This window comes from Hylaeus anthracinus, unplaced genomic scaffold (assembly GCF_026225885.1).
Source record: "Hylaeus anthracinus isolate JK02 unplaced genomic scaffold, UHH_iyHylAnth1.0_haploid 11989, whole genome shotgun sequence".
NCBI lineage: Eukaryota > Metazoa > Arthropoda > Insecta > Hymenoptera > Colletidae > Hylaeus > Hylaeus anthracinus.
Window position 1 is genome coordinate 10,162,653 of NW_026534337.1, and position 72,089 is coordinate 10,234,741.

Sequence of the window (72,089 nt, forward strand, 5' to 3'; positions counted from 1 at the left end):
AAACCTGTAAAGATATAAACTTACAGTCTTATATATATATATGTTCTAACCGAAGGAAATTTTCAGTGAGAATAGAGTGTTGAGAAAATAACCTTCCCAATTGTGGCTGAAGTAGAAATTGCTCCAATCAATGCTTGCCTAAATTAGACCATTTTTAACATTTTCGTAAATTGTAGCATTCCTACCAAGTAAAATGGAAATATCCAAAACGATCCAGTGTGCTACCTAGTGTGAACCTAGTGTGCTCTCACAGTGATACAGAGGTTACTTTAACTGAAAGTTGATTCAGTACATTTCCTGTACAAAAATACGTGAATATCCCGCTAGATTTGGATCGGTAAACACGGGTTAAGCTCTTAGGAGAGAAGCATAAACTTCTCCATTAGGAAATTTCGCCATGGCGCGGAGGACCTCGAAGACGAATCGTTCCATCGGCTGGCCGCTGAATAATTCACTGTCTCGCACTCTGGTCAGCCACGTCGATAAGGTTCAAAGGACGCCTAGGACTCGAGTGGCTGACCACGGTGAACCGGGTCGTGCAATTTACATATCTTCGTCTCTGTAAATATAGACCGCGTCTTTCGAAGCAGCGACAGTTGCAATCATAAAAAAAAGAGAAGAGGAGGCTGCTTCTTGGAATAGAAGAAAGCTGGGAACCCGTACAGAATTTTTTCGAAAGTGTAGTGAAAAGATCATCCTAAGTCATTTCTCAGATATAATAGAGAATAGAGAACAACATACATACATGGAGAATTTAAAAAAAAAAATTGAATAGCACTCTTTTAGACCTTGCGTCCACAATTGAAGACACAAAATATATTACTACGGCAAACTATCGTTTAGAATGTCCTTATTTGTGCACACGAGGAAAGACCGATTTTCCTCCAAAACTATACTATCAGAATTTTTGGTCAAAATTTTAGTCAAAGTTAACCCTAAGAAGAAATTACATTAGTACGAGAATATAGAACTCAGGTCTGAAAAGATTAATGTTGCATGTATGGAAAATGCTTGTCTGGTAAACCACCCCTAATATATGAAACCTATAACAGAGGTCATATACACATTCATACATACAGAATTCGTTTCGAAATTTAATACGAAGAAGCTTAATATATAGAAGTCGTCAATTAGTTTAGTAATTTTCTGATAAACCATCCCTGAAACACCTGAGAATGCAGGAAGCTGAAGGTGTGACCAAATTTGAACAGGTACGAATGCTTGCCTCCGTCGCACTCGACGACAGCCTGTAAAGTAAAAGGGACGAGTCCCCCGCGACCGACATCTCGACTCTCCCGGTTCGTTTATCCTCTCCTTTCCGTGTTCGCAGCCAGGTTCCACCTTCGCCTCGTCGACGACACCGTCGAACGACGTCGAAGGCGCACCACCACCGTATCACTCTCGTAATGCGACCCCGCTACCACCGTCGTCCGCCATTTACCACCGTTCCATTTCGCTATCTCTCTCCCTCTCTCTTTCTCTCTCACTCCGTGCAACCCCCATGTAAAAATCCCTCTCCTCGGGATTGCATCGTGCATTCTCTGGAACGTGCACCGCGTTCCGTGCGGTTCAGAGTCCGTGTAAGGACCTCCGTATGTGTTTCACCAGGTCAGGTCAACGTCCTGTCCCTGACAGCAAAAAGGGACCGAGAAGCGGAAAGGGATGGCGGGAGGTTACCGAAGCGGGGGGTGGGGGGGGGGGGGTTGAAACCAGGGATCGAAAGGGGTAGAGAGAGAAGGAGGCTCAATCCTACTGATATGCTGCATCCCCCTTCCGTTCCGCGATGAATGCACTTCTTCCTCGGCGACGCCGCGGCAAAGGGTGCACTCCTGGACCGAGGCTCTGCGTTGTAAGGGTGCGATTGCGTTTCGCGAATCCACGTGCGACACCGCTATGCCCGTTCAGCAGGAAACGCAGGGCCGTGGCTAGGTCGGGAGAACCGTCGTTGGAGTCCCCGGGGAGTCGCAGTTCAAGTCTAAGACAGGAGGATTTATTTCGGTTCCTAGTTTATGATTTTTGGCTCGATTGGCTCCATTCGTGGTGATCTTGAAACTATCTTTCAGGTCTTGGTGAGGTGATAGCGACTCGTAGATACAGATGTGTGTATCCAAATTAAGGGATGACAACTTTGAGTTTTCAGGGAAGCAATTATGTCTGGACCCTTGGTTCCAGAGTCGTCTTGTTCAAAAGATTCGGTTACAAGGGATGTATGCATTTTTTACATTCGTAACATTTTTTACATTTTACGTTCGTCTTAGTTACACAGGTCCAAGCTACCATTTCTATGCAAGAAATCTGTTTAATTTTTCGGGAAGACGACGGCACGCTCTTAACGGAGGGATGCGCTCGACGTCGAGCGGAAGACGCGAAAAAGGCAGACAAAGGAGCAGATCAAGCGCTCAGATCCGACGATACAGGTTATGAAAACGATTCGCTGGCTTTTATTGCCTTTCAGGTGACGAAAGAAGCCCGGGGAGCCTCGGGAACGAGGAATACGATCCTGGCAGCGACCGTTAGAGAGCACACAGGAGCTGCTGAACGAGGGAAATGAAAGCGAGTGCCGATCTGCGAATTGATTCCAAGAGAGATCCCCGTCCCGTTTCAGCGTGCTTCGTCGACGCGTTCACAACGCCATTAAAGAGCCTTTCACGGGAATGTTCACCTCCGGATTCACGGGAGGCGATAAGTTCCCGCGCGAGAGCACGCGCTTCCATTTGTCACGCGGAAAGAATCTCCCAACGGCGAACTCCTTTTTCCCTACTTTATTTTTTTTTCTCTCCGCTTTTTTTTTAATGATGTCGAAGCCACCGCCGCTAATGGGCGCCCTCATCCTACCGAGTCATTGGCTGAGCGCCACAAAGAGGAACGTTTTATAAGCAGGGAATATTAAATCACACCCCCGCGGGGCGTATCGCGCGGAGGAAAGTTTGCCAGCAATCAGCGATTCCGTTTCGCGTTATCAACGTTTCCACGCGATCCACTGCGTTGGCCACGCGCTATTTGGACGACGTTGCAGAAGATCTGCAGGAAGGTTTCGATAAATTAGTGCAAATCAAACATAGAACTCCTTTTACCGTGGAGGAAGTAGATCTCTATTGGCTTGTCATCATTTGACGCCACGTTTCGATCGTTGAGGTTCATCAGGCTCGTTAGGAGAAATAGAAACAGGTCACATTTGTCTCAACGACAATCATTTTATTGACACTTCGAGTTCCAAAAGAATTAAACCTAAAGAAAATCTAGCGGTGACTGAGAGTCACCTCTCGAGTGCAAAGGGTTAAATTCCTAAAATATTCCCAAACCCCAACACGATCCATTTCAAGAAACTAAATACGCACAAAAAGGGAGCCATTCGCAAAATGGATGACTCCCATCCAGACCCCCTGAAACATTCGCAAACGTCAGGATGGGGCATCCGCGTTCTTCCTTCACGTCCCGCGAATTCGCGTGGCCATCAATCGCTTTAATCATCGGGCGCGGCGCCCGGCGAGCACCGCGCTCAAAAACCAGATACACAATATCAATCATTTCGCATCGACTAGTTGCAGCAATAAATCACATTGTTGTAAAACCAATTTGCCCCGATCGTTCTGCCGTTCGACTCCCTTTGTCGCGTTCATTTGTTGCGCCCATTGTGCCAGCCGCGAGCTCCTCGCTAATGCGGCTTCGCGAATGTTCCATCGGATGGAAACATGCTCGTTCGTCGATTCGTACTCTATCGCTGGCCCAATTGTAGCGAGTTTTCCGCGAAACGTCGAGAATTCGCGAGACGCGATTTACGTGCACGGGAAACAGTGCACGCTCAAAGAAAATTCACATTGAATCCTCGCCATGCCCTGTGCGTCTTCGTGATCTACATTTCGTTAAGACGCCAATTTATTCAGGCTTTATTGCGAGGTTACGGAGATGTTTTTATCATAGGTGTGCATTTTTAAAGATTGTGAGAAAGGATGGTTGTGTATAATAGTTAGAGAGGAGGAAGGTGGAGCTAGAGGCTCGTGGAATATTTTTGGAGAAATTCTAAGAGTTTCTAGAAATTGTGATACGAGGGACTGAAGAATATTGTTAACTGTAGAAATCTGTGCAACAGAAATATGTTTTTTAAATAAAAATATGCTTAAGAGTTAATGTGGGATAAATGAAAAATTACAGCCGAGTGCGCTGTACGTAGAAATGTAAGATATCACCAAGCTGGTTTGACATAGTAATCTTTGCTACCATACTTCAACCAAACGAAAATTTCTACTGCCTGCCAGAGATCGTACACAGAAATCCTGTGCATCCTATCTTAAATCCTGCTTAAATGATAAAATAACCATCGTTGTCCTGGTGTATGTAACATCGATCTCCCAATAGAATGCAACAGAGCTGATGCATAGCATAGCGTTGAAAGTAAAAGTTTCTCGAAGAGAGGGATAGCTTGCACTCGCACCGCGTTCACCCTCTCGCAGGCATCGGTCGATCTCAAGCCTCGAAACGAGTCACTTGCCGACCGAGTATATTGCATTCCGACCGGTCCGTTACCCATTGAACCACCGTGGAAATATTCCGCGGATAGACGCCCGTTTTCCACCCAGTACCCGTCGCTGAAAGCCCCGGGAAAATCGAGACGCGCCTTGGCGAGCGCGCGGAGTCAATCCGGGGAATTGATTCGCGTAGGTCTCCTGGAAGGCTGCTCCGTCGCGCCTATTCACCGTGGATGGGTGGCTGGGTCCACCTCCTCTTTTTTTCGCCTCCCGCTCGCACCACTTCGCTTCCTTTCTTCGACGCTTTTCACGGGAAACGTCGTTCCGTCGCGATAAATTCTCTCGCGAGGATGCGCCTTTGTGCGGAACCGGGCCGCGTTTGTCGCGCGACGAGGAAGACCGGATCGAACGACGACGCGAATGGTCCCCGCCGCGGCTTGGAAAACAGGTGAAATATTGCTGGAGGATTTGGCGAACGCTTTGACGACCCCTTTGTAACGTGACGTGTTTTGTATCCTGCGAGATTGTCGCAGCCTCCGCTATGGCGCTGATTAAAACCTAATTCCGGATTCTGGATGAAGAGATTGTTGAATTATTATATTATCCTGGGACTAGGATGGCTCCAGGATGGTTATAACGAAACATTCATTTGGTGATACCAAAACTAGTATTTAATTAAGTTAAATAAGATAGACATAGAGAGAAAGGGTATATTTATGAGACTGACTGTAGTTACAAACAAACTGACACTAGTATAACTAGACAACAGCCTAAAATCTCCGAAAATAAACACATGATATATCCATCTCGTGGTCCGGTGCTACTCAGGCAAAACTACAGACAAGAGAAATAAGAATTGACAGGCAGTGAGGGGGTTGGTATCTGAGAGACATACAATTGTCATATAACATATAACTCACATTTAATAAATCTCTTTCCTGCTATTCCTGCAAACACTCTTCAGCATCGACCCTACGACCTCGACCCTCTAACTTTCGCAGTCCCGATTGACTCGCCACCCCCTGTCCTCCTCGAAAACACCTCCGCGTCGTCTAACGAGCCCTCCCTTCGCCACGAAAACCACCCACGCGACGCGTTATCCCCGAAATCCCATGCAAATGGTCCGAGATCTGACCACCTGCAACAACACACCGCCCTCGAGGTCCCGCACGAAGAGACCGATTAGAAAAGATTGAACGACCGTATATCTCTCTATTCGCGCGAGCTAAACGACCGTTCCGGTTTCGCATTGCCGCTACAACCCTCGACGGTCGAGGGGTTCCACCATTCAGCGACGCCCTCCTACGTGGGTGCACCTTTTTATCCGCAGCGACGCTTTTCACCCAGCCCCTGGAAAACGTCGTTATACTATAAGTTTCGTCTTCGAGAATCTCCGTCGCTCAGATTCAGCCGATTTGTCAGGTGAAAGGGAACGACAACGAGCGTAGGGGAGGTCGGTGGTCGCGTTCGTTCAGAGGTGGATGCGGTAATGACGTTCCCTGGCCTCTCGACGCATGAATAACATGATCTACCACGGGGAATCGTCGACGCGAGGCCGTCCTGCGTCACGGCGTCGTTTGGCCGTGAGCTCTCGACGGAAGCTTCGCTAGGAAATTTATTTAAAACGACGTCAACCAAGAATCATGGGAGACACGCATTCCGCCAAGATTTTCGCGGTCCCCGGGAGGCTGCCTCTGCCTCGCAAACGATGCTTAATGATTTTACGCGATCGTTTCGTCTCCGGGAGTCTGCTCCTCGACCGAGAGATTCGTGCTCCTTTTTTTTGGACAGGAAACTGTATGAAAAGAATCGGTCGCGATCGTTATTCCCGAAGTGGCCGTGGGCATGATTATGGTGTCGTCCAAATTCCACATCGTGGAAGGAAAATTTATTTGATCTGTTCGGTCGTCGTGCAGATACAGTCGATCCCAGAAATATTCGCACCTTCTGTATTTATTGAAGGAATTTGTCTATATTTGTCTGTATCTATAATATTATATAATATATATAAGTGCAAAGTTTATTCATGTATATATTTATAATGAAACATTTATTTGAAAACGTCGAACCTGTTATTTAATTTAGACAAACTTTTTTAATGGATATAGAGGGTACGAATATTTATATTTACGAGACTGACTGTATATCTGTGATTTGCAGTGCATGGCTAGTAGCCTGCCGAAGTTTATGCATTTATGGCAACTGGGAGCATGAGGCAAAAATATGAGGCATTAAAAATAAAAGCCACTTTCACTGAAATTTAATTGCTTTTTCATTTATAACTAACTATATATAACTTATTTGCTCGATTTTGAGGTATCACTGACTCCTTAAAAAATCGTGAACGAAACCATTTATCCTTTCGAAGATCTGTTTCCAAGGTTTTCTTTTGAAATTCGAAGAAACGACCACCCACCCTACCGTAGTAACTGAACGAAAACGTTTCGAAACCCCTGACGAAACTACTAGCACCTCTGTAAAGCGATACGCGGGAATCGTTTTCCAAGAGGCTTCATCCTCGAGCAGTTAAATGCAACGAAAACGTTGTTACCAGTGTCGCGTTTCATCCGGCGAAATCGTTTCGAAACGCGTGTTTCGCGTCGACGGGTTCGCGGTGTAGTTATCAGCAACGGGGAGTTAATTAGACTGTTAACAGGCAGGAATCGTCTGCCAAGTGGAATCGCGTTTCCGTGAAGCCAATCTAAGGAGCACGATTTCCAACTGAATCTCCAGTGGCTTACCTTCGCGAATTCAATTTCGAAGCGATCGCCTCGCATTCGCCGGACGAGCATCTTCCAAACCCTCTGGTAATCGATCCACGGACGAAAATGCACCCTGAATCGCTAAATAGCTTCACGAGGGGCAAATGCTGTTCCGGATCTTGATATTGAATCCGATGTGGAATCTGAATTTCGTGATCCGATGGTCAAAGGTGTGCATAATTGGTCGATTATACCTTGGCACGTGCTTCTGACCAGGAAGACTTATGGTTATCTTGAATGGCACGGAATAATTATATTTTCTAATGTAATAAAAAAAGTATATATGTCTCGAGGATTGTAACTCTAGCCATTTTGTTATATTAAAGTACCAAATTTCGCGGTCATGAATCACACAGATTGCTTCTAAATTTTGTTTTACAATTACAAGTTCATAGCTTCACTTTTTAATCCTTTCACTGCCAGGCAAATTTAAAGGCTTTTTGCCTTGGGCGCCAAGATTTAATACGTGATTGGCAGTGAATAGGTTCGATATCTGGTAACTTTACCTTAGAAAGGCACCGAATTAATTTCCACACCTACTGTACTCCTCTTTCGTGGAATAACATCGAAAAGAATCGCACAGTGAAAATATTTCCAGCCAATGTTCGAGCATTCTGCGAAGAAACGGAGAAGGTGGATTTCCCAGAGCGGCTGGGATTGAAACTGTCCCGCAACCGGGACGAAGGAAACGTCGAAAAGGGAATTACGGAGCCGAGAATTTTCCGGGCACTGAGCTCGATGTGTTCCTCTAATTTCAAATTGGACACACGGTCTGATGACATTTGCATTTCCATCAGGAATTCGGAAATCCGGTTTCGTTGCAGTTGGCGTGCTGCTTCGCGGGCCACCGGCGGTCACTGATTAAATTGGAAAGTCGGGAAAATCAATGCATCACGTCTGCTCCGTCGAAATTAAGGGGGATTGGACGTGTACCGTATCGGAAACGTGTTCCGTCGCGATTAAATGCACGGATAGCCTCGAATCCCTGGGAGCCCCGGGAGTGATTCGTAGCGATGCTCTCGATACAGTGATTCGGGGGAAAATGCATGAAAATTTTATACGGCGAATCTGAGATACACCTCGACGGAGATATGCAACCTCTGGAGCCATTAGAATGTCCTTAATGGAGACGTATCTCTGCTCGTGAAAGGGAGGAATGAGTAATTTTATGTGAGATTAAAATAGAGATACGATTCCATTAGTGATACCTATTCAAATAAAGTAACTTATGAAGAAGTATAAAGAAATTTACAAAGGAATAATACTCCGCGTAAATACTAACTCAACGTTTATGCAGAAATTTGGATTTATGAAGAAATTAGAAGAGGATTATTCTAAACTTTTCTGAAGCTTCTGAAACGCTTCAACGTCATTTTTCTTTTGCATTCGATCTCGATGCAACACAAGCGTATGATTCGTTCAAGCTTTCTATGCTTTCTGTGACGTTTTCCCAGGGCTTCGTTCGGTGCTTTTCGCGATATGACGAATAAATAATTGAACCAACAGTCGCAGTGGGTTAACGCGGCGTGGCTGGACCGGTTCCCAGGACGAGTGTGATGCAAATGGACCGGGACCCCCCACGAAACTCGTTAATGAGCCGATTTAGCCACGAAATCGTGGACCAGGCTGGAGCTGAACGGTGACGACCGGTGGAAATCTCGTATTAACGCGATATGACAGAGAGATAGATGTTAACCCTTCTTAAAGTCGTGAAGGCGTGATGTTGCCACTGGATGGACAAAAGGCGCAGCCGTGTTAAACGCGACATAAATCTTCCGTGCGATGGTCCCGCGTCGTTGCGACGGGATTCGAACTAGTTTCCGGTACGTGAGCTCGTGAACGAGTCTCGGAGATAAGTCTGCGAGATCCCAACGACTCTAGAGGAACGTTGGATCTGTTTAGCTTTCGCCTGCTTACGGAACAGAAAATTGTACGTTCTTGAAACTTGCGTTGACTCGGGATACATTTCTGAGATGATTATAGTCGATCATATAGTATCAGGTGTATTTTATTCTTGAGGAATATAAATATTCCTTTTTACCTAGTTTTACCGAAACTAGTAAGAAGTAATCTATTTTTAAATACTGTAGTAATAATAACAATAGTAATACGTATGTATAGCACCCAGATCGTATGTAAAACAGACATTAGAAAAAAAAAAATGAAGAGAAAGAAAATGAACGTATAGAAATAAAAATAATTATACGTTAGGTAAGAATCCTCTCCAAACATCTCGAAAAATAATACCAAGGTCCACGTTTGACGTCAAACCAACCTAACGCTTCGAGTAAAAATATCGATTCCTTCGACCATTCCTTAGAATATTAACGCAGTCTCTAGTAATTCTTTAATACAAGTAATATTGCAAGACGCGTCTTTCATGAGAACAGCCACTGACACCGCGAGAGTGCGTTACTTAGCGATAGCAGCCCTTATAAAAGCACGAAGGCAGACAAGATTGGCAGAAAGGAAAGTGAAAGACGTAGTCACTGTAAGGTTATCCTAGCAGAATATGACACCCAACAGCACTATCTCGAGTCTGTGATGCTGGACGTCATTCCCAAGCTGGAATCTTCGTCTAGACGTCCAAACGATGGCTACTCTCACTCGAGGGGCAGTTATTTCCATCTCGTGAAAGAATTTCGCAATCAATAACTTCGACTTCGCAGCGACAAAGATCCCTGCGCTCTTTGTCGCAAATTGTCAGTCAGGATTATAAAAATACTCCTACATCAACACACGGCACGTTGAACTTTCATGTACGAACGTTAATATACCGACGGATAGCTGACGTGGATCTTTTACTTCATCTACATTTTAAAAATAAACGAAGAGTTGCTTGGATTATTTAAGGCGTTCTCATAGCAGATTCATAGAGTTAGAAGCTTCGTGAATGTTCTACTTGTAATTTTAGAGAAACACTATATCATAGATATGTAATTCTTCGATCTAATTAATCATTTCAGAATATTGTGGAAATATTACTAAGATTACTTCAATTCGCAGCATGTTAAATTAACACGTTGACCGTCGGACTAACACCCTTGCAAATTTCTATTGTGATTAAATTTTGGTTGCAGATTATTGGAAATTGCATAATCGAACATTTATTGTGGTATTTATTTTTGTAACTTCATCGAAATTCAAATAGTTCGTTCAAATTCATTTTCTTTGGCACTTAACTTTAATCTTTTTAGTTCTTCGGTGTAACGTACTGTCGCCCATACATGGATGACGTGGCGATCAACGTGTTCAATTCACAAATAAACCGTGCAGAGTTAAATCCGTCGAGTTCCTCGATCTCAGCGAGTCTCGAGAGCTGAAAGAAACTCTCGCGGGAATGTAAATGAGTAATTGTCCAGCTAGATTAGCGACAGTGACGTCCGTTGACAGAGAGGGGCTCGTCACTCGGTTAAAAAACGACAGGCCATGACTTATCTGTATCGAGGACTCGGCAGCACGTTCTTGGGAGGCGAGGCGTGACAACTGTAATCCTGATTCGTTCGGGACACTTGAATGGGAAACTAAACTGGACGCTGGTCAGTCCTGGGAGTGAAGGGTGCAGCGTGCACGAATGAAGATCCTTCGATTCGCGTCATCGTTTGAAGGATCGTACATACAACCGGGGGCCCTCGACGATCGAAGATTAATGGCGATTCTCGACCCGCCGCGATTTGTTACGTCGAATATCTCGCTACCGATATCGACCCCTCGGACGGTTTCTCTTTTATTGGAAGACCTCGTGATGGACTGCTAAGGAAGCTGTTAATAGCTAGCAGGATGCGTTCGCGTTGTGGAATTTTAAGCAGAGAATATTTCTCGTTGGATCTATTAATTGCATAGAGAAATTTAAGAGAACTTTAAGAGTTGTTCTCTTAAATTTAATAAATCAAGGCAAAGACTTTTCTAGAATGAACCATGACATCTGTGTCCAGACACATTGAATTATCGTAATCAAGTTTATTCAATGGGGAGTTTATTAAATTATTTGAGAAGACTCAGATCATCCCAAAATAATCTTCTTTAGGAATTATTTCTAAGGAAATCAATGCAATTCCAAAGTCCACCTCCTTCCAAATACTAAACAAAATTTGTTTCGCCTATATGTACTCGTGTCGAAGCTGACTCTTTACGTATTTAATTAAATCTAATCAATCTAAGCTTCGAAACTAGACATAGATTCACCTACAAGCTCCCTCGAGAATTCCCAGGTAACTTCTTCGATTTAAATAAAAAAATAAAAAAATACCGATCGTGCAACGTTGTTCACGCGAGTACACACGCATAATCGACCAGCCCTGCGTTTCGACCAGGGTCCAGCTCTGAAAAGGCACAGCCATCGATGATCCCTCATCGTACTGCGAGATCAGGTTCTCCCGACGATCAGTTAAGTCCTCTGTGCGCGTAACGAGTTCATATCTCGCGCATCGTTTGCCTCGAACAGAGGAGACGAAGCAACCCAGGGTGGGTATGACAAGATCAGCGGAGAGAAGAGCACACCTGACGGATTGAAACGAGACGAGGAAGTCTGAAAAGGAAGGGAGCCTGATCGGAGCCTCGCAGCGAAGCACAAAAGACGACAGCTAGGTGGACGGAGAAGCGGAGTTGATAGTCCAATCAATCCGGAGACTGGAATGAAATAGATAAGAAGCTATGGAAAGATCGAGAGGCTCTTTATCTCGGGTTCCATAGTTGCGTGGATCTACCGTGGACATTCGACAGGTGTAAGAGGTCGAAAACTATAAAAAAGGAAAAGAAACAGTTATCATCGAGGGGTAAAGGGGTTGCCACGAGGAAGAGCACTCGGTCCCGCAAAAGTTCGGCTGGTCCTCGAGCAGGAAGCAGACTCAGGACTCAACCGTCGGCGAAATTATATGCAGAATCCGTTCCCTATGGAAACGGGTTTCTATGGGCTCGTGCGAAATACCGGGTGTCTTGACAAGAGCAATTTATCATGCTCGATCTGTATTTGCATACGTCGTCAAAGGGCCCCGTCGCTTATGCCGGGGACATCACACAGTCGAGTGCCTTTTGAAATTCGCGTGTTTGCGAATACCCTTTCCCTGACATCCCCATATCTCCGCGCATCTCTTTATTTCTCTGCGCTTCCGTGTCACCCTCTTCGCGAACCGCCTCTTCGTCGAGCGTATTCGAAGAAGACAGTCCTCGAACATGGTATTCCTTTCGACACTTGTCGCGGAGGAGCGATTTTTGGTAGAAAGTGGGAAATCGTGGTTATTCGAGGGACATTTTTTGAGAATTAATTTCAAAGTCGTGAATGCAAGATTAGACTCTTCCTTGTACGTAATGTTTGCATGGATATAAGAGACTCAAAAGAAAGTATTCTTCGGTATGGGTGTATTAAAAATAGCTCAGCACTCTGTTGATTTAGAGGCTATCTTTAAGACCTCCAATTGGCGTCGTACCTACTTTCATCGTTGCTACTTTTATCATTTTGTTCCAACTTCTTTTTTAACAATTTCTTTCAAAGAAATTTCTATATTGTTTCTTAAGGGTTTATAATCATAAAACCAACAAGACCTCTCAAGAAGCGGACCTTTATCGAACATCACATAGGCCATTTTTAATCAACGTGCATACTCAGGTCACCTTTGCCGCAACGACAATCATTTTATTGGCACTTCGAGTTCCAAAGAAATTAAACCTAAAGAAAACTTAGTGGTGACTGAGGGTCACCTCTCGAGTGCACATGGTTAATATCCATGAAAATTTCCCCGATTGCGTATAACCTAAATCTCGAAAACTACCTAAATTAGAACACGAAAACTACCCGAAGAACCCGCTCCCAACCCCCGAGAAGAACCAGGAGGGCTTAAACGTCGCAAGATTCGATCATTACTCACCGAGCGCGTATCTTTCGGTTTGTCCTCCTAAAAGCAGACCAGCGAACAAACCCCCGTCGGTCACGCCTCTTTCCAGGGGACGCGTCCGAGCGACGAGTCCTCGATACAGATAAGTCATGCTCGTCATTTTTCATTAGACGGTTTCAACGGTCGCCCTGGAACCAACGTCGCTCGCCGCGAGCCATCGGTCCTCTCGCTCGAACTTTTCCACCGGCGCGAGTTTTATCTCGCGCTTCCACCCTTAATTTGATTAATCGTGAAGGATCTTGACCCCTCCGTGCGGCATTAATCATCATCCGGCGCGTATGCATACATGGCCGCGGCATTAAAGCAACGCCGTGGACGTGAACGAGAACCGACTGCCATTTGTTACTCGAGCGCTTGTTTAGAGAAGGTTTACACACTCGACCGGCTCTTTCGTGTCCGAAGCGTGGAAATTAATGGCGGATTAATTCGACGACGGTCGTGAAAAGACGGGCAGACGAGCACTGGATCGCGGTGCTCCTCGAACGACCCGGGACGAGTGCCTTTTCGTTTCTTTTTTTTTTATTCTCGAAGAGGTCGGCGGGGCTGAAGGGGCAAGGATGATTTGTTTGGAGGAAGTTCGAGATGTTCATTTGAATACAATGTTGGTGGTTTCTTTGAGTCTGGCTCGAGGTGTTCGTCCGGTGATTTTATTTGGACTTACCGAGGGAGAAGACGGATGTTGGGAGTTCGAGGATTTGTAGGTAATGGAGGGTGGGGGGTCTGGACTGTTGAGTGATAGAGTTGGTCGTTTTCGTGAAGTGGCACGAGAAATTGATAGGAAGCATCTTAATTTATGTGTACGATATGTGTAACTAGAATTTAAAGAACATCTATGATGTTAATTATAAAGGACACCGAGTGTATAAAATTGTATAACCAGTCTTAAATGAAATAATCCCACATTATCGATGAAGAATTAAGATCTCATAAAGCAATTCTCATAACTCATTACACACACCTAGTACTTATAATCCTAAACCATGGACAGACTTAACCACCTACCTTTCGATTCTACAAACATTTTTTCCCCCTCCCCTAAATAAAGTCATGAAACTTTCTCTTATCGACCCTCACTCATATCCCTAAGCAAGCCCAAGTTTTCTTGATCATGGTCCAGGAACAAGTTCCACCTAAATCACCGTCGGACGCATCGTCGATGCGTTCCCTTATTAGCAGTCGATCTAAGAGGACGTTCGTGTTGGTTTCAGGTTCTGTTAAGCCCCTGGGAAGGGTTGAGGCTCTTGATTTACTGGCTGTTTATACCCTTTCCAACCCCAAGGTCTGCATTATAACCATATTTATACTAATAGCCCCGTCTGAACTTCGGCGACGTTTGCTGGCACAGTCGTGATTTAGTGGCTGCGTCTCAGCTATTGGAACGACGAGAAAAAAGACACGAAAGGGGTAAGAAGGCACGAAACACTAGGCGTGTCTCGTGTTTGCAGTGTAAAATGTCGATCGTTAAATTTCGACACCGCTGTCGTTACGTGCATCGCGCCCCTCGATGGCTACCACTACCCTTGTCTCGGTCCCTTTTTTCTAACCTTTTAGGACACGGTGAGGTCGATTAGTTGACTATTTGCAGAATAAATGTTTGATGTACGAAGTGTAATGGTAAGGTTAGGATATTAAGGAATTGGTTTACAATTATAAAATAGTTCATCTGCAGCTGGATTGTTTAACCGTTTGAGTCCCCCAAATGTACTGAGACTTTTTGACACAAAATCTCAGCAACGCGATCGCTGTTATTTAGAACTACTGTCGTCTATTTCGTTACAGGATGAAGGATTAATTCCTCATGCCAAGAAGCTTGGACACATCTCAAAATAAAACCAATATTATATTACTTACATCGTCTGAACTTCTATGACACATTCTCAGAGGAGATCCTACATGCTCCATCTTAAAACAAACATTCAACCTTCCACTAATCTTAACCCGACACTTATCGGTACCTACAGAATGAATATAAGCTCTCCACGAGTGTACAACGTTCCAACAAAGCCTAATCTCTCTTCATCCTTGCGATACAAGACTTCCAAAGCAACTCATCGTCCCTGGCCTCCTCCACGGTCGCCATCGGCTAGGAACGACGGCAAGAAAGGTCGAGCAACATCGTAGGATCCGTCAGAGGGTCGAAACTCCAGACTGGCAGCGTTTAAGCTGACCGAAACAGGCGATTGAGTCATTAGGCGAAAGCCGAGAGGAAGTCGGTAAATCAGTAGGGCCTCGGAGGACGTGAATGGGGGTGGAGGAACGTTCGAAGGGCGACGTCGCCGATGGAGGTGAACAAGGAAGGAGCCCGGATCTCCAGTAACGGGATGTAATTATGATCGGTGAGATACGTCACGCGTTATCCCCGTATTGACGTCCACAAATCACGACGTACGGTCAGTCGAGCCGATATCTCGGCCAGCCTTAACGCCAACGCCAAATCCAAAATTATGTACGTCGACGTGGACTCTCGGGAGATGCTCGGAATCCGTCGACGATAAAGAACATCGCCGGGATTGAACACGATTTTTTATTAACCGAAGACGCGACTCTAGAGTGGAATTTTTTTGTCCTTGACGTCGTTTGCTTCGTTATTGGAGAGATTGACAAGCTTATCGGAGCCTTAGGCTATTAAATCTGAAGATACATTAAATCTTTCATAAACTATATCCCTCTCGATAGATGCGATTCTTAAATATAAACATCAAAGGGGTTTCATTCGACGGCGTTGGGAGACAAAGCTAATTTAACTCTGAAAAGATTCTTTTCCAATCTTTTATCAAGTTTTCAATTTCATTCATCACATCCATTTAGGGAATAGTTAAAGTAATTTAAAAACTGAACGAGTACCCACGTTCTGAGACCTTTGAAAATCTTATCATTCCTTTCTATGCATAGTCAAACTCGGTGAAATTTTCTAATTTCCAAACGTAATTAACTCTTCGTGCAGGCAATCTAGTCCTCGTCGAACACCAAAGACAATTACAATCGTCGTACGAAAGTTACAATTATTTCTCATTAAACCTCAAATGTAACCCTTAAACTTTTACCCTTAAAACTTCTTCTAGCCCCTCTGCCCCCTAAAGAGGCCATTCACGGATCTTCAATTGCTGATCCACCTTGGTCACTAATTTACGAAGTCCTCGGAACTGTCAAAGAACATCGACTTCCTGCTGGTAATTCCATGTCTCGTTTTGCTCGAACGACAGTGGGCTCGACCGAGTGGAATGTAGAATAAAGCCAGGCTCCGGAATATCCATTCTTCGATTTTACTTCTTACAGAGAAACCGTGGCGCGAGGAAGCGGAGTTGAAGTGAGATTGTCCAGTAAAAATGCCGCGCGCTTTGAAGGGAAGTTTCGCTTCTGAATAATTCAGTGGAGTAAAAGTCGCGTCCAAAGGGTCAAAGGAAAGGGTGAAGATAGACGAAAGAACCTTGCTTTGGTAATCGTTCGTCGCCGAGGAGATCGTCGGCGAGCCAAGTATCTCTCGTGCGACGAACACGCGAAGAGAACATCCAGGTGGAGGAACCCAGAGTCACTCGAGCAGTTTTGTTTTGATGGAAAGGAGCTTTGGAATGCTCCGGATGATATGTAGAATATTTTGTAGAATTTTAAGCGAGATGCTGTATTTGTTGAAAGGAAGTTCGTTTCGATCAGATCAATTAGGTATCTAGGTATCGTTATGAGAAATTTGCGAAACCACCGTCGGTTTTGACGTTGTCAGAGTGACATAGCTTCTTAACCCATTCAGGAAAATTTAAAGCGTTTTGCCTTGGCTGCGAATATTTAATACAGATGTGTAATCTAGGTTACACAAGGGATATTAAATTTGTTGTTTTGAAAAGAAAATTTACGATCTATTGATGCAATAATTTTTTACTAAAAAGGCTATAAATTTATTCTTTGAGTAATTGCAATCAATTTGAACTACGAGACATATCGTAGTTGGCAGTGAATGGGTTGATCAACAGAAGAATTAAATTCTTTGTCATATTGTCTCTCTTGGACCCAGGCATACATCCATCCCTATATACAGTCGTCCCATAAATATTCGTACCCTCTGTGTTTATTGAAGGAATCTGTCTAAATTCAATGATAGGTTTGATGTTTTCGAATAAATATTTCATTATAAATATGTACATGGATAAACTTCACACTTGTACAAATTTATAATAAAACATTTATTGGAAAACGCCTACCCTATTATTTAATTTAAACAAACTTCTTTTACAGACGTAAAGGGTACGAATAATAATGAGACTGCTGTATAAATGGGTTCAAATTTCTTACGTACATAAGACAGGCTTTCCGGGCATTACTTCCTCTTCATAATTAATATACTGATTCCTCTATTGATGTCTACAATCGTCTCTATCATCGATCCACCACGACACGCGATTACACGTAATACATCGACGCGTACGTAATTCTTTACATTCTCAGTCCCGTGATCTAGCGAGAAAACATCCTCTCTCACTTAGAATACAACAGAGCAACAACAGGGGGGATCTAAATAGGAGGAAACTGGCAGCGGCAGCAATTTCCTAAGCGACTCCGCGCGTCATGGCCTCGGTCAGTAATTCGAACCCGCTCAATCCGGCACGATAATTGCGTTTCACGATATGCCGAATCAGTGGATACGTGCCTGGGTAGCCGTAAGGCATCCACGGAGCATCCGGAGCCTGTCGATCCTCTCTCCGTTAACCTCCCCGGATGCTGGCTACCCAGTCGCAGGTACCTTCTGGCGGTCAGCTTTCGATTCGCGCTACCGTCCCCGACTCCCCTTACCCGATAATGCGGCGTTTCTGTGTTGGGGCTTCGCCTATTACTTGCCTAGTGTAACGGCGACTGGGATCACGTGACTGCGTCAGAGGGGGGCCCGAGACATCAAAGCCAAAGGCATAGTTGCACTCTAGGGACGGCCTATATGGCGATGCCTAGCCCGGTTGCAGTTCCCCGAGACCGACGAGGGCTATACCCCCCGTGCCTCCGGGCGCCCTAACCGCTCGCGTCGTCGTCGTTGTGCCGCTGCACCGTTGCAATTTCGGCCTTAATGCGCTCACGACCCTCTCCGATACCGTCTTTGAGGGTCGTTCGCGGCTCAATCCCAGCGAACGATCACCGGCTGGGAGGAAACTCTTCTGATGGATTTCAAAGAGCGAAACTGGGATTCGTTGGTAGGGATACGTGGTAGCATAGTTTGCGGTGGGATGATATCGACGTAGGTAGAAGGATATTTGAGTATTTTGAGGAGTTGTGGAGGACATGGATCGAGGGTGAAGACCTTTGGACACTCAAAGGGGTGGTTTATAATTTCTCGAGTTCGACTGGATACCTCGTGTAGCAAGGGTTACTTTTGTCCAAATTGTAACATGTAATCATGTAAATATAAATTGATGTTTTTTGGAAACCTGGAAAGGAGGAAAGTATAACAAGCTCTAATTACGTGATATGCGACTTGTGATATCTAAAATATTAATATATCCAGTGGTGCGTGCTTTAGATTGAGTACTCTGAATCTTTTAATCAGAAGATCGCGAAATTTAATACAGCAGTGCATAAATACTCATGTTTCTTTAATTCTACTTCCCAAAGTCTCCAATTCCAAAGTCTCCAATCCCAAAGTCTCCAATCCCAAATGTCACCGCTATAAAATATATCCCACTTGAATACAATACATCTCATATCGGAATTTTATACTAATCGAAGGTTACTTTAAACCTATGTAAAACAAATCAAAGCACAACGGCTGTTTGTTCCAATATGGAAGAACGTTGGCTTGTGTTTCGCAAAAGTTCCATGGGAGCAATAACGATATCGTAATGGTCGGTAAATGGAATATCGCCTTGCACTCCGATATCTTTCATTCGACAAATGGAAACCGTGGACTACGACTATTTGCCAACCGCGTGGCAGAGAATTTGGAGCACGAACAGTTGATTTCAATTAAACTTTAAATAATAACAACGGCTCGAATACGCCGCTAATATAAATTCCATTTAGCGAGGGAAGCCAGGCGCAAAACGTAGAAATGCTCGCAATGTTATACTAACTTTTGCGAACTGGTAAACACGGTATCGTGTAACGTGGAAACACGAGCACGCAACTGTACCCCGATATATTATTATTCGCAATTCAATCGCGTTCTGCGGAACGTCAGAGAGACGCTGGCGTAATCTAATCAAAATACGCGCATAGTGCACCGTAATAATGCATTATCGCTCAATGTAACTCGTTTCGTTTAAAGGCTGCTCTATACACTCGACTGTTCCACAGAACTCATCGGTTGAAACGAAATATTTAATATAGTCGAGCAAACTTAGATTGGTCCTCTACGAATTATCTTTTCAATGGTTCGGGACTATTACAAATGATCCAGGTTGATATTATTCGCGGTACTTCGTTTGATATTAGTGAAAAAAATAAAAAATAAATTTGTGACACGTATGGAAAATGAAAAGAAACCATTAGACTGTACGATAAAATAATAAAAAAGTTAAAATTAAAGAAATATCAATGATAATAGTATTCTAGTATTTTTACTTGATATTCTTTACTCCGTTGTGAGCGATACTCATACATTTCTAAGAATTCAGAAAATCTACAAGCAATATTTGCATAGAAAAAAAGAGAGAATGATTAAATAGAAAATATACTTCAGGTGCAATGGAAGAGTACTTGAAAAAATCCCAATAAATTGACTCAAGCCTGACTATAGCCTCATGCCTGATGCCTACGAGACATGGCTCGTACACCTCGAATTCTTTTTTTAATTAATTACAGTAATCGAATCGCTAAACTGATCATTCTCGAGCCAAACGGGTAACACGAATTGCGTGCTCGTAATTTTAGTAATCCACTCTAAATACTAGGGTTCTGCTGAAAACGGCAGGTGGTCGAAGACGCATGAAAGGGTATAATATGACATCGGTAAGTAAACTGTGTAAGGTAGAGGGCAATAACAAAAAAATTACACAAAAGTTATGCAATAATGAGTGGATATGTCAACAGAATAATTGTCGGGTCGGTTCGATAACAGGAAACGTTTGATATGGGAAAAGGAAATCGAAGAGAACGGAAACGCAAATGCACTCGCCGCGGGAATACGAAACGGAGGGTAAGGAATGCTAAGTAACCTTCAATTAGAAATTAATGCAAAAATTTCGAGGGATGGAGAATCGAGTATGACGCAGCAAAGCGTTGTTTCTCGACTTCCAGGTAAATTAGGTGAATTTTTGACTTTCTATACGAAATTAACGAACTATTCCCGCCTTCTCAGTTCTTGGGAAGAGATATTATTTACACCTGTTCGAAATTTTAGCGGAACTAAGGGAGGTTGCAATGGAAGATTTATGGAACCGCGTTCCTCTTGCCGTTAGCGAACCGCAACCCCTGCAAAACAGCAGGAAAAGGAAACCGCCCAGGCGGCGGTTAGGTTAGGTCAGTTCCCCAGACCGAATAAATTGGGTCAAGACAGAGTAGCAGCTTTAGTAGCATTATGCGAGAGGACGACATATGGTTGCCGTTTGGATATACATACGTTGCGGCTCGCCAGTGTTTATGAGAAAAAACATTTGGCGTTACGTTAAACCAGTAAACAACGTGTCCCTCTTTTCGACGTTATTCGAGCTTCGCGAATATAAATTAATCTAAACGAAGCGCACACGTGCTGTACTTCTCGTTACGATTATTGGGGCAATTAATGAGTCGCGCAACCGAGGCAAGAGAAGCGATTTTCGCACGATTCGCAAAGCGCCCTGACAGCCACACATTATGCACTCACACGCTTCCACTTCGAGCTGAACGTAGGACGAACAGAGGGATGTGGAAAGGGTTGGAGGAGAGACGAGGGAGGGAGGATATTCGAGGGCTTCGACAGAGAGGGAAGAAACGGAGGATCTGGGCTTGGGCTGGACGAGAAAAATGGGTGGAAGGGATGCAGATAAAAAGATAGATGCAAAGGGGTTGAAGTGGATGAATTAATTTGAAATTTAATTTTTCTGTTGTTGCATTGAAAACGTTGGTTTGACAGGCACTATTATGTAGCATGCTCGAGATGATTTATGAGGTATAAACTGAAATTTAGATAGGAACTTTAACCCTTTGCATTCGAGGGACGACTTAGAAACGACAGTCTTTGTTTACCTTAAATTTCATTGAATTTTGAACTGTTCGTAGCGATCAGAAATACAGTAAGACACAGATCGATCTCTAATGAGAATCTGAGATCTGAAAATGAGATCTTTAATTTGAGATTTGAAAATCAGGTCACCTTTGCCTCGCCAGCAATTATTGACACTTTGAATTCTACAGAAATGAAACCTAAACAAACCTAGTGGTGACCGAGAGTCATCTCTCGAGTCCCAAGAAGGGTGATTGTATGCATAATAAGGAGGAGGGTAATTTTTCTCTTTCAAAAAAGTCTCTACTTTATGTTTGAGAACTCTGGTTTGAAATCATCTTCTGAACATTCAAAGAAAAGTAAATCCACGAGGTATGGTCATACTTTTAGATTACTCTGTCATGTTTGTATAAAATTCAAGTGTGTCTCGATGAATAGAAGACAAAACCACAAAGACAACTCCAACCAAAGAAAGTTTCACAAAAATTCTCTAAAAATTCTTCCCCACCCTTCCACCCCAGCAAAGTCTCATCGTTGCACTTTGGAGTATCCTACACATTCCAGCGCGGTAACAGAGGTTTCCAAGAAGGACGGGTGACAACTAAAAATGGCTAGAAGGTAAGGAAAATAATGACACGAGGGGAGGGTGAGTATATATGCGCCAGGGAGGAAAAATTGAGAGGAAAAGCGAAGCTAGGGGATCCAGCCGTGGAAGAGACGCGGAGAGTAGTAGAAATGGGAGCGAGGAACGGGCGTTTTCGCGACAATAGACAGGATGTGCGAAGGGTTACCATTGCAAATCACAATGGTGACCGCAAAACGCGAATGACAGGTTGAATAGACGCGGACTAGAACACCGCAGCGGACTATTATTACCCAGGATCCTTCTTTTTCGTTTCGAGGCCGTGCTCTGTGGGAAAACCGCGGAGTTGGAGTTCTTTAATTCGTCGAAGTAAGACGAAGAATCTCGCGGTGTCTTTTCGTGTACCGGATTTTCCTAAACTACTGGGCGGGGATCTCGAGTGTTCGAACGTTGCAACCGCGAGGCCTGTTTCGAAGGAAATGAAATTACGTGCGGACACAAAGGGCCCAACCACGCGGAAAGCTCGACCGTTTGTTAGACGCAAACGTTTGAAAATTTGTTCTTTCGAATTTTCTACGTTCCCCTGGCTTTCTTTTTCTGCTCCAACTTCTGGACCTCTGTCGCGCGAACGACACGATTGGCCCACTGTTCGATCCGACAGGGAACCTTTGTCCTCGTAGAATCGATTACGCGGATAACTGTTCAGAAATGTTCTCACCACGTTCCGGCGCTTTTAAATCCAATTTCTTGAAGTTCAGGTTTCTACATTAATATCGTTATTGTAGTCACAGTTATTAAAAGAAAACTACTGCATGTGCAAATAAAGCATGGCGATGATAAATTAATTACAATCACTCATTCTATTTGGCTTCTATTACTTGGTTTTTGATGAAAGTTACGATACTTCCTTCACTATGATACTGTTTCAAATAACACCACACGGCTTTCTTTTCACTTTTCATTAAACTATCGCGAAATAAACGCGATATTCCAAAGGAAGCATAGAGCTACCAACCGATTTACAACACATGAGATACCACGTCTTTCGGAGCAGAATTCTATCCAGGGCCAATATAAATTATCGCGGTATTTAACTCGAATACTTCTCCCATGCGTGAGATATAATATCCTCTAATGTTCCACGGAGCGTAACGTCGCACCCCAAAGCGACAGTGAAATATGAACGTGCCTCTTTATCCGTGCACACACGACAATGCTCTCGAAATACGGAAGAGGAGCCCAGGTGCGGCGGCGCTTAATTTGAAACGCTTTCCTCGGGAAATTGGATGCTAATCACCCGCTAAAAGTCCAAAACGCGTCAGGAAAATTGTCTGTCGCGTTCATTAACACCGCCTCGCGCTTGTTAATTGTGCCGTGCACTCGACCACTGACAGTTGACGATTAAATACGGGAGAACGTCGGGTACGAAAAATGTGATTATTTCGCTAGGGTTAAAAGTGACGATAGTTTAGTATGTGATTTAAAAAGCAGCGATGCTGGTCCAATCGTGTTAATGTTTACTGAAGCTTTGGTGATTCGATATTGCAAGAACTATCCCCCTCTTCGTTATATAATTAATCTAAACCTTGGAGACCTACTCGACTCTAGCCTTGAGCGTTGTCAAGGATATTTTCTCTTAAGTTTTGCTTGCCGATGTAGCTCGAGACACCAACGCCAGGGCATCTAACCTGTAACAGCCGCGCGTTTTTATTAAAAGTAACAAAATCGTCCGTCGTAGAGTAATGATATCTTGTCCACGACGTTTCCCAGTAATTCAACCGATTCGACGAAAGGGAATTTCGCGTGGTAGGGCTGTGAAGCGTCGTCTGGAACTCAGGCCACGAAAGCGAACGACGAAAACGGATACGATAATATCCGGTCGCACGCCATCGCGGCCAGGGCGCACACGTAGGTGAAAATAGTAAAATCTGACCTTAAAATATTCGCCGTACCGGCAGGTACTCCGCTTGATTACCCACCAACACGTGCCACGTGATATCTATAACGGCGTCTCCATTTGTCAGCTAGACGCAATATAATGCCTCGAAATCGCCTCGTCGTTAATTCCCTGTCCGCCATCGCGATAATGCGTCGCTTATATACGAACGCCGACGCGATACCATCCGCCGTATAAAATTGTTCTCTTCTGTTCCGACTGGCGAGTACACGATTCCTGATTAAACATCCCGATAAAGCGTTTCGTGATTTTCGGGGCCCCGTTGACGGGAAACTCGCGTTCACGAGCGTTCCGGCCGCGGCGAGATTCCAACCTGAGGAATGATGATTGCCAAGCAACGGGAGATATTTATTATTCGAGGTACAAAGGGACGAGCGCGATGTATTTCAGAAGATGTTTGGATAATAAATATCTCGGTAATTTGGATCTCATTTCCAGTGGAGGCTGAAGTTTTCGGCGAAGAATTAATTAGAAGCAGGTGTTAAAGAGGGAAGAGGTTCGTTAAAGGATTGGCTACCTATTCGATAAGGTAGGACTCGGTAACGTGCGACAGTCGATCAATAGGGCAGGGATCAATAGCTCGCAGCTCAGTTAGTAATACAGAGCACTCTGTCGATAAATCTTCGGATAAATCAGAGCTCTACGTTACCAAATCTTATCGACAGACTGCACTGCATAATCGACGGCGTGCTCTTCTCTTACAAACAAGCTAATCAGATCTCCAAAAGTACATACTACAAGTAACTCACGAAATATATCCCATAATTGAACTGAAGTCGTAAACGTTTAGATACAATAATAATTCCAGGACATTGGTTCTTTCATCATTCCTGAGACGATAGTCTCTTAGACATCAAATTAAGTTTACCCTGCTCCAAACAGAAATGCTTTTCTTCAAGGCGAGTAGACTAAAGGCCTCCGCGAGACGAGATTTATCTAGTCTCCTCTCGCAGCGAGGAAAGCCCATACGACGAACAATAATATCCAGCGGCTCGATAGAGAGCGACAGCGGTTCGTCCAATTTCTTTTTACGGAGAACGAAAAATACTTGCAGGCGACTATCAGCGTACCGCGTGCGCTAGACCCCTTCGGGCACGCGATATTTACTCTAAAAATACGAGCCGCGTTTCAGATTGCCAGGACGTGTACAGGAATTATAGAACGTTGTCCGAGCTCTGTTACTCCTGTCCCCAGTAGCGCGCACAGGAATATAGCAAGTAGCGTGCAATCAAATTTTAAATATTCACGGAGACGAAAATGATTGTGTAACTACTTTGGCTAATTTATACGAATCATTAATGAATCATTCTCTATATATTTATAAATTCTGAATTCTGTAATCTGTAGGCTCTTCGATCATAATACTTACGAGAGACTTGCACAGTGCACTGTGGACTATCGAACAATTTTGAATGCTATACACTCTTAACGAGAAAGCATACACAAGTCCATGGAATACCACGGTCCCTCGACACCGAGTCCAGCGACTGACAAAGCATTCGACACTGAATTTACAGATATGTGCCCCTCGAAATTCGATTTCAGATGCCATACAAATCCCTACCTATCCCAACAGTCATTAATAGAATCCCAATGAATTCCATTACCGCGTTCCACGAGTCGTAATTTGGCCATGGCTGCTTGCGCGAATTAAACTTAGCGTCCATTCGCCTAAATGAAATCCCGGCGACCGCACGATCAGGTACACGCGCGAGTACCAACACGCGTGGACGCTGAACGCCGATATCTCCCGTTCCCTCAACGAACTTACGACCAACGCTGCCATCACGTTTTACAATACGTTTTCGCGTGGAATAGCAGTCGGCGCAATAGGAGACAGGGAGTCGAGGAGATAACGCTGATTTCATTAGCGCAAATGAACTCGCATCACGGGCACTAGGCCGCTCGTTCGTCTGATTAAAACTCATAAAAGTTTTTGGCTCGACTGCACGTGTTACCCTGCCTTTCCTCCACGCGAGAGACAACGATCGTGACGTATCTTCCGGGCGTACTGGAATCGTTAACGTGCGCTTCTTCTCTTCCGAGAGATGAAATTGATATAAAGCCGTGGGACGTTCACGGAAAGGAAGGTAGTTTCCGTAGGAAAATAACTCCAAGGGGAACGAGATTCTGCCGCGAGATAATTGAATAAATACCGAAGATGTGATTACTTTACTTCTACGAGATTTATGGCTGTTTCATGTACGAAAATGGATTATATCTATTGCCTCGGAGTAGAAGTGCGCTGTGCAAATGTCGAGGAATCATATGCTGTCTTAGTTAAGTCGAGGAAATTGTTTTTGGATTGTAAGGTCCGATTCATTCAGATTTAAAAATAAGAAGAGGAAAGGGAAAAGGTACTCTAGAGGTAAGGTAGATGAATCTGTTGGCGAGATTCGATAATGTAGAACACGCTGGTAAGGCAGGTGATTCTGCTGATAATATAGAAGAACATCTTGACACCAAGACTTACCAACAGAACGCACTACTTTACCAACACACACCACTTCCTAAAGTGAGCTATTTCGTCGTGACAAACACGTAGCAATGAAAAGTAACGATACATACATTTTCATTTCTTTCCAAGTAGACTCCAGGGCCACTGTTCACAAAATCGCATAACCTCCCCACTGTCCTCCGAAAACTTTACGCAGCATCTTCCAACATCATATCGAGATCCATTATTCTTCCGCGATAAAATTCCTCGAGAGACAGCGCAAGGAGTAAACGAGATAAAAGGTGAACGAGGTTTAATTCCCCTTGGTCGAATGGTTCCTTGAACTCGTCGCCCTCTTGAATGCAGAATTAAACCGTCGATTGTATTTCTAATTGCAAAATTATCACGGGAAACACGCGATTCTCGGTAAACGTCTTCCACGGAGTTTCGAGAAAAATCGCGAGCCAACAGCGCCGTATAAATTAAGGGAGGACGCGGCGTTCTCCTTTATCTCGCTCGCGTGATAAAATTTTATGGAAAGTTCATTTGCAAATGGCTTGAAACAGGAACTGTCGCGATGGAGGAACAAGAAAGAGGATAGGACAAGTGGAAGTCGCCCCGAGGAGCGAAGGAAACGTCGGACGCCCCGAAACCGCGTGAAACACTTTGAATAATTTCGCGATTCAAAGTCGTCGCGGGAAGGATTTTATATTTCTCGCGGTTGCTGCACCGAAACTGCATCAACGGTGCCAGCCAGACCGTCTGCATTTTTCTGGACTCTTATGTAGGCGTTTCTAGATGAGATTCGCGCTGGAATCTCGTTTCAAAATATCACTGCTGTATCATCGACTTCGACGTACACATTGTGCCAAAGGGAACCTCGAAATTTTACTCGTAGGTAATTCGAAACGAGACATTCTAATAAAATTCTGCTAGCATATACATTTATTTCTCGTTTTAGAGTTACCCCTGGGGACTTGACGGAATTTAAAATTGTCTAAAGAAGAAAGAGGTACATGAGATGAAAATTGAAATTGTAAATACATAGAAAGCATAATATAAAATTTACTAAAATTCATTTAGTAAATGAAGTTAACGATTGTTAACAGATGTCTATTTATATCTGTATTCGGTCTTTCTAATTTCATTTCTATTGTCACTTCATGTATCCCTTTACTTTCCAAGCATTTACTATGAATTTGAATGTCTTATTGCCAGCAGTGCACGATAAAAATTATCTAGCCCGCGAGTCAATTGCATTCTTAGCTGCAAATACATTGTTCTCTTATCTCCCAAAAGTGAATGCAATTTTCCTAGAGAGTTCTTGGTTCGAAGGAATCGTACGGCATGGTAATGAACTGTGCCACGACGACCAGAAAAGGGTGTTCGCCTCCGCCCCATTACCTTTTCCCCTTTCAAAGCATACGGGCTCCGACAGTGGGATAGGTCAGCACGCCCTTTCGCGCGTGTTAATGGCATATTACCTTCTTCTACGGTTAATGGATCATTCCGTTATCCGCGCGCTATTTTGTCGTGCACGCCTAGAACACGTAAGTACACGGATAATACCGCGACGCGTGCTTCGGCGTACTTCGACCAAGCAACACGGAGATAATTGACAACTATTTTCGAAGGGGACGCGAACTTTGCGCGCTGACGGGTCTTGGAGGGAAACGATGGAACGATATTTCAGAAATTAAAAGTCGTACCAAGTACGTGCATATTTTAACCTCGTGAAGCTTGTAATGGATGTTTAATTGGTTTAAATCATTGCACAAATCGATCACAACTCCACAAAACAAAAGGTTAGAAATGCGATGACAAGACCTCTGAAATAAATTATTCATTATTCAATGGTCAATAAAATTTTGTCGTTTAATGGTGTTAATCTTTATTATTCGGAAGAGTTGTTATAAATAGAAAAAGTTGACTACGCCAAGTGCTTTGACACTTGGAGCAAGTTTATAGTTGTTTCTGAATATCAGTTGTTAGGATTACTAGGTTCGGTAAATGTCGGATACTTACTTACTATAGGGTACCTACAATGGACCGTAGTCGATTGTAGTCAAAATCAATTGACCACTCAGGGCCACTAATAGATTATCCCTACCATACTCGGATACCCCGTCGACGTATTCGGTGTCTCTTCGATGGAAGACGGAGAGTAGTCGGGTCATAGTTAGGGAAGTGGCCTTGAATGAACAGTTGATATTGATCTGTCTGTAGAAGATGTTATTGATGAATTACCAGAGTAAATATAACAGATATCGAAAATGATCCGAATGAAACGATACTTATTTCACAGCCAGTATTTCTGTGCACGCCTTCTGCATGTTCGATGCTTAGAATTCTTTTATGTATCATATAAAATAATAAAATCTCATCAAAAATACATCTTTTGTTACCGATTCCTGTACCAATAGAAATCTCTGTCAAGGAACCTTTCCCAACCTTCCAAGCGCAATTTCTATTAACAACTAATAACATCCTACAAACTCGGTACCAACGAATACGACGATTAACAGCAATAAAGTCAGCAAAAGTTCTTCATCCAATACCGCGCACGTATCGTCTGGCAAACGCTTCGAGGATCGCCAAGAGGAATTTCGCGGCGGTTCAATCGAAATGAAATCGCATCGGGCGTGTGCTCTTCGTGCAATTTCGACGGAACGAACGAGCCGGGCAATCGCCCTCTCCGTCTCTCTCCCTTTCACTCTCTGTTATCGCGATAACTCGTCCGCGATCCTAATTGAAACCGCGAAACCTAATTCCCGAGAGTGTCCAATATAGGTCCCCTCCGCCAGCGTTGCCGTTCAACGGGTCAATATATACATCAACGTTCCAACGATGGTCCCTTGTTCTCTTTCTCTTTCGTCGTGCCGTTTCTCTTTCGTTTTCGGACCCTACCGAATTTATTTCCAGGCTACTTTATTTGCTTTCATTAAGCGGCGTCCGCTAGCTGACGTGCCCGATTACCCGTGCCCTCTTCCGTGCAATTAAAAACGGATACGCGAGAAGCGCGGAAAATGGATTTCGCGTCGGAACTGTCGAAAACAACCGAAACGGTGGAATTCGGGCGTTCAACGCGTTGACTGTCGAACTGATTCACACGACAACGTCTGCAGACCTAAAACTTTCTGTGCATCCCTTCTCGAAACGATTAGGACTATGAAATTTAACATTTGTCGTATTACTTATTTTTGTATTCTCATAAAAATTTACGATTTTTATCCAAATTTGTTTTCATTGATACTTAGCGAATTGTTGAAGTTCCTTAGTGAAAAGCTCTGTAGGCGACGTGGCGACCAACGTGTTAAAAGGATTTTCCGACACCGAATCGTTATTGACATTGAAATATTTACAGTTTCTTCGGGTCGACAGGGTTCTTGCGGGCTGGAGAATTATTTCTTGGCGTTGGATGCCTCGAGGGGATGTAGAGGTATTTATAAAAGAAGGTGGACAGGGAAAAGTGAACATTGGTTCACCTGTGAATAGTAATGAAGGCCTCCAGCTAACTATGAGTCTGTGTGTCCTGTCTGGTCATGTCTATCTTGTGTGATTGATAATAATTCGATCCCTCAATCCCTCAAGTCCTCAATCTGGCAATCCCTCGTTTCTCCGATCTCGCAGTATATCCATCTCCCATAAAATACTCCGTTCCCACAAAACTCTCTCGATCTGAGGATATTTAACGATCTCGAAATATTCACATAAAATTCGCGAATTACACAAAATCCCTCAAATAAAAATACTATCAATGCACTCTTTGGCAAAGCGACCCAGAGCTCCCTGTGCCTTAGATGAGGCTACATTTTAACCTTCTGCGTCCCAATTGGACAAGCTGATTGTACCCCCTTCTTTCAATCGATCTTCTTGTTTCATAATGGGTGAGTATCATTAATTTTTAATAATACAACTGCAGTAAAGTAGTCGCTATCTCGAACAGCTCAACGTGGCTTACCCCAGGATGAGTTCCCGAAGAAATCACACCTTTCTATTCCCACGAAATCTGTCGCTCCAACTCTTTCATTCCAAATTTGCCCTGGCGAGACTTTAATCTCCGTCACGCCTCGGTGAGCGCTCATTTGCATCCGTGCGATGGCCGCGATGCGCCGTGTAATAATTATTACGATCTAGCCGCGAAAGGGCATACTTTCGACGCTGCGTAAAAGCGTCGTCCCCGATAAGATCATCGAGTGCGTGCCCCCAGGGAACCCCCTAGCAACGCGCGTGCGTCACGCACGCGTCCACCCCTTCTCGCACGGCGTACTCCTTTCGGACGACTCCAGCGTCGTCGTCAACGTCGTCGTCGTCGTCGTTGCACGCACACTGACCTTCGCCAATGACGCAGTGAGGGTCGCCAGGGCTCTCGACGCTACTCATGGAAATTACGTCGTTTTCAATTAAGTTCGAGGGCGAATCATCGTGATAACAGGGCGTCATTCGTGCGCAGGTTGCCCCGCTCCGTGTTGTTAATAACGTTTCCTCGGCGTGGTTAACGTGGTTCTTTCGGGCCCGTCAACGTTTTTTTTTCAGGTTTCAGGGTGTTTCGTAACTTGACTGATGATGGGCGTCTTTTTATGGTCGGTAGGGACGCTCGCGAAGAGAAATTCAGAGACAGGCGTACTCTGGCACTCACTTGGGACTAGGAACTGTGATCCCGGTGTTACGTGTGACTAACGACTACGGGTGTCAGGTGATTCGACGGAATTTTTACCCTCGCGCGAATTTTATTTCTGTGGTTTCGGAGGAAGAATTTATTTGGGTACGTCGGTGAATTAACACTAAACTTACTACGACCAGTCAAACGACTGTTTTCAAACTTTAGTATACATTTCTTATATGCAATGTATTGGAAGGTCGTTGTTTTCCTTTACTTTTTAATTAAGTACGCTTTTCTCGCCGACTTGTAGCTTTAGAAAGGACAGAAGCGACGACGAGTGTTTTAGTTGGATCAAATTCAACTGACCGCTCAACACACGGTAGTCCGGGCGGTGGGGTAGACAAACGGTACGGTGCGGGTTTGTACCTTCGAGTGGCCAATTGAGATAGATCCTACTATAGCCGCGATCGCGCGATACCAGTTTCCCAATTAATCTGATACGTAACGAATGGATTGTTTTTAACAGTTGTGGCCAACAGTTACGTCTTTCTAAGTGGATACGAAAATTGAAAGAGCATCGAATCACCTAAATATTATATTTATAGATTTGTACTCTAGATTCCAGTAAAGTATAGATTCAATTGCTTCCTACTTCCTTCTACTTTCCCTTAATTCAAACAGAATACACATAAATATTCAGTAAGTGATGTCTATCTCAAGCTCGTATAAAATAGAAATAAAATAAAATTCACGCAACGGGGTCTGTTTATTCCTAAGCCGTCTTCAGTCTAACTTCGAAGGTATTCTCCCGTGTTCATTAGAGTACACCGTGTCTAGCGTGTGTATAATAAGCATAAGCTCGTCAAAGGCGTAACCCGTTACAGAGGCTACAAGGATCTGAAATTGTAGCGCGTGCGAGGAACGTGGTATGCGTCTTTGGTATAGTGGATGCGGGAGATATCGCGGCGGGATACTTAGGGATGATTGGGGATTACACGTCGAAACGTTACAAGGGGAAACGTTGATAACGCGTTCGCGGAATACGCGGGAAACATTCGAGGCGTGTTGCCACAACAGGTATCAAAGATGATTTATTAGACTAAATGCGAGAGAGATACGGAAGATAGCCCATTGTAAGAGACAGAGTAAATATCGGAAGCCACGTGACGCGGTAGATACAGACGTGGGGAATGATTTAGAGCCGATTTGAAAGGTGACTTTGCCGAAGCAGATGTAAGAGACACCCTGCCGCGACGGTTGAGTTAAATATCGCGGGAATCAATCTATAGCACACACAGGTGGGGGATAATCTACCATAAGAGAATTAAGAAGCATCAAGGATAATCCGCTGCGGATGCGCGGAGTATCGCGAGCTATCGAAACGTACAGATAATATCGAATGCAACTGCGGAAACATTGAAAATAATCTGTCACGACAAACAGTGACACACGATTCGTGTTTGGCGTACGAATGAACATCAGAAAACTACCATATGTTAACGTGGTACCCTCCCGAGCCTCTTAATTTCATTCTTCGTTTTCTGTTCCTTTTATTTTAAGGGAATAATTTGTTAGCAGGTGCTCAATAAACAGTTAGGATAAATATAGGGAGGATTTTGAACTTTTCCAAGAGGACTGCCGGTCGTGTATAATTGTTCTTCAATGAAGGATGTTTTGCAATTTTTCGAGCTACAGCTATCGTTTCATTCCCTTTTGGAAATAAAAGGACAGAACATTGTAAATAGAACCTAAACTTGTTTTATGATTTATGATACTTGAACTGATTTCACAAAAGTGATTCTTAAAATAGAATCGTGAAAAGAGCCAGTTTTATATCGCCACTTATATATGTAAAAAAAAAAATAATATCAATTCAAAAATAAGAAGCAAGGTATTAAAGTGGCTACTAAAATTTCAGTTACACCAAATGGCGTCGGTCTAAATCTCCACAAGATGGCGCCCAGTGTCACGTGTCCCTCCTACCCTATCGCGACTCTGACCCCGCATCGATATGAATGAACACATTAGCGATTCGAGGTGAAAAAATGCGCCCAGTTTAGAAACGACTATACCCATTCGCGCCATAAATCGTTCCCGTCAAGACTATCCCTATCTTCGCTCATCCAGTGGATGATTAATTTCTTCGTAGCCGGCTACGGACAACCCAACAGTTCTTCCTCGTCGTCGGTTTTCTTCGATGCTCGCCTGGCGGGCTAATTACGTTATTACCAGGCGTTCAGAATCGATGGGCTCCCATTCGTATCTCTTCGACGATCGTTTCTTCGTCGCGCGATGCATCGCGCTAATAACGGCCGCAACGCGGACGATGAATCGAACGGGAGCACGAAACGGCGGGTAATTTGCATAGAGAAGAACATTAGTTAATTACCAGAGACATAACCAATGATTGGTGATCGAGCGCGAGCCACAACTCACGCCACGGTTAAGCCCGAAGTTATTGCCAGGATCATCGTTAAAACTCGAAATGTATCAGTCAGGAACAGTCGCGCGCGCCTGCGCCGATCCGTAAACGCGATTTTAATCCCCTAACACGCGTCCTGGCTCCCGTGTTATGACCTTTCATCCCCGCGTGTCCGTTCACGTTGAATTCTGACGAAAGCTATTTTGAAAAATTCGAATTGAAACGGTGGCAAATTGCGCTGGTGGGAGAAAAGTAGAAAGTGGGTGCTTATGTGTATTAAGAGGTTATGCTAGAAAGATTATAGTTGGGAACATACACAGGAGGTGATCTCGAAGAAATCTGGCTATAGCAGGTCCATACAGAATCTAATCGAAAAGACGGCAAAAGTCTGTTGCATTTAGACTCTTAACAGAAGTTAGCAGCTATTATTTCTCTAATTAGTTACGCGTATTTAACTTGATAAAATATTTTCTCAGCTAGTATAGAATCATGAGAAGCTCTATTGGTGTTGAAACTAGCTACTTAAGGCTTTCAAGCAAGTATAATCAGTTCATGACTTATCCCTCTGGGAAGGAAGACGAAGACCTTGGAAGTTATGCAGGACGAGACACTAGCGTCGCCCTCTGCAAACAGATGAACCATTCGTCTCGTAGACTCGTAACTACCCCATCCTCGTTTCCCTCTCCGCCAGTGTTCTTACCTGTAACAAATACCAAGAGTCAGTATTTGCTCTCGATATCAAACATTTCGATAAAATTGAAATGTAGATTCGTTTAAAAAGTAGCTCTCCCAAAAAAAAGACGATTTTTAAGCGATTAAAGTATCGAGAACGTCGCCATCGACGCGCAGATTGGAAACAACCTAATCACCGAGGTACTCGAGGGCCTCGGCGTTGCCTCGCGAAGAAGAACTTTCCTTCGAATACGTAATCGGTCCTTAGGCAAACACAGAGGGGGTTCGTTAGTAGCAGGGGACGAAGTTTCCTTTTCGTCGGGGCGGAAACGGTCGCGCGGGGGCTATCGATGCGGTCGCTAATTATCCAGGACGGCGGATTAAGAGCGACGGCATGAAAATGAAAAAGCTGCTATATATACGATGCAGTAAATCCTTCTCCAGTTCTCGGCGTATAACGAGTTCCGCCTTTAGTCCGCGCCGCGAAGGACCAGGAGCATCAGGACTCGATGAAACGACGACCAACACACCCAACTACTTGACGAGACGCTACCCCCTGCGTCCAGTGTATCTTGCGACTTTTCGAGTTATCAACGGGGGTTTTATTAATGACAGCTAGACGGGGGCCAACCGGGTTTATGGACGGACATAAACTCTAAACTGATTAACAGTAGCCGGTAGCCAGGCTGGGGTATGCAATATATATGCAATCGCGGACGGACCGGCAGCGCAGGGAAACCAAACTACCCCGTGCTGCGTCTCGTTAGCAATACACCCACGGTTTATAGTCCATCGTCGGCGGAGCTAACATTGGCCAATTAAATTGATGGATGTCTCCGGCGGCATTAACCGCCGCGATACCTAAGTAAAATCGCGCGTAAATCTCCAACGGAAGCGCTTCTTTTCGATCGTTCCGCAAATTTTAATTAAACCTCCTCTACGCTCTAGTCTACAGTCGAAAGTATTGGAATAATTGAGACTTCGATAACTTACCATCCGAATATTTGATCGACATGATTCGAAACTGTTCTAATATCACTATTCAAATATTGCTATCTTCTTAACCGTAGAATGATTTTTACAACCGTATTATTTTATTCCATTCGAATATTCCTATCTGGAGAGTACTACTCGAGTGATACTGCACTTGTTCATACTTTCAATGTGATCTCATAAAATGCATAGAATTTCCATACTTTCAAAAATGTAAATTGTCATAAATTTTATAAATTGAACCCCTCGGTGAATACTATCATTCGATAATACAACATCTCATTCGATGCAATGATGCAAGTGCGATATCAAGTTGAACTTGTTTCTTAAATAAAACTACCCCCTTGTTCTTTCACATAAATCGATTCCTTGTGCCATTTTGAATGCAAATAATACAAACCAAGGAATATACGACGAATATATAAGTACAACAATTTCGCACTTTACCGAAAAGAACATCGAGCCTCCGCCACTCTCGTTACCGGCACAGCGAACCGATAGAAGCGCCAGGCTTGATATTCAAACAGTTACGGGCGACAGTAAACCAAGAGAACCCTAATGAACTACCACACGGTCACGTCTCGGCTCCCGTTAACAACTCTCTTCCTGGTCTCAAACTTTCCTAGAAAACATCCTCGACGATCATATTCATCGAATCGACTCGAGATAATTCCCAGCGTCGTCTACGCGTTTCGAATTCAAATGAAAGCCCGAGGTCGCAGTGCGTGGGTTAGGTCCAGCTCCGCGGCGTATCGAAGGGTCGACGTATACAGCCACGCAAGGAGATAGAGGTGGAACGGTCGGTGGGGTGCACGGAGCAACGCGATCCACCCTTGCATTCGTCCATCGCGTCCGTACTAATCTGTGGTCCAGTCGTAAACCGTTTAATTCCGTTTCGTGATAAACCGCGCCCGCCGTTTATTGCTCGACCAACCCCCCACCCCCGCCCCCCGAACCCCCTTCAACCCCGTCGGTCGCGGCGGAACTGCATCGATGCGTGACGATTCCGTTCGAGCGAACATAATTAATAGATATTATTTATTCGCGGGGCGTTTGACGTCGCCCAGCGAGTGGACATCCCCGCCGGTTGGGTGGTCGCGTCACAAAAGAGCGTCGTGCGCGATGGAACACGAAAGGTCGCGGCCCTTAATCCGCTTTGCGCTTCGCGACGAGTGAAAGAGGTTTTACCCTTTTCTACGTGAAACGGCAACAACCGAGGGACGCTGACGCAGGAACAGGGGGCGGTTGGACATCGTAAGACGAGGGTCGATCAACGCGCGAGATGTATTTAATTGCGCTTTATCGAGGCTCCTGACCGCGGCGCTTTTATCGCGATCGAGGCCCGCGTTTCAAAGGGTTCCGCCTGGAACGGGTTCATCCCTTTCCCAGAGGCTGGGTTTAGCTTGCCGTTTAGGTATGTTTAATACCATTTTTGCGACGTGAATTGATCCGTGCTCGATTCAGGGTTAATTAGATGTCAAGATCGGATTAAAATTTGCAGAGCTTAGTTATTGTTAATATAAACTTCAAAAAGGGAGCGTTTTATTATTGTTGACGCCTGTGTTAGCGATTACTGTATTATTAGGAGAATCAAATTTTTACACATCATTTTTGTTATCCACTCTTTCTTGTTACTCTACCGTAGATAAACTTTTCAAAATAGAATTTCTACAAAGAATTTCAATACAAATAGATAGAAGCAGAGAAATATTTTTAAAACTTAAAAAGAACTATATAATTCTGATTTAAGCTCTTTCTAACAGAGGCCGAAAAATAAATACCACAACGCATCCTAATCTTGTTTTGGAATCACCCGCGACGATTTCCTGCCAGTTAAACAGAAACCACAATTTTCAGACTAACCATTACGAGGATCCCGTTCGACGCGCAATCAAGCAGCCGAGCGAGTTGCATTAGCGGGAATCTGAAGTAGAACTGTTCCGAAGAATCTCATTGAATATTCCAAGTACCCACCAAAAACGTCGACTCGCGACAAATCTTCCAGGAAGCTCTGGTAACGAGTTCCGTGACGCGATGGGCGGACGAAGGGACGCGGGGAACGACGGGGAACCATCGAGAATTACGGCAGTAAAACTAGATACGCATTACATTCCCATAAAGTCGCCCCGACGAGTTCGTCACAGACAATCAGAGCGAAGTTTATGCCAATTCGCCGCCATCCCCCGCGTCCCACGGAAGCGTCGACTCTACACGCGATCACGAAGTCGGATCGAGAACTTCGGGGTCTGATTTATTCAAAGACCATTTTCCGAGTTTCTCGATTCGCGAAGAGCCGCGGGAACGGAGGACGGAGGGGGTGGGGTGGTGGAGGAGGGGGTCGATAAGAGAATTACGGTAATTGGACGTGGCACTCCAGCGATCGATCTAACGAGATTCTCAACGCCTCCTCCTTGTCTCTCGTACCCGGCGTCTCGGACAAGACAGCCCCGACACCTCCGACGGATTTGACGCTTCGAGATATCGAGACCCACTTTAAAATCGAGTTACCAATTCCTTTTGACTCCTCCGCGGCTAACTCGATTTCTTTCCGATGTCTGAACCGATCCCATATGCTCGCCGGAAAATCCCTGGCGTGAATCGCAACCAGAGAATATTTGACGTCGATACGAGCGAGATCGACGAGAAGTTTGGCGAGGAGATTGGGGAAATGAGGGATTAAACATTAGAAAGTAAAGAAATTGAATTATTCGATACCGATTTTTTTTTTTTGAATTAACACTAAAGTTACCAAATTTGGTTTTTCCACTCGATTATTGTTATTGATGCTTCCACGTCAATTTTTTGAGGATTTTAAATACGAAGATATGGATGCACTTATTGCTTACATTCACTGCCAACTACGAGAAAGGAAATTGTTATATCTTCATTTTTAAACCTCTCATCGTCATAAAACCAACTAGACTTCTCAAGAAATGGCACCTTAACAAATTTCGCATAGACCATTTTTAATCAATGTACGTGTTCGAATAAATAAAAATTTTCTTGCTCTTTAAGATACATATAAACACTGTGCAAAGGGAAAAGTCAGGCCTTGCACTAATTTTCCTAGAGTAAATTCCCAAAGAGAACCATCCCAGAACAACTCAACTCCCCAGTTCCATTAAAATTGTGGTAAAATACACCCATACGTAAGCTACTTCCACTTCAATTTAAATTCAATTCGATTCAAACCCCTCACAATGCTCACCAAATTATTTCCACATTTAACAGATTGTTGACCGGCCACGAGTACACTCATGTTTGCACCGGCGTTAACTATATAAATATATGAAACCCACGGCGATATAGAATATCGCAAAAGGTTTGCTAATCGTGTTTAGCCCTGTAGAATATTTCATTTAAATTCATTACGTTGGTAAAATATAAATAAAGTTTAGTTTACTTAGATTGTTTCAAGTTCACATTTAATTACGAAATAATAGCCAGTGACGCGAAGTCGTTTGTAAGTAAAATAGCCGATCAACAACGTGTCAACAACCCACACGCTTGACTACCTGAAGAACAAAAATGAACCTAGAGGAAATAGTGTCCTCTCCAAGCCACTGGAAGACATCAACCCTCCTGGCTGCTCCACTATCATAACGCAAAAGGAAGACACCCCCTAACCTCGACACGCGGAAGCGTCGTGCACGCCGGCTAAGATGTATCCCGCTTAAACGTGACGTATTATTTCAACGGTCCTCGTGCTTCCATTACCACGGGGGTGAGCACCGTCGGCGGATCGCGGTGTATAACTCTTTCCACCCCCGCGCGCGGCCAACAGCGCGGAGAAAGCTGTGGGGTATGTATATCGCGCACAGTTGCAAAGGGACGAGGCGAGGACGGGGGTGACACGGCCGTGCAAGGGTGGAGAAGCAGAAAGTTAGGGTGGATACCTGCGGGCAATCTACCTGTATTAAATTAACCACCGCGAGGCGCACAGGCTCTGCCCGTGCTCGCGTGTCCGGGAATGCTCGAAAGCGAGGCACGGACACTAAGAATTCATTAGTACGGCCACCCTCGCCTGCTAACCCGATGGCTCCGCGCCGTGCGTCGCCCCCTTGGAAGATCGATGAATCTTCCGAGGGGTGAACCCTCCTGTTATTGTAATTATCAAGACATAAATGAAATTTACCACTTCACCTTTTTATCAGCGATTTTTCACTGTTGTTCGATACTCGAAGTATGAACATCCGAGGCGTCGGGTATTTCATGGGTGGATAGAATTAGCTCGAAATGGATAACGTGATTTCTCCAAAATAGGTTAATTTTTTAGAACGATAGAGATCTTCGAATACATAAATATGTAAACTTAGATGTACAGTCTTTGTATCTTACTGTATCGAACTGTACGCTACTCTATCTTCATATATTACATTTTTATCTTTTATTACTAAAGAAATTATTACTTCAAGAAATCCCGTTTTTTCATACAAGAGATACACGTGCCGAACCATCGAACGAGAACGATCGAAGAGTCGAAACTCTTCATTTCTCGTAAATGATTTGCCGGGCATAATCGACGCCACTTTTCGTTCGAATGCGGCATTGAAATTCGCGAAGGAGCGAGGACTTTTGAAACGCGCCAGCAGCGGCGAAATATCGGTATGCGATGGGAGTAAATACCGTTGAAATTAAACGACTTCGACGAGGCACATTCCCGTTTCATTTGCTAAAACAAATCGTACGCCGATTATCCGAGAGACTGCGATGAAAGTGCACTTAGCTGATGAGAGGCTACGCGGAACGTGCACGCGATACTCGCATGCCTCGCGTATAATGTATAAGCCTCTTTTACGCGTGCCAAACCGAATTTGAATAAACACACGTTCGCCGCTATTTTTACCCACGGTACGCTCGACGATTGACAATTCCGCGAGCAACTTTAACATCCTCGCGCTCTCGCATTAACTCTTGTAGAGCCTGCAATCTGATTGCGAGGATGTAGACTAATTTATTTGCCAACGAATAAAGAAGTGATGATGCAGTTTTGTACAATAATACAAAGTTTAAGTATGTAGCTATTGTTACAGGAACGTTTGTGTTGCAACAGAACTGTACTTTGAGTTATCTACTTATTAACTACAGTGTAGCTGTGTGTGTATATATAATTTTCTATATATATAATACTTGTGATAGCAGAATTGCATTATGCATTAGTTCATACAGAATGCAACACACAAAACTCTAACTTTGTACTGATTAACTTTAGCAACAAAAATAGGACAGTGTGACCATAAATGACTTGAAATTTAAATTCATTGATCCTGGGGAATAATCTAAGTGGTGCCTATTGTCTACTGAGACCTTTCATCCTCTCTAGAAACCAAAGAAAAAAGAGTGCAATTTGGATCTTTGGATCTATTGCAGTCTATTATTATTAAAATACTCAGACAGCTCTTCAGAATCACCAAAATACAATCAGTTACAACTCCCCAGCCATATCAACTGATCCTCGAAAAAAAAACAGTCTCTCCCCGTGTCCATAATAAATAAAAAAAGAAAACAACGAGGGTGGACACGAGTGGACCATGTGTATATGTATTCACACTCGTGAAACGTATCACGAAATATTGACTCTACTGAAAAAACAGTTAATATTGAATAAAAGAAAAAATAATCCCGTTGCCCAAAACATTTGTAGGCCATTCGAGCGTTTAATTCGAAGTCCAATTGTTGACCATATTGACTGAAACAATTCCGTTTATTAATACAATTGCCGCGTTCGTGTATTGGAATCGTATACAATTTTAATCACCGCGAAAATTTCGACGTCGGCTCGACGTTATAGAAATATCCCCGATACCCCGAGACATATTCCCCCTAGTTTTGATATTCGATTTTTGTTCAAACACCTTCGTCGAAACAATTCTCTCTTCCATTATCACGCTGCGAACCACTGAATTTAACAACGATTTTCCATTGGTCGAGGGTGAGTTTGAGTTATTTTTATTTACACTGCACGGAAAAATGAATGGAAAATGGCCACCGATGAAATTGTCGCGCACGCATTTCCGGGGCGTATTCGCGTAATAGACGCGAGGACACCGAGGGGGGTTGAAAATTGCACGCGAGGGTTCAAACCTATCGTTAACTTTTGTTAGGTCACGTGCCTCGCGGAGTTAACCCACCTATTACCTTCGTACGCGCTTTGAAAATGGAATATAATAGGAAGTGCGTGATCGTAATTTACTTTTTCGCGAGCAATGAGCCGAAGTATAGTGTCCCACGGTAAAAAATGACGCGACCCTGAAATATGAACTCGGCGGGGTTATAATAAATCGTAAGGAATCAATTTGCTTGATGCGTCGATATTTCGTTGTGGAAAGGAGTGGAACACGTTAAAAATGAATTCAGGAAAATGTGATGAACGTTCTTAAAAATAATGAGTGTAGATCTTGAGGAAGAAGTATTTATTATTAGATTCTGGTAGGTTGTGGCATACTCTAGGATTTTGTTAGTGTTGTACCGATTCTGTAAGTATTCTGTACTGATATCATTAGACTGTAAATGATGGCAGGATCGATCGCGAGTGAAAGTAAAAATATATAAAGTATCGACAATAACATACATTCAGTCCTATAAGTCTTCGTACCCTCTACGTATATCTAGCAAAGAAATTTGTCTAATTCAAATGATAGGCTTCATGAATAAACTTCACACATGTATATATTTACACTCAAAAATTTATTTGGAAACATGAAGCATTCATTCAAATTAGACAAATTTCTTCAATAAATATAGAGGGCACGAATACTTATGGGACTGACTGTACATGTTACCCTGTTTAGAAGGTAAAACATACTTTCACTTAAATCTCAATCCTCCATCTTAATCTATAAAGATAAGAATCTGAATAAACATCTGCAGTCTAAGCATCTTTAAATTGTCTGCATTTGAGAGTAGTTCCCAAAATTATTATTCGTAAGCCAATTACTCTAAGCGTTCATTCCCCCAAACGTCCTTCCACCATGGTGTCCATACCTCTCAATTCAAAAAATTAGTCATCCTCCCGAGCGAACCAATGTGCAAGACTATCTGCTATCATACGCAATTCTTTCGCTGCGTCCAATTAAAATGATTCAGCGTTACCAAGTCGCGTATAAAGTTTCCATGCGATTATCAAAATAAATATATTAACGCAAGCGACTTCCGCGTTTGGGTGGGAATGACTAACCAATATCCAGATAATGCGACACGTTATTCCACTAATTATTTCCTCGATTACGAGCGGGACTCATCGGTCGTGGAACACGAGACGATCGCGTCGAAACGAACTAGCGCGTGATTAAACAGGCGGCGTTATCCGCGTGCAAACGTGTAAACGTCGCGGATGGGGGAGAACGGGGTTAGAAAAATCGCCGCTACGCCGCACAATGGTGCACTTTATCCGCGTAATTGACTCAATGACCATTTGCCCAACGTGGAAGTTCATCGTCGTTGTCCTCGTCGTCGTCGTCAACTGCGACAACGACAACGACGAGCCATCGAGGTTTCTTTATCCGGCTGACCCACTCAGATTGCTGCAGCGCAAAAGACGCGCCACGATGATACGAACTAGAAGACAGACGAGGACTAACTAATGAGAAGTCATCGTGGTAGAGAGAGAAAGACGAGTAAGAAGGGAAGCGGGGACGTACTCGAAGCTCCGTAGAGAAGAGCGTTATTATTGCTCGCCAAATGAGTCACCGTATCAGCCAATGGGGAGCGAGGAGACGTCGATTCGCTTTGCAAAAATTGCTGATAACCGTTATCTGTCGTTACGCGTGCTCCGAGCCGTTCCACGTTGCTCCCAACGAGATTTATACTCCCCGTGTTGACTAACGACCGACTAATGAAATTCGATGCTCCCGATTGATCGAATCGATCGTCCTGCTCGACGCGAGAGGGATCCCGCGAATTCCGTGAATGCCCGCGCACGATAATACCGAGATCATGTTTGGCGCTCGCACGATTACGCGCCGCGAATGAATGGCGCGCGTCTTGCGAGAAGGGAAGAATCTGGAGCATCGGCGTGTGATTAGAGCTTGGATTTTTCGTTTCGTCGCGCTTAATGGCTGCTGCGATGCAGCTTTCAACGTGGAGGATCATGAAATTCTTTTTTTATTTTTTTAAATTTTACTGGAGAAGGTAGATTACAATGACAAATAATAGTTCAAGTTTGTGTTAGAGAGTTAAATAACGATTGGTAGTTTCGTTTGGAAAGCAGGTTCTGAAGATCAGTGAACCAAGGAGTCGTGAAGTTTGCGGAATCGTGAAAATATGTTATATTATGTCGTCCCACAAGTTCGTACCGCTTATTCTTCTGCTACTCGAATTAATATGTAAAGCACGCCCTTAAATGTTACAAAAAAAGGTTATCTCTTTCATTTTGCGATATTTTCCCACCTTTATGACATAGTCGTTACACAGTCACTATGAAATTTCTGTAGCTTTTTTATTAAATGTTAACACAGTCTGCAGCACGAACTTATGGGATAATATTTAATTGTAAATACACTTTTGTGCATTTGTACCAAGTGCAATAGCACACGTATGTAAACTAAACATTCAAAAAATAAATGAGCTAGAGCTACAATCGAGAAACAAGTGCACAAATAAGAGACTCACATGGTTGGACTCACAATGGATAAACAAATGTTCGTCTATCATCAGCTACTCGAAATCTTTACTTAGACGAGAATTTCGTCCATTTTTGTGTCACAGAAAAGGAAGACGAGTCGCAGAGGGCGAACCGTCGTTGTTTAGAAGTTCAGGAACTTTAAACCGGGGTTTATCGACTAATTTAGCCGAACCCAAGGACAGCCCGGGTCTCGGGAGAGACAGACTTTGCGCGATGCTCCTCCCTATTGGACGGTCGACTAGTTTTGAACTCGATAAACCGAGGCGAGAGAACCGGTGGCGAAGTTACGGATTCGAGAGAAGCCAGGCTCTGCGCGGCCGCTCGAGACGACGGAGATTTCGTTAAAATCAACACGGAACTCTACTCGAGTTTAATTCTATTAAAGTCGTCCACTTGACCATTATCGAGTATCGCGATAGTTAATATATTCGGTCGCTTCGACAGTGCTATCGCCTGACCGTCGATACAAATTTGATTCGAACTTTCCTCGATAGGAATTTCGCTGGACTGCTGGAAAGTGTTGGATCGCTCTTTACGTCGAATCCTTGGTTAAGAAGTCAACGAAAAATCGAGTAGAATGTATTATCGAGCGATTTTTAATTATTTGAGACGGATTAATTCAATGTAACGACTGAAACTCATGTTAGAGAGAAGATGGATGGAAGTATCGTGACTTTTTGTAAAATAGATATATACTAATTTTGTAACTGGTGGGAGAATTGATAGCCACTTTGCGATATAAGTATTCCCCGAGGCGCAAAAACCAAATCATCGAGCGTGTAATCATTCGCCACGATGAATACTCAAACGGCGAGCCTAATCGCGCTTCCCTATACTCCGACGAAAAATGCGTGGAGCACGATAAAGCTGGTCGCATTTCTTCCGCTGCGAGGACACGCTGAACGCGGCAAAATTATTCTGCCTGCGTTGCGATTATTTCCTTGACAAACAACCGATCATTCCAAACCAAAAGTAACCCTCAAGGAAACACTTTCACAATAGAAATTAACTTATATTGCATAGAGACATCATAGAGAGGATATCTTTCTTCCTTTACGAATGCGCAAGGAATAGAAATTAATTAGTAATTAAAAATCAAATGTGAGAAGCTTGTTTCATAAGCTACATCGCGCTATTCTATTCGACAAATATCAAAAATTCTGATCAGTGTATTCACAGAATACTCTAAAAGCATTTAAATACACGAATCACCGAAGTGTTCAAACACTTGAATGCAGAAGAAAATAACACAACTGCCTATTGAATAAGCTTCAAATAAAAATCAGAATTCCAATTCTACGATGAAGGAACAAAAATTACTTTAGCATGTCTATAACGTCTCTATAATTCTATCGCTCCAATAAGAATTTGTTTATCACTGGTCCCAGCGCAAGAGACATAGATGCAACAGTTTCCAGAAACAAAACGAGGAAGACGGGCTCGGGGCGTAACGAGCCAAAAACGCGATAATTGCGTCACGGGTGCAAGAAATCGCACATGGGCCGTTAACGACGAATCCACGTGTAAGCCATGCGTGCATACACGTGACGCCGTTAGTTTTCGTCAATCTTCGCTCGACAAAACAGCAACGCCACACTCGCGGTCGTATCCCCGGTTCTTACGCGGGCTCTATCTCAACGGTGCTGCTATTATTACTGCGATCACGATGTGCGTAATACTTATGCTCGCAGCGATGCTGTTCCGACACATAACAGGGACCTCCACATGCGCCTATCGAGCCTAACCACGATGGGAACAGCTAACCCTCTACAACCTAAACTAATTTTTAAATTTATTAAATATGTCTATTGGTACGGGGAAGCATTGATCGAGAGATTTCTCTTCAGGTTTCAATATTAACATACAAGTTTCCTAAAATCGTGTAAGTAGCTTTCGTACATGACTAAAACGAGGAATGTAAACGGAAACAAATGGAATAAACTTGATAGCATTATTAGTCTGTGGATTTTATGCATTTATGGTGTACATGGATACGAAAAATAAACAATAGATGTAGATATACATACGTAATGTATGTAGAATATATTCTATTAATTGATACAATAATATTAATATTTCGTCTTGCATAGGTGCAGATTTACCTTCTGGTTATGTTTAACATATACTTGTCATATTTGTTCGTATCATAAATGCAGAAAATCCACAGTTTAATCACTTTAATCTATTTAATTATACCTAAGTCATTCAATACTACAAAATTACCACCCAGTGCTCGACTCACAGATAGGTTGCCTATCGCCTATTAAGGACAGAGACCCACAATGAAGTAAAGAATCGATAAAAAATTTGAAGATATCGAATCTTCCCCAATTAATGTACCGATAGACAAGGAAGTCTCTATTTCCGGCCCATGCTTCTGCAGAGGGATCAAACTATGAAACCAACTAGACTCGTGTATCGTTTCCAGGTCAAGCGTACGAATATCATGTCCTCTTCTCTCCTTAATAACCCTAAGACCGCGAATTAATCGTACCCGTCCTCGAGGAACGATGTTACATCTTTTCGTCTAGAAACAAGAATTCGTGCAACGACGGTACGTTGAACCACTTTGAACTTGCGCGTCGTGGAACTCGAGTAACTGACAAGCACGCTTGAGGCCATTAGATCGTACGGTGCTCTTGAACGTGTTTGCTGAATATTTAGCCAGCGTGTTATGAGCAGCTTTCAAAATATACTTGGCGTAGCGATGATACGACGTTGTGTTTAAATGCATAGAAAGAACGGGTTCGAGTATTCCGCGCTCGAGATGACGAACGAGACTCGGTGAAGCTGCGACAGCTCGTTTGTTATGCGTCATTCGACGTGATATAATTTGCCGAACATTACCAGATGTTATCGAGTATCGAAGCTGAATGTCCCATGCTTGCTACGTCGCGTTAGAGAGTTATGCAAAAAGCGAGCAAACTTCTTATTTGATTCGTTTTCTGCGAACAACTTCGATACTTGTTTGCTTCTAATTTCCACGACAAGATAGACCACGTGTTGAGTTCAAACGTCATGAAAAAAAAAAAAAAAGAATACCGAATCGATACGTCTTTCAATCAATCAATGAAGAAGTAATGAATACATCTGTACCACGGAAGGTCAAGATTTTAATAGACGCGTGAGCAATCGTTTTCAGTGTCACGTGTTAGGGATATTGAATCTTGTTTTTAGAGGAAGCATCTATCTTCGATCGCGTTTTATTAATATTTACTCGTCGTACAGCGGCGATTAAATCGTGTTGTGCAAGAGGAAGCACACGCGAACTGGTATTTCTGCATTATTCCTGTCCCCTTCGCCGGCTTAATAGCGAACGATCCTTAATGACAGTTCGCCAAGCGAAGTTTCCTCGCACGAGCAAATGACTTTTCTCGTGAACGCAAAATGGTTTTACGCGAGACGAGTCGGTGCAGTGTAAACGAGTACGGTCGTAATTTATATCAACTACTTGCCCGCACGTGCTTCCAAGTATTTCTTGATGTGTTGAAAACGTGTAGCGCGTTATTATAGGATCGAATGACCGGGGTTCATTGAGACGAAAGATATTATTCTTAAGAACGAGTTCCGGATTGAAAGATTTTAATGATAAGACGGGTCCTGGGCTGAGTATTAAATATGGAAAAGCAATCTTTCTTTCGCTGGTTATATGCTATATAGTTTTCCATCTTTCGGTGCTGGTAGCAAACTCGATTTTTTATTACTGAATGTGTAATTGATTGTATGTGTAGCGAATGTAACGTCAGGTAGTGTACGTAGTAATGAATGTTGTATTTTGTAACATTGAATGTAGTTTTATGTAATATTGTATAAAGTATGAATATAATTTTATAAAACATTCATTAAACGACTGAACTTAAATTAGATACTCCTCAGGAATAACCAATTTCGCAATACAATAAACTGAAATTTCCCAAGTCCCATGTTTCAAAATCCTATATCTAATTCTCGGCTTTCATTTCCTAATAAGTCTACTTCTCGATTCCTAAAGCTCGTCCCCAACAAATAATCCTAAAAAATACTTTCTTCCCTAACTAATCGTTGAAATTTGAACCTCGACAATAGAGTTCCCGTACACTTAAATGCACCAGCTTAGCCACGATCAACGATCACCGACGACGAGCACCGATCACACGCACGAGTACGTAGCTACGACGTTAACAGCTCGCGTTGCAATAATTATGCATTTAATGTCGAGCATTGTCGAGAGAACAATTCATGCTCCCCCGAGTCCCTGCCATCGGTTTGTTTTGACGCTCGGTGACAATTCGAGACAAATCCATTAAACTATTGTCGGCTTTTGTGTTCCAGATAGGTCCCATTACATTATCAGTGTAAAGTAGAGGCGGCGGTCGCTTCGGAGCGTCGTAGAACAGCAACTAGCCGGCCCAGCTGTTCGCGTCCAATTAGCCTCGCTTGATAAGCTCAACAATACCGGCATTATTACAGAACAACCAAGCGTTTATACGTGCCTCGTAGCGCCGTTACATTTTGACGTTTCCATTAGAGGCCTTCCATCCTCCCCCTCGTCCCGCCATTTTTATTCACCCACATTGACTTCAACTTCACTGCGACCGATATACATATTTCAGCCTCGAGACATCGCGTGATCAATATACTTCGGGATGAATACGATCTTTATCGATAAAATAAACTTTTTCCAATATCTTTTCTTGCTATATTGTGATTTAAGGTCACGTTGGATTATTTATTCAGTGGATTATTTCGAGTAACAAGTTTTCAGCTCCTAACTCCAATTTTTAAATTGCAACCTTCAATTCTCTGCTTTGGACACCTACATAACAAATTCTAATTTTCTAACGACGAACCTCGAGTTCCATAATAGAAGGTCTAAGCTCTAAATCTTAAGCTCCAAATTCTAAGTTCTAGTTTGAAGCGATAAGTCTCTAACTTGAAACTTCGATTTTCATAACTTTCATTTCTTTGCTTCGAACACCAATATAACAAATTCTAATTTTCTAACGACAAATCTCTAGTTCCACCATCCCATCCTTAGCCTCCGAGTCTCGAACCTCGGATCCTAAGTTCCACAGTTCAAACTGATAACAATACTCAAGAATCGCAACAGTAGCATGCTAAGCTATGAAAAAGAATTTATATCAAAAATTTAATTTAATTTAATTTCGATTCGCAGCTTTTATGCATCGACTGTCACGCACTATACACACATACGTGCAGTTTTCTTTCGACTTTCCTATCTGTATCGGTTGAATTTCTCCCGTCGAATCGCTTCAGAAAGACCGTTTGAAAGGACGACAATATCTTGTCAATGCAGACTATTCCGCGACGATCATATTGACGCGGGTGCATCTGAATTGCAGATGCGTATCGTAGAAACGGCACGAGTGAGACGCGAGACGTCGCATATCGAGGAATACATTATGTCGAATGTGCACAGCGAGGTTGCGTTACTACCCTTCAAATTCCGCTTCTAAAATACTCCCGCGAAATATTCATACGTCTTATCGCGGATTCCAGCCGGTAAAACGGAAGTCTCGAAATTCGCTGTTAAAACTTCCACTTGAATTTCCATCGAAATAGCTCGCGAATTGCTGTTGAGTCGTACCATAATTACCGCGACTGTTTGTCAGTTTACACACTGGGAACGTTCATTGCGAAGTTTAACGTTTGAATTAATTTTGAGTGTCATTTAAATGCACTCTTGCATTTAAAATTGAGACTTTTAATTAACTAGCATGGTTGTATAAAAAGAATATAGTGGACATGTTTTTAAGGCAAGAATTTCTGTTTTAATTTTTACAGTTCCCAAAAGTACAAATCTACAAGAGTAGCTGAGCCTATAAGCTGTGTACTGGTAGATATAACAACAAGCACTTGAAAGTTCTTTCTGATTCATTAAGAACAAAGCATATAATTATGGTACAATTCAATTTATCTAGAGTGCAGTCGTAAGGAATTGTGCATTCTTAGATCGATCTAGTTCAACCGAGATTCTAAACGAGGACGATAAGATAATAATCGGAGAATAGAGACAAGTTTAGATGTTTCGCGGGATGTTTTCTAGTTCACGTCCTCTAAATCCGCACTCGTCTATGCGTCCACCCACGCGCACGCGACATCCTTTCTCGATACGGAAGCTACCACTCATCCTGCACAGTTCCTTATCGTTATTCCGCGCGAATCTTCCTGCACTCCCGCCCTCTTCCTCCTTCCTTTTTTTCAGACTCACCCTTTAACTTCCCCGTGCTCTCCCTTTTCCTCCTGCGGTAATCACTGCGCAGATACAGCAGACTCGGACTGGAACTCGTACTCGGACTCAGACTCGTACTCGATGGGAATTCTGTACTCGTACTCTGAAGAACAGAAAATTGCGTCATATTACAATTTATTCGCGCGATGTTAAAACATATAATATCGAGGGTTAGGAGGAATAAATCTAGCAGAATTTCTTCGAGCAAAAATATTTCTTTAAATGAAAATAATTGATGTTCTAAGTGGTCGACTAATGAAAATTCCCTGTAGATATCTCCATGATTGTGATCTATGGGGGCACTCCTTCGAATGTGGATTCAATGAGAGATACTAAATTTATTAATTCGTTTTTCGGGAGTTCGATGATGTAAAACAACTGGGTAATGTCAGCAGGTGATACGAAGTCGACTGACGTTGTAGTTAAGTATTTCACGGGGAATATCTTTCGCGCTCGGTGTACGCCGCGTTATTTATGCGAATAACGCGGTCGAATTACATGAAATAATATACCGTGTTTACGCAACGCGTGCACTCGACGCCGCAATTGCATATCGCCTGTGCACGGGCGAGAGTAAGTTATTGCACGCGTTAACGTCGGCCTGGAAATATTTTATGTCGGGCGAGTCACCCAATTTAGAAGTAACGGAGCTCGAGAACTTTTTCCATGGCTAATCGTTCCCGTGTTTCCGAGAATTGCACGTCAAAAACTAAGCGGTATCAAAGTTGTATAAATTCTGATCAAATTTATACACTTTAAGCTTGTCTAATAGCTTTGATATTGTACGATGTAGGGTAATATCTGCTTCTGGATACTAATAAATTGAGAACGAAAACGATTCGAGTTTCAAAATAAGATTACTTGAGAATAAAGACCTCGAATCTACTGAAACAGATATTCAAATTTTAATACCATAGGTTATACTCAATTTTGATAATTGATAATTTACTAAATTAATAGTAGATATCGATTGTTGTTAAGTAAATCAACTCACCATTGCAGTAATTGAACAAGCACCGCACTCTTAGCTTCGATGCTGCTTCAATGCACGCGAAGAATTTTCTTTGTCTCCCGATTCGCGTGGAATAGATTCGGAGACACGGTGTACGTTACGCGGAGCTCCGTACAAAGAGGTCATGCTCAATTTGGTTTTTTCTATGTTTACGAGAGCGACCATCTGGAATAACCCGAGACTGTAACGGTTTCGTGCTGGTATAAACATCGTTTCAATGCGTAATATTTAAACGATTCGTGAAGGAAACCGAAAACAATAGACGTTTGAATCGTTTCGCACGTTGACTGGCAGAGAAATATTCTTGAAAATTTCTGCTAGGATTAAATATTATTTAGACTATTAGAGACTACATAATCAAACATCCGACGTGGTATTTATTTTTGTAACTTCATTAAAATACACGAATTTCATGTAAATTCATTTCCTTTGAAGCTCAACTTTCAGAATTAATTTTTTTAGTTCTTCAGTGAAAAACAGTGTTAAATAAAATTAATGTGAATTACTGGAAAAATAGGAAGGTATTCCTAGCAGGGGATTGTTTAACACTAAACCTAACATTTTATTTGTACTATTTATTTCTACCGTTATTGGTAAATCGTCTGGTTTGAAAGAAATTATTTTCGATTGAATGGAAAAATATTTCACGTGGAACTAAATTAAGTGATGCATGAAACAATAGTATACGATTGACGTGTTGTACACATGAGAATTGTACACAGAAGTTTAAAAACGATCATTTGATCGGGGAATGTTGGTTTTGTGTTAATACAGGAGAATATTAAAAATCATATTTATATTCTACACTGCAGAGCATGACTATAGGATCAATCATATTTTTAAATGATTCAGAAATATCTGTCTGTACGAATTAAAATCAATTGTACGATATAGAAAGCAACTTTAGATATATTAATATAAAATTCATTATTGAACTGCGGATCTTTATGCAAAATAAAATCTTGCCGAACCTGCCTACAAAAATTGAACTTAAATAGGAATCCATTTTATTCTGCAAATATTATAACGTGAACTTTACTTTCAATCTTTATTTCTATTCTTGCATATTGTTTGTCTTTTGTAGCTTCTTGCGCATTCAAATTTCCTATAAATGCATAAATATCCGCAGTCTATTCATTATTAACTCGTCTAATTGATCTTCTTTCAATCCAACCAAAATCTTCGAAACGTACAAAAATGTGACTAGTGCTATAGTTATCCTGTACAGTGTATCTAAATCACCACTAAAATTCAGAAACAGTCAAACAGGAACCTACGTGTAATCTAACCCAAATCTGGAAATAATAAATTACAACACGTGTATTAAATTCGGAAACAATTAAATAGAAAGATACACCATCAAAGTGTCCACCCTGAACGGGTTAAGACCCCATGAAACCCCCAAGAACCCTTCAAACATGTTCCCTAAGATCGTTCTCAAAGACGTTGTACGGAGTAACGTGTTCCAAATGATAATTGACCGTGTAGAATCATGCGCCGGGGTAATCGTATGAGGGGCCTGCAGAAGCCCATCATCGCCTATGGGGCCCGGAGAGGTTAACAACCCCAGGCTACGTACGAAACATCGCGTCGAACATTCGAATCCACCGGCTCTAAACCGATCTCCAAACACACGAGGTCCGTAAGCCTGCCCTAATCGCGCTCTCTTATTGCGCTTCGTGGATCGCGAGGCTCCCCTCATGCCCCGTTCGTGTACGCACCGAGCTGCGTGTCCGCCGTGAGCGAATGCGTGTATCCTCGTTATCGTCTTACACACGCACGCACGTGTAGTACGAGGCGTAGTACTACGCTCGAGCCCCCCTTCGTCTCGCTCCACCGCTCGATCCATCGTACCCCCTGATGGTTCGACCCCTCCTCCCTGCCGCGCCCATCCCAACCCAGCGGCAGCGTGTTTTATCGCGGTCACGTGGTGCGGGTGTGACGTCACGCGGTCACTAACCATATTATGTCCACGGCACTGACCTTACCCCGCCGCTCGCTCCTCTCGAGCTTCCCCCTCTCAGCTCGCACTCGTCGTCATTATCCGCGAGCGGACCACGCGACTGCAACACGCTGGACTCGATTAGGAGTACTGGAGCATGAAACACAAACGATTTTTGGGTATTCAAAGGAGTAGTCTATCGTAGTCGATGATTTACAGATGTCGAGGAGCGGAGAAATTAATAAATGGTCGGAAAAAGTTTTGGAGGTAATTGAGATTTTTGTATGAGAAGTTTGAGAACCAAGCTAAAAAGATAATTTTGTAATCTCAAAGAAGCTGTTATTATTACACATATACAGAAGAATATCTCGAAAAGTTTATCCTGTATCCCCTATGTCTCGACTCTAAAATCTGGAGTCTTCCTCAGAGTGAAATCCACTAAAGTAATACACGATCCACTTCAATCAAAAATCTACAATTCAAGTCCAAAACATCTTAGTATCTAAGAATTGTACCTCACTGCTCTATTCTGAACTCCCCAAGCCTCCTCTATTTGTCACCATTTCCATCATGTCCTCTCTGAAAATGTATAAATCTTGCAAACGGAGCCTGTTTTGGTTTTCCAAACGGTATACGCGGTAACCGTTACGCGGTACTAATTGGATAATAATTGCCGCGATGGCTGGTAATGGGGTAGCACGGTGGATAGCCGGGGAACGACTACGGAGCCGATGGTTGGCTGCGAGGTCCCCGTTCGAGAGATTCGAGGTTTTATTTCACGGCGCGATAATGACTCGGGGTCGCTCGATGCGACAGGACTCGCGATCCAACGGATCCCTGGCTACGTGGATCCGCGTTCTCAAGCGTGAAGCGACCAGGCAATTGAATGGCGAGGCCCGCGAAGAGAGTAATGCAGCTTGATGATTTTTCGTGCACAGTCACGCAATCCCTTCGGCGTCTAACGTATTAAGACACTTAGGAAATGGAATTATGTACACGGAAGTGGCCCGACCGCTTACTCGATCATTAGCAGGCGATAAAGTTAATAGATTTCCGCGGAAAAGTGAGTGCTCCGAGGGATCGTAATTTGCAGCATAGACAATTATATGTAATAGTTATGATAAGTCTTTATTGCGCGCGAGGAGTACCGAAGAATGAAATGTCAGTGGAAGTGGAGATAAATATACAGTTACGGGGCAAAGGCTAATTAGAGCTGCATACTTTTTTAACTTAACCCGAGAAGGGGGGTGTATGTACTTCATAAATCGAGCCGTAGAGGTATAGTCGATTACACACTTTTAACAGAAGTTTATCTGAATTTGTCTACGATCAAACTGCCTATTATAAGGCAGTTATTACAAATGGGCTAAACTAAGAAAAATAGTTTTACTGCATGGCCACATAACTCTAACTAAAGCTACCTACCAAAGCCTCCTCTCTTCTATGACTTTTAAATATCTTAAAACAATATCCAACACTTTTACGTGAAACATGTTCTCAAAGAGTATCCAATAAATGAACCTGCTCCCAAAATTAAAACCTATCACACTCTATACACCTCTACGTACCCGAACCCTGAATGTCAACCGCCATTCGAAGTCGTCGGATTAACCACGAAACTTTGTTACAATTCCTCGCCGCAGCCAAACGCCTTTCCCCGTTTCTTTTTCTCGATCAATCTCAGCGAACTTCCCGCGGAAGCTGGCAATCACTTAAGTTATAATTGCTGGAAGAATGGGAGCATCGGGCATCGGAAAAGCAAAGTCTGATAAAAATTGCCGATCGCTGCGAGCAGTCGGAGATATTCTTACCGCCGCGTAATCCGATATGTCGAATTAAGTTGTCGCCGAAGCTCGGCTCGAAGTTTAACCGGCTACGGTGTAACTAGTAGACAGCCGTTGGTTAACCGCTGGTTATACGTTGGAAAACTTTCCGTGAAAGTTTCCGCGTCCTCCGTCGCTGCCTGCCGAGGACGAGGAAGGCACTGGTTTCCGCGACGAGCGGCTCAGGAGTTTTCTTCGACGCTCGCGAGCCGCACTTCAAAGGCGTGCTTACGAGGAAGGATTAAAGTGCCATTACGCTCATTAAACTGTGTTTAATGCCGTGGGGCGTCGCGGAGAAGGCAGCGTAATCCCAATTGAACCGACCACCGAGGGTAACGTTTATTCAATCGACTCGGACGAAAATAATTACAACGGAACCTTTAATCGTTCTTCTCCAGGGCCAGGAATTAATGGTGATCCTGGTGCACAGCTACGATTCTGATTAGGAGGACTATATGGCAGAAAAAAAAAAGAGAACGAAGTGGGATTTTATTGTACACCAGGTACCAAAGTTGGTGGATATTTTAAGGGGTGGTTGTACAGGTTATAAGACGAAAATTAAGAATTAGGAAGGAGTTCATTTGATCCCTAAGATTTCCTTTAAATTTTATAGCTTTCTGGTACAAAACACTGTGCTAATAAATACAAAATGTAAAAAATGACTCCAACGATCCGGACCACAATTTTTATACACGAAAAAATTCATATAAGTTCATTGAATCGTCGAGGAAAAATAATTAAGGACGAGCCTTTAATCGTTTTTCTCGCCCCACCAGGAATTATCGTCGATCCCAATACCACGCTAGGATGGAGGCTCGGGGGCCAGATAATAACACGCGAAGAAGAAAAGGGAGGAAAGCAAGAATTGCAGGGGGTTGGGAGTGTAACGGAATATATACGCGCGTATACGAAATCATCGAGGGAATGGCCAGGGACCCGAGGGTTTGGTCGCTATAAATCCTCCGATTGCCATCGACTGTTATCGATAACTTCTCGATAAATGAATTTATGCGGCTCGTGTGTTCGTAAATAGCGGCGGTCGAGCGTCTTATTGCGACGATCGGATGTCGTTCGTGTCCATTCGCTGGCGCATGGATCGATTGTCGAGATCGCGTGTCGATGCGTGTTCCGTGGTGTGGATAACTTGTTAAACGCGATTTCACACTGGGAGTGTATGTACCTTTCGAAAGAACGTGGAATGATTATCTTAAACAAGGGGAATTATGTAGAGAAGATCGAAATGCTTTGTAAACACTTCCACTGCTTGGGCTCACGTCGACAAAGTTTCCTCTACTTTTCAATCATTTTTAAATCACGTTTAATTGACCAGGATGGCGGTGTACAATTTTATACATTGAAGAATACCTACACTAAAGGTCGAACTCTATATGGTTCCAAATAATAAATCTCTCCTAGTTTCACCTACTAGTAACACCTTTTAAAATTTCTCAAAAAAGAGTTGTTAAAAAAGTGATTCGAAGGAAATAGTTATACGTCTAAAGGTGAGACTCAACGTGAGACTGGCAGTCAGTGGAATCATTTTTATTTAAATAAGGAACCCGTAAAGAAGTTGACCTAACGACGTTCCAATCCTCTAATCAGTCTAATCGGTCCCGAAGAGTTTAACGTCGCTCGTATTTCACCGACGAGTCAGTGCACGCGCGCGCGCCAGGATTAAATTCGTTGGATTTATCGCGCAAAAAATATCGAATTCATGTTTTCAGTCTTATTGAAGCACTCGAACGGTGCCAGGTATTATGTGGCAATAACTTTGCACGTGTGAATCAGGGGGCCTGTTTTATACGGGCGTGTAAAGCGCACACGTTGTTTCCTGCGTTTCAATTCAGATGACCGAGGAGTTATCTGTTTTAAATCTTTTTCGGACAAATATGACCTGTCCATTTGCTGTGCATTCTTTCCATACGCGTGAAACAAATGGCTTTACGACTCGGTTCCGTTAGAACCTTATTCTAATCGTTCGATTCGAGATGTAGGATATGTTTATGAATTTTATGATAGCGTTTGGAAGAGGATAAATTCAATAAACTTTGAGAATGTATACCCCTTGACTCTAAATTGTGTTCTGAGGAAGACTAGGGAAACTGCGGAGTGACGACCATAAAGACACTGGCTGAGGCTCGTACATCATTTAAAGCACCCTCTTGATCAATTAATCAATTAAAATCAACGGTCGTTAAGTGACGATTCGTGGCACGAGCGTGTATGCCTTAAATGGACTACAATGGATTCTCAGATCTCTGATGAAGCCACACGCAACATGTATACACCGACCGGAACATTAACCCCTTTGGGCCAGACCTCAACGTTATTTTTTACTCAATAATAATTCCTTACAATAGTAAATGCGAGGTAATCACCCTCGAAGTAACTTCAGACACGCAAAAAGCATTCTTCTCCCTCGAATGATAAGGAATCCTCAATTTCTATCGGATTGAAACCGTCTGCAACAGTTTTACCTCGCACGAATCCAAGCCACAAAGTGTTCCACGATATTATTACAGATTTTAAACCTTCATACTTTCCTCGTCCAATTCTCCCTGGTCGAAAATTGCACCCAGAGTCGGACCGGGTCACGCGACAACGATAATCGGAGGATACGAGCAGCATTAAGAGTCCAGCAACGTCGCGACACCGAACCTCGAAGATCCTCAAAATAAAAGGGAGAAAGAGGTTCTCCCGGGACGAGGCTACGCGATATGAATCTCCAATCCAGCGCTGCGTACAACGTTTCTTCCTGCCCGTCGAGCTGCGTCGCGGTGCACGAGGCAAAACCAGTTTCCTAATAAAATAATAAAAGCCCTTTTCTCGCAGGAAGCGAAACGACCAGGCGAACGTGGCCACGCATACACGCACGGCTCCGCGTTGCATACATATGCATGGACGCGCGCTGGTTTGCTCGAAAAAGAGCGAGTGGAGAAGTTGCAGTAAAAAGAGGAGTCCTGAGTGACTCAGGAGGGTCGAATAAAAAAGGAAGAGCCGGAAGGGCGCGAGAAAGTGGGAATAACGGCAGAGGGGGGTTCGAAACGCACGTGGTCGAACACGTGTGTCCACGCGAAATGGCCACTCGGAGGTAAGAAAGGTGAGAATTGCCCCATGTCTCCACCTTCTGTCGATTTCTGCGCTCGATTAGCCCGGACGATGCTCCGAGACGCTAGAATATTTGACGTGATGGTGTGATTGAAGGTGGAGGCGATACAGTTAAACACGCAGGTGATTGGCGAGGGAATAGTTGTTCTACAATGCTATGAAATCCGCCTGCTGCCATGCTCACACTGGTCTATATTAATAATAACGCAGCTTGTCTTGTCACAGTATTCTACGTAACTATCAAACTAATCTACTCTATCGATCAAGTATTCTACACTGATATCAAAGTAACCTGGCATATTGGCCACGTGTCCTAAATTATTTATCGAGTCTATCGAGTCCTCTTGTTCCAGTTTCTTGCGACTAACGAGACAAGAAACGGTCTCTATACCCGTTCTAAAAATAAATAAAACGAAATTCCCAGTATCCCGTTTCCTCGTCCATTAAATCTGTAATAAACGCCGAACAATACGCAAGAAAGAACGAAATAAGAAACAGAGGGGGAGGAACGATCGCTATTAAAACCATGGAGACGTCTACAGGCGGACACGAACGATCGTAAACAATTAGAACGATCGGGGTGGCGCGTGGAAGACGAGCCGCGAATACAGAGACGGCCGAGCGGACGCGCATTATAAATGCCAGTAGCGCCGTCGGATTTACATTAACAAACGCAGATATCACGATTACATCTGCATCGTGCTACCCGCTGCGATCCTTACCCCCTCGTAATACGTTTGCCACGATGAATGGAGCAATCGTGTGTCAGCGCAGAAACGAGAGCTCGGAACCGTACGTGCTCGCCCGCCGTTCGTTGGATCGCCATATCTCCTCCGCGCATCTTGCATCGAATGCATTTTCGATAGGACATTTTCGATAGCGACGCGACGACAAATGGCTGCGGCCCGTTTGCTCGCGTTGTTTGAACGCACGGCGTCGCTGCGCTTCTCCTAACTGTAAATCAGCCCGACTGTATATCATCCTAAAGGTTCCGTGCGCTATTTTTGCGATGGCTTGCTGGTTCGTAGGGTAGTGGTGAAGGTAGATGAAATTTTCTTTTTTTTTTGTTTTTGGATCTTAGGAATGAATGCCAGGATTGTTTGAGGGATTGTAGGATATTTTAGAGATCACAGGATATTTTAGAACGAGGGGATAGTGGTCGAGATGTTGGTGCCATTAGGCTTGGGAATATGGAGGTTTTACTGTTTCAGGGTTTCCTACTGAAAGAGTAGGTCATCCTGTAGTGAGGAAATGACTTCCTAAGGTTTCTAGAAATCTATGATGTCTATAACCTTCTAAGCTCCGAGGACCACTATCCAAATCATCTAGCTTCTATCGAAAGCACAGCCAAAGGAGGATCCATCGAGGTCTTATACTCGAAGCTTCCACTCGTTATAAAGGTTTTCCTTTCAGCTTAAAACAATAGCTCCTAATTATCTGGCCCACCGAACAGAAAATTTCAAGTCGAAGCCCGTGGAACAACGTCGCCAGTATCGTTTTCTATCGCGCTCCGAATCCTAGCCCGCGTCAAACAAACCAGAAACAATCAGATCTCGTCGTCCACGGAAACCCGAACGTCTCGTATAACCGGGATTGTGCAACGAGCGTGCGGGCCAGGAATCGAAGGAAACCGCAGCCAGTCTGGGAGACATCGTCACGGAGAAAACTCGGACGTCGGCGCCCCCGGACCCCGACTGGAGGATAGTCTGGCTCGGATCAAGTGGCAGAGACCAATCAACGGATTTCTACTGATCTGTTGCGCACGACTGACAACCCATCGTGATTATAACGCACGACGTGCGGCCACCTACGCACACCAACACGCGCGCGACGTACAGGCTGTTTCACAGAGGAACTAGTGACTCTGTGCCACTGTTGGGCATGTTATGGTCAAAGTGAGGAGCAGGGAAATGGATAATCGCGACGATGAACGATTATGCTAGTTTGCATCTATTTAGGTGTGTGTGTATGTGTGTGTATAGTATGTATATAGTTTGTATGGCGTTTGAGCTATAAGGTACTCTTGTAGGTATATACAGTGTCCCTTGTTGTCGATGTCTGAGTACAAACACAATCCAGAAACATATCTAAATTAAATATACATGTCGAAGACAATTGAATAAAGAACATTCTAAATTGAAACGTTGGAAGGGTTCTCTTGTAGGTATATACAGAACCTTTTCTGTTGAGATGTGAATACAAATACAATCTTGTTGAAATCTCCAAATTAAATATATGTACTACAAACAATTAAGTAAAGAGAATTCTAAATTGAGATATTATATTTAAAAACCAACAGAGAATCATAAAGACTTCATAAAGAGTTAAGAAACATATGTGTACACCTTTTGTGACCTAAAATTTTTCTAGTAAAATTCGTTTTAGTTGTCTTGGCCCTATCTACCCCTAACCCTTCCAAACCTGAATTATATTTTATTCTCCTACTAATGCAATTTAACTTTCACTGTTACCTTGGACGAAAATTAATATAAAAGAAAATTTTTTTAAATCCTAATAATGTACCTTTCTAGGAAAACTGGTCTATATTTATGTGCACAGATAAGGGCATTTGCCCGAAACGAGTGTCGGTAATTTAAAAATTCTGTGTCCTCAACTGGCAGGTCCAGTTCTGCCATCCAGGCTAGGCTACCATCCGTCATTAAAATTTCCTACCTCCAAAAAATTCCCCGAGTCCTCAGCGTTCCTGAGCAGCGTTCCCCAGGCGTATCTAGCGCGTAAACAATATCTGAGCGAACCATTTTATGAAGCATCCTGTGCACTATTCACACACGAGCCCCCTGCAACCTGGCCCCTGTGTATGGGTGTACAGTTATAGGTAACCCGGTCCGGTAATTGCCGGTACGAGCAGAGGTCCAGATGCTCCCCAATCAGCGGTGGGTCCTCCGCCTCTGCCTTCGCCTCCTCCTCCAGCTATCTACGCGCTCCTCTTACGCACTCTCACGCGCGTATGCAGACCGTGGGTGAGCGGAGGTCCGTGATCGTGTTGAGAACGGCCGGTTAGTTCCTGACCATACGCATGGCAGCACCGTTTAATTGGCACTGGACACAATAGATTATGGAACGGTGCCGCTCTGCTACCCCTCCCCTCGTCTACCGTCGATGGTGGCCAGCACTTCATGTCAAAACCATTTCGCTTGTTTTATGTACGAAAGTGCCACCGTTCTCTCGCAACTCTCCGTTTCTCTCTGATCCTTTGAGCCCTGCTCGGTTCTCGCTTCGTTTCGGCGTCCTCTGCTCCCTTCTGCATCGCGTTGTCTCCTTGTCCCCTGTTGTCTCTCACTCGACTGCCTCTCATCGCTCTCCATTTGATTCGCCATTTTTCACTAAAACGATGTTTACGGGCGGGAACGCCTGGAAAAGAGCGCACTTTGAACGATTTTCGATTGTTTACTTGTCCGATGAGCTGGGTGAACGGAGATACAATCGATGGTGTCGAGCTGCGAAATGGTTTTGGATCTTCGTGTTTTTGTTTGCTGAGGAAAGGAGTCCACTTGGGATCAGCTTCATTATTCTCCGTTGCCTGTGATATGACTTGTCCTATCGACCATGTATTTTATATTACCGAGTTCTTCTTTCGTCACTGTCCATTTTCTCTTCGTGGCCCATCTTCCTCTCGTTGAAAGTCTGATCACCGAACGATACCGACAGTGGTTTAGTTGAGTCCTGTGGCTGGGTATTTTGTTTCAGGTGAAAAGTGATGGCGAGACCAAGTCTATTCACTGACCACTCTAAAAACGACGATTATATCCTAATCCGACCAACGGGAACGAGGCCAAAAATTTGTTTTCTCCCGAAATTTCTTCCGTTGCTCGGAATAAATCAAATTACGCAACCACTTTTATCCCTCCCAACAGCCTTGCGTTCGAGCAACGATAGAATCGCGACAATAGAAACGCAGTGTTTTTCATAGGAAGCGTTTCCTTCGCTTCGGAAAACAATAAGAGCCGCCAGGACGGCCGGGAACGCGAATCGTTATAGTTAGAAATTCCGTCTAATAAAACGCGCGTTCCACGGTCATCGATATCCCGTCCCGTGACGCGGCAATAACAAACAGATGTGAAAACAAAAAAAAAGTTATCGACGAATTGATGCGAACGAGCTCGTCCCGGGGAACTACATTTTCGATATCAATCACGTACGAACACGCGGTCCGTGCGAGAGCATCGGGAAATTTTATTTGAAGCCGGTCCCCGTTTGTATAAACTAAAAACGGGGCTATTTTTTAAAAAGCGCTCGACGCTCGCTTTTTTCTGTTATTTTTTTTTTTTTTATTATTTCCTTTTTTTCTATTCTGCCCGTACCCGTTCATTTTTCGCGGCTCGCCTGGGATACAATCCGATTCCATCCACGCAACCAAGAGAGAAAATATGCTCGGAAATGCATCGTCACGGTGTATTGCAAACGGTGTTTTTTACGCTGAAAGTTTTATACGGCAGCTGGGAAAACGTCGAAGGAAAAACTGCGAGTTTTTGTACTCGTCGGAGGAACGAACGAACGAGATTTTTAAGGAACGAAGCTCAACGAATTCGAGCTGTGTTGGACGTTGCCTTTAATTAACGAAGTTTAGTGTGGTTCAGAGTTGTTTATAAAATCGATAGGAATCGGGATAAATTAATATCAATTATCGAAAGGAAGGACTGGTTACCAATATCTTGATATTACGCTACCTCAGAAGATATCAAAGATACAAAGACTCGTCGAGGCGTTCAAGTCGAATGCTCTACTGTTGATTTCTGTGTAAGTAGAAAGGGACCGCACTAGTCAGACAACCTCCAGATCTTCCTTTTTCCACCGTTTTCTAAAATGGTGCCGCAGTCTGAATCGTATATGAATATCAGACCTCGTGAATTTGGTGAAAAAGTAAGCGAAAACGATAGAATTAAGAACACTTCGCGTAGGAAAATCGAGAAGACCCGTTTCGGGGGTTCATCGACGCGATTCTAGCCGGACTTTCTCGTTCCTCCGGCATCGGAAAGCAGTAAGCGTCTTAAATTTATCGCCCGGCTATTCCGACGCCGCGACGCGTCGAGGCGGCCGAGGATAAAGGAACAGCAGCCAGTGCTACCACCCTGGAGGAAAGGAGGACCGAGGGTCGTCGGGGGAAATAATAAAAATAGACAGTTACGGTTAAAGCACGGTAGACTGACCCTCGACAATCGTCGTTAGCTATATTTTGAGAGTCTCATTACGCGATTCCTGAATCGCGCGCTGTTCCCTTATTTCTCGCATCCGTCCTCCCTCTCCTCCGACGTCCTCTCTCGCTTTTAACGCGACCCGTCGCCTATAAAACTTGGACCTCTTCCTGTTCCTACCTCGTTACAGAACACGAGCACGAATCCCCGCGGGAGGAGAGGGATAAGACGCCCGAAATCTCCGAGGGAAAACCTCGGAGGAACGATCGAGTCCTCCCTTATCGCCGAGGATCGTCTAGTGCAGTCGTCGGCAAGATTTATTTTTAAATAACCGTCCTTAACCAAACTCTTTTTTTTTTTTTTTTTTTTTAGCAGTTGCTGACATATTGTCATTATTGACAATAACGAAAATATTTGTACTTATAAACTGCATCTCATATATTTTTTTTCAGGGTATTTTGTTAATAATTAAGGGTAGAAAATGAATAATTTCTTTTTTGCGGGTTGTAATCGCGAACAACCCTGTGAGTGACACCTACCAAAAAAATCAGGAATGATGATCGATTGTTTAGCTGACACATGTAAAAGTTTCAGAAAGGTCGAAGTCCTGGAACATGGTTACGGTCCGTGGAATGAGCTGAAGGAGAATGAGATAATGGTCAGACACACTACGCGTATCGTTACAGCTATCTGTCTGACATTGTCTCATTCTCCTTCAGCCCATTGCACGGAGCGTAACGCATGGGATTTTTTTTTTTTTTTTTTTTTTTTTTTTAAATTATTTAACCATGTTCCAGGACTCCGATCGTTCTGAAACTTTTACATATGCTAGAACGGTTCGATTACAAGTACAAAATATATAGATCGCAAATAAAATATAAAAAAACGCGGGGACGTGACACATGCATAATAACTGTTCTTCAGCTTCAAAAGAGAGAAAAATAATTGTACATATAGATACACAATTAAAATCATTGAAAACCAGAAATTTCTTTACGACGATCCCAAGTGTCTAAACAATTACCAAATGAAAGCTGAAGTTCTATTCAAAATAAACTGCAAAATAATACACTTCGCAGCGCAAATCAAATATAAAAAAACGCGGGGGAAAAATACAAGTTCCTTTTTTTTTCGATGCTGAGGGAACCGAAGAAAATTTAGATGCACCGCTTTTTATCTTTCATTTTCGATGTCACGCCGGACGCGTTTCGGGGAAGCGTTATTCATAGCTCGCGCCTCGACGAGTGTACAGATAATATCAGCGACTAATTATAACTGTTCCCACATGGCCGAGGACAAGCCGAAACGGAGACACGCGTTGGACAATTTATTACATAGCGCGGCAATTATGCCGCGGTACACCGCCCGGAACATCTCCTGTTTCCGGATATTATGTCCCCGCTTGTATTTCGCGGGGGCGTAATTGCGCGTCGGGAAAATAATTAGCGGTCTCGTGTCGCGCGCGTGACTTCGCGAAACGTTTTCGGTTCTCAATTTTATACTGCGACGCGAGGCGAAAGCGATCCGTGCCTTTTGTAATTAGAGGTAAATTTTACGACCGCTCGCGTACTTTTATTCCAGAGAATTATGTTCGGGAATAGAATATGTGTACAGGCGCGCGATAAATATTGTTGGGTTGCGGATGAAAACGAGATGCGAGTATAAGGTAGAGTAGATTAAAATTCTTGGGGAAATATTTTTTTTTTTTTAAGATTGAAAATCTTTTTATTTTCGAAAAGACGAAGTTCATGTCCCGTTATATGGTGAAAAATTCTGTGAGGCGATGAAATAGGTAGGTAGTAACAGAATAAATATGCCTCGTTGCACAGCTTGAAAAGGGGGAGGGGAAATGCTTAATAATTAATGTAACTATTGTCAGAAATTAATTTTTAATTATTCCAGCTAACAGATATAACGATATAGAAAAATTTCTCACGATTACCGTGTGTTCGATGAATACTTGTTCTGAACCGTGATTCTTATTAGTATTTAATCGAAGACTGAATGTTACTATATGCATTGTATGTATTTAAAAGGATCGTTCTATCTTTTATTTCAAGTATCCAAAACTATGAAACTGAAACTCTGCAACAAGGAAAATCGAGAAAATTCCTGCTCCATCTCCATAATTACTTTCCAATGATGCGCCCTCCAACTCCCCCAAAAATAAAACACTACCGACGATGACTGCGCGACAAAACCGCGTTAAAAAATCATAAAACAATCTCCCCAGGAGGAGACCGGTAATTCCCCGGCTGGAGGCGAACAATCCTTTAAGCGGCTGCGCCTTTAACTACCGTTTAATGGTTTTTATTACTTCCATCCCCGCGGAGTGATTTTTAATCACCCCCCGGGAATTATTCATCATCCGGGCGTTCTTAACCCGGTCGATTAATGATCCCTCCAAGATCCTGTTCCATATTTATCCTGACCCCTCCGCGGGGTCCCGCGACCAGTCGGGCAATAAATAAATTTCGTCACGCGATGCCCACAATTCTTCCCAGGACGACTCACTCCAGCTATTTCGCGGATCGGCACCGACCGGCCCACCCCCGTACGCGTGCAACCCCTCACCAACACTCTTCAGCGTTGTTGGAAACGCGCACGAGCGTCCGACTGTAAATCAATTCGACGCATCGGAGGTATTTCAGTTAAATGACACATGAGTGCCCTATGTATGGCCCTCCCGTTTCACCCTGCCCTCTCTCCCTCTTTTCGCCGATTCTTCCCATTCGCTGTCTTCGTCTCTCCAACCCCGGTATCCTCGACCGACGTCCCCGTTTCACCTTGTTTCTCTTTCCCATTCCAGGCTTTCTTCTCGTCTCCGCTGAGCGTCCACCGTCGTCCCCTTTTTGTCCCTCGTTTCGTTCGTTCGTGTCTTTCCGCCTCGTTCGCTCCGCTCCCGCGTCGTATGTCCCTCTCTGTTGGTCATACAACCCCGACAGGCTAGGATTCTATACGGTTCGGGTAGAGAATTGAATGCGGCGCATTGTCCGGCGCAGTCTGACCGTGCGATATTGCGAGAGGAAGAGGAAAGGAGGGAACGGGTGTGGGAGGAAGATAGCAGGGAGGGTCGAGCAGGGTGAAGAGGAATAAGTGAGGAGGGCGCCAAGTCTCCCGAATGAAACGAGTGGAACCGGGGCTGAGAGGGGGTCGAGTTATGTACCGTCCACCCTTGGCCAATGGGCGCGTTAAATTATGCCTTGTCTCGACCGGGACGCTGCATCCAGACTCCCAAATACAAGGATATCCTCGTCCTGCCACGGTGTCGCGTCCCTATAGGTACTTATACTTTACTTTCCTCCGACTTCCCCAAAAACGGAGCCTCGGAAACTCGCGGTTAATACCGTCGCGCGGAAGAACTGCTTTAATCTCTTCAAGTTTGAGATACATTTTTCTGTTGATTAATGTTACGATAGGTAAGTATTTAACGCTAGATAATCGAGGGAGAAATGTACCGGAAGAAGCAGAGGAGATAGCCACGCGACACTAGTCGAGCAAATTTTTGCACTGTGGGGAACTAACCCTCTCGAATCTTTTTTATCTATCAATGTTTACTTATGGCTCGTAATCGAGACTAAAAATCAATGATTCTCTATCGACACCTCTTACAATAAAAATATAAAGCAGAATTCATAGAAAACGCGAAAGTCTAAGCCAAGAAAAATAAAAATTTCAGAGTTAGAGACATTTAGTCTCGTTGAAGATGAATCATTTTTCCTCCTCCCGCCGAAATCTCTGGTAGGGCAACACAGGGCCTTCCTTGTTGCGAGCCTGAAATCTTCAGCGGCGGTATCAATCATCTCGCGGTGGATAATGTCGGCGATCAAATATCCTTTCGCATACCACGGCTAGCTAATTTACAATTAGCATTTGGGATCCGCAGCCGCGGCTCGGTTTGACGCTGCAATCAATTACCAGCACTTTGAGCCGAGGGTTATTTGCCTTGAACCGGAGCCTTCTGCCGATACACGTGCGCCACGCGTCTGCATGCGCGTATTTACACGCGCGCATTGCGGTTTAGCGCACCGCCAAGACGCAAGCTGACTAGCGTCTCGTGTCTAGATCTCTGGATATTGGCGATGATACAAACTGCCCATTTGAAGCGTCGAGTTAATATAACGAGGTATCGAGCTTGGATATAATTTTCTGTATTGTATATACAAGGATACGAATTGGACTTTGTATATTTGTCACTCGAGTGGCAAATTTGGAGAACTGGGTGTCCAGGTGCTGTAGTACCTCTGGCTAGAGGGTACCAGTAATTAAAAATGGCTTTTAAGGGAGATTAAATCATAGAATTTTGAGGGAGTCATCTGCTTTAGAACAGCAAGAATCATCTTCGTTGCTTCACGGATTTTTTTCTCAGACAGTGTTAAGCTTTCTCAAATTTTGCACACTTCTTCGCATTGAGATATTAATTTTTCAACAAGAATAAAAGTTCCATGAATAAATAAGAATAAAGCCCCACTAAACTTCAAACAGAAATGTTCAAAAGTACAAGGATCAAAGGGATTTTTTTTAATCCACTGCTACAATGTTTCTTCTAAACAAGATATTTGTACGCTGGAAAGTGATATCGACGTCCAATCGCGGACAGGAAGACTGCGGAACGAAGACGGTACCGCGAGACCGTGCCTCGGAGGAACGAAACAGACGCGGCTGGTAGCGACTTCGGCCCTGGTATAATAACCGTGTCTCGTGTAGACCCGTTCGATCGATCCCTGAAATTGCGAAATCATCGCAATTTACCCGATATGCCTGCAGAGTATGTCTACGAAGAGCGTGTAATGCGCTGCGCAGCCAACTCGACTGCTCCTCGATGATTTAAACGCGCGACGGTATGATAAAACTGGAGCCTTCGTAGAAGATATGGCGAGCAATTTTAAGCGACGGGTTTCATTCGTAACTGTAGGCTATATTATGTACATAGTTTCTTCTCGAGAAAGGAGACAAGTCCGGAGTAATATATCTTCGACAAAGTTGCTATTACTACGGTGGAGTTCATGGAAACCCTTAGGCCTCTTCCCTGTCGTCGTTCTATTATTCCTTAAGTTTATTTCGTCTGGTATAGTCGTTGTCTCAGTTGTGATATCTTGTAATTTGAACTTTGCCGAGGCTAGGTAAATTTCTTTCGACGGGGAGGCAATAGTTTCAATATTGCAATTCAAAATTAGTATTTGTCGCGTACGTGCATGTATGCGTTATAGAAAAATCATAGAAGAAGTGTCATACATCCATTTACTATCTTATGAAGACCTAACACAAACCTAATCCGAATCAAATAAAAATTAATGAATCTAGAGCGTTCTCCTATCTAAAAAAAAAAAGAAACTGACATTAAATCAAACCAATTCCTTCCAAGCCATCTCTTAATTTGTCAACATATTATCTACGTAATTGTAAATTTGTATGCCTACATAAAACACTGCTCTGATAAATCGATCGTTTCAACAGATCGTAGTCCATCACAATGAGTACCTGTGACTTTGGTGAACCCAACAGTTAATTTCACGCTGGGTATGCGCTATTGGGTGCAGCGTATCAGCTCAAAACGTGGACACAGCCGCCGACACAATTGCCAACGAAACGCGCGCGATTGGATACAGAGCAGCAATGTCAGAATCGAACGCACGTGTAATCTCCACAGTTGACTTCTGTCGTCCTACAATGTTTACACTCGCAGAAACACGTGTGTGCACAGTGTAAGAGGACGGCGACCACAAAGCAGCAATTTCCCCGACTCGGACGCGAATAATCGTCGAAACTGACCACGATCGATCGTGCGTGGCCAGCGACCTGCGACGATCGCGTGCAGAGCTGTCGAGATCCTCTAAGTTCCGTCGAAGAAGGATCCGTCGCGATCCGTGCGCCTTCTTCTGGATCAGTTATCGCGACGACTTTTTACGTCACGGTGGTGGCCAGGAGAATGGGCACGGATCGACGAGTGTGTCAGAGAGTAGGAGAACATTTACGTTCATTTTACGTATTCGAATAAGATTTTAATTGACAATTGAAAGGGTTGGTCGAGTGGTAGTCAATGACTGTTTTTGTTCCCATTGGTATGGATATTACTTGCCTCTATAACTTTCAATGCAACCCAAATTATTTCATACATTCAGCTACCGTTTACCTTCCTGTCACGTAACCAGCAAATTAAATCTTATTAGTTTGATTCCGTAGACTGTAGGAATAGTAAAAGTAACAAAGTAGGTTAATCAACCGAGGCTTCCCTACACGACCAGAAAGAAACATTTCTATGAGGACATATCAGATTAGCCACCTGGCCGGTTGCACGAGTCCCGATACTCGCGCGACGCTCCCCGTTTCCTGCATCCAGGCTCTCCTGCATCCTAATGGCCAGTCGTATCTCATTGCGTAGCACGTAGATCAACGTCGATACGCAAACGTTGGCCGTAAAAGGGCGCATCGCGGGTTGCAACAACGACGGGAGCCCCCGACAGTAATAATCATCTCGTGGATCGATCGAAGCTAGGCCGAGGCTGGAAATTGCGCGGTGCTGCGCTTCAATTGCGGTCCACCGAGGCTGCCCGTCGAACGTTTCCTCCTTTATTTGTGTTTTCTTCCCGATTCATCGACCGATCGGAGCCGCTTCCGAGCCCCGCGAGTGGCATTCATCGACGCTTCGTTATGCTACGTGCCAGCCGTAGGTATCCGAGATTGACACGCGTTGCGATCGCCGTGGAACGCTCGCAATCGGCTGAAACGCGTCGACGCGATCGAGACTGTTCCCCAATTAAATGACGAGGCCCACCGAGCGCCAAGAATCGCTATAATTGCGAGCCTCGATCGCCTCCCAATCGTTCAGCCCGGGCTGGAAAGTCGTGGGCGGACTATGCCGCGTAATTGCGTTTGACGTCTTCCCGGCTGACGGACAATCGGCTCGATTATTCGACGATGCGTCGGGATCAACGCGACGGGTAACCCAAATAATCGACACTGGCCGAATACGAGCGGTCGACCGTTCACCCTTTGCGGTCTGTTTGTTTCGGGGCAATAGACTGCTGGCTAGTTTGATTCAGTTTCCAACTATGCGGTGGGAATGTGCACTGACTCCGGAAACTTACGCGTAAAGATACTTCCTTTGTGCTTTCAGGAATCTACTATAGTTCAAGAGTCTTATTTGATTAAATTATTGTGCTTTTTAGACGCATTGAATTATTTTATCTTCGAAAAACTGCTTCCTCTGCTACTACTAAAATCAATAGTAAAGGAGAGCAAAGAAATAACACATAAAAGTGATAATAATAAAGCAATCCTACCTAAACGGAAATACAAAAATTAAGCTACCAAGTGTGAGCAAATTATTAGCAATTGCTCTATCCTGAGCATGGAGAAGAACAAATTAACGTTGCGAAGGTATATACACAGCTACGTGTGCATAATAAATTGTGGTTTCATCAAGCTACCTTCTAACACGAGTTTCATACGCGCACTTATCGCGCCGATAGCAATCACACGAGTTTAAACAAGTTGCCTCCATAACAATTTAGACACACCCAGTAACTTACCTCTCACATTTTTCCTACCGAAACGTTTTACCATCGTTACCTTTATCTGATACTCCTGTTCGCTCAACTTTATATTACCGCCAATACGACGCACGCTATCTCTAATATTTCCCGACAGACATAACTCCCAACAGTATACGCGAACGACAGGACATCGAGAGCAACAGGACATCGTCCCAGAAGTAATCCGAACGTTTTTTCCAGCAATTAAGGATTGATACCAACAGCCGTAAAATACGCGTCGAGTTTACCTTCGCCCTGTTTCGACTCGTAATCAAGTCCTCGCTATTAATTCACGTATAATTGAAACTCTCGAGCCGCGACACGCGGCGCAAACCGGTTGCAGGAACGACCACGTCGGCCACTCGTATCCTGCAGCGCGACGCAACCATACGGTTAACTCCTTTGGTTCGATGATGGACTAAACCTGAATCGGCGTGTAAAGTTGCAACGCTGATATCGCAGCTGGTTACACTTTTTAATAACGTCACGCCGAAGACGATTACCTTCGATACAGAGTCGTTCGTTTAAACCGTGGAACGAGCATCCTTGATCAGTCGTTTGGGATTAGGCGTTCAACGGAGCTGTCGCGAGGAGTGGTTGGTTGTTGCTTTGAAAACATCGTTGGCAGTAATCATCCTGGGCGATTAGTATTCTGTTTGGTAGTGGAAATTGCGTGCAGAGATGGCGTGTAGATCTCATCGTGGATCACGCATCCGAGTTGCCAGGCTCGGCTTTGAGCTAATTGGACGGATTGTTGCCAATTGGCTCCCTGCTGGGAAGGTATTTTTCTCAAGAACTAACTTCCTACGAATTTTTGATAAATCCTGAATGGTAGATTCCAAACGTAACGAAACTGCTGGAAAACGACACGTCGAATGTTTCAGCAGAGTTCCCTACGGGGACACGAGGTTTCACCCTAAAAATCGTTTCGTCGTCGATAAAGGGTCGACGTAATAAAGCGTTCGGGTACGGGAGGATCGCGGGCGCGGCTCGTTCAAGTTCACTGTTTCACATCCAGCACGAGGAATCCATAGAATCGAGAGGGCTGCGCACGGCGAATATAAAAGGGTGAAGCGCGGCCCGCGTTGCCCGAGCCGACACGACAAAGAGTTTAATTATTTGTAGGAGGCTGTCAGAAGGTTTGAGGGACGTGGAGATTCGGAACCCCCTCCTCCCCTGGCTGCCTGGCCAATGCTTCCCACGCCTCACCTGTCCGATGTAGATCCTTATCTCCGTTTCCCAACCGCGGAGTGCACTAAAACGCAGCACGGGAGGAGGGATGAATCATTGTTCTCCCGGTCGACGACAAAATGTTTTCGTACCAATGGCCAGAGAAAATAATAATAATAATAACGGGGGAAAAAAAAAGAGAAGAGAAGGAAAGAAACGAAGGTAGAGAAAAAATTGTACGCGTACGCGAGGCGTACTCGCGATCAAAGGACCCGTGCGGGGCACAACGGGCTGAAAAGGCAACAAAACGAAAGGTCGATAAGTCGTGACTGACGAAGAAAAGGGAACGGGAACGGAGGTAGGACGACAATATTAGTCGTTCATTATTCCTCGAGCACGTAATTACGGAGCCACGAATGCCCACTCGTGAAGGCACGCGACCCACGCGACATATGGCGAACGACGCGACGCGTATGCTCGTACGCGTACACGATCGCGGGATACGCCGATGCGTTTCCGTTTTCGAGCTTCGAGACGATTTTGTTGCTTGCGCGAGACGAAAGAGTCGTTGATTGCGTAGACATTTTTG